The sequence below is a fragment of the Lynx rufus genome, unplaced genomic scaffold (assembly GCF_022079265.1).
Source record: "Lynx rufus isolate CCGP_SWC_20201006 ecotype Redwood Valley unplaced genomic scaffold, mLynRuf1.p SCAF_9, whole genome shotgun sequence".
Classification (NCBI taxonomy): domain Eukaryota; kingdom Metazoa; phylum Chordata; class Mammalia; order Carnivora; family Felidae; genus Lynx; species Lynx rufus.
In genome coordinates, this window is record NW_025814897.1 from 62,298,576 (window position 1) to 62,359,502 (window position 60,927).

The following is a 60,927-nucleotide window of genomic DNA, read 5'->3' on the forward strand; positions in this document are numbered from 1 at the left end:
TGTGCAGAGCCTGAGCTTTTGCAGAGTTCATTACAGTTCACTTACCTGGAGAGATTATAGAGATTGTTTTGATGTTCTAGCTATTCCTGTTCTTTTCAGAACCTGTGACACTGTACTGAGTCTGGCAAGGTTTTCGAGCCCCACAAAGCTCTTAGAACTATGTCGAAAACCTCTGAATAAGAACACAGAGTCTTTCTGTGGGCAGGGTCTATAACCGTGCACATCGTGCAGAGCCCGTGTGTAATTGTCTACAGAGAATATGCCTGTGCCGACCCCATAGTGGTTGTAGGACCTTGTGGTTGTTTGCAAGAGTTTGCAACTGTTCACTCTGCTAGTGTGTACAAAGTCTGAAGTTATGTTTCCCCTCTGACACAGGCGAGGGCTCTGAAGAAAATCATGGCCCTTTCATCTGCCAGGAGCACGACTGCCATGAATGACTCTGACACTCGCACGACAGGCTGCCTCTTCACTGGCATCCCTGGGCTGGAGCACCTGCACATCTGGCTCTCCATCCCCTTCTGCGCCATGTATGTAGCCGCCCTGGCAGGCAACGGCATTTTAATTTGTATCATCCTCTCGCAGCCAAGCCTGCACGAGCCCATGTACATATTCCTGTCCATGCTGGCCAGTGCAGATATCTTGCTCTCCACTTCCACGATGCCCAAAACACTGGCCAACTTCTGGCTAGGTTCCAGCCACATTTCCTTTGATGGCTGCCTCACCCAAATGTTCTTCATCCACTTCCTCTTTGTGGCCGACTCTGCAGTCCTGCTGGCCATGGCCTTTGACCGCTTTGTGGCCATCTGCTCCCCTCTGCGATATACCACAGTCCTCACGAGCACCGTCATTGGGAAGATCGTCGCTGCCACCCTGACCCGCAGCCTCATCATCATGTTTCCATCCATCTTTCTTCTCAAGCGCCTGCGCTATTGCCGGATCAACATCATTGCACACACTTTTTGTGAGCACATGGGCATCGCCCGTCTGTCTTGTTCTGATATCTCCATCAATGTCTGGTACGGGTTGGCAGCTGCCCTACTCTCCACAGGCCTGGACATCATCCTTATCACTGTTTCCTACATTCACATCCTACGAGCTGTCTTCCGCTCCCTTCTCGAAATGCCCGGTCCAAGGCCCTGAGCACATGTGGCTCCCACGTCTGTGTCATCCTACTCTTCTACATCCCTGCCCTTTTTTCTGTCTTTGCCTACAGGTTCGGTGGGAGACGCATCCCACGCTATGTCCATATCCTCCTGGCCAACCTCTATGTGGTCATCCCACCTATGCTCAATCCCATTATTTATGGAGCAAGGACCAAGCTGATTTGGGAAGGGGCTAAACAGATGTTTTCACATCTTGCCAAGGAATCTAAATAAGTGTTCTCAACTTGACCTTAACTAAATCCCTTTCTGTATCTATTAATTGATCCTATGTTCATCCTAACCTCGTCTCTATGTCTTCCAGTTATCTCCATGCAATTATCATCTATGTCCCAATTAATTCACATACATGCTCTACTCAAACCCACCTTTGATTTCTTTTCTTAGAAATTTACAGTAACAGCCACCCCACCTTCATCTACCTATTATTCAATATCTTCTGGTCCTCCACCATCTAGGAAAAATTGATTAGGGTAAGGGTGATAAGTTATTTGGGGTTTCCCATCCAAACAGGACTTTTCTCAGTATCCACTTGCATTTTCTCCTTAATGTGTGTGTGAGAGATATGTATTATATATTCCATAATATGTATTTTATAATACATACAATATGTATAAATACATGTTATATATATATAGTATAAAAGTGCTTGGTATATAATAAATGCTTGACAAATGATAGCTTTATTTGTATTCTTGCTTTAATTATTATTAATTAATAGCTCATTCAACTCAATTAATAGCTCATTATCTCATAATTAATAAAAAGTTGTCCCGAGACCCAAGCAGATTGCATAATCATACATGAATTTTATTTCTACATAGAGGAATAGGAAAGGGAAAACAAGATTTTTTAAAAAAATCTAATTTTTATAATAACTGAATTCAACCAAATATAATGTTTAAATATCAAAATTAAATGCCTTTAGAAATTGTTGTAGATGTTGCTTTAATTACACCTGCTCCAGGGGCACCTGGGTGGCTCAGTCAGTTAAACACACAACTCTTGATTTTGGCTCAGGTCATGATCTCAGGATTGTGGGATTGAGTCCTGCACAAGGCTCCACATGGAGACTGCTTGAATTCTCTCTCCTCCCATCCTCTCCCCCACTTGTGTGCATGCTCCCACGCTGTCTCTCTCTCTCTCTAAAATAAAAACAAAAATAAACAAGTACACCTACTACAAAACACATATACTTAATCACTGTTTTGCAGATACACTAAATTCATCTCCTCCTCAGATCCTGGTACCTGTTAATCTGTTGCCTGAAACATCCTCTTCCTATATCCTTTTTATTTTTTGAAAGAGAGAGAGAGACAGAGAGACAGAGACAGAGAGAGAGAGAGAGAGAGAGCACCTGTGCATGCACAAGTAGGGGAAAGGCATAGGGAGAGGGAGGGAGAGAATCTTCAGTAGGCTCCATGCTCAATGCAGAGCCCATGGGGCTTGATCCCATGACCACGAGATCATGACCTAAGGCCAAAACCAGCAGTCAAAGCTTAACCAACTGAGCACTCTGATGATCCACTCTCTTCTTAATCTTTACATTACTCTCCTTTCCTTCAGTTTTCTGTTTATATGTCTCTTCCACAGAGACATCACTATGATCTTCCAATAAAAAATGCCTCCCCCCCTTTTTTTTATGGCAAAAAAACAAAACGAAAGCCAAAAAAATCACCATAAGGAAAGTCAAAAGCCAAAGTCAAACTGGGAAGAAGTATTTTCAAATTATATTACAGATGAATGGTTAATTTTTCCTAATACACAAGGAGCCCATAAAGTGTAGGGGGAAAAAATGATCAAGAGTCTGACGAAAGATGACAAAGTCAGTTGGAATATGCTTAACTATTAATAAGTGAAATGAAATTGAGGCTATAGCATAGTTACTATTCCTCACCTATCAGGTTGGCGATAATGAAAAGGATCAACATCATGTTGGGAAACAATTAAGAAAACAAGCTCTTTCATACATTACTCATGAATATAAAACACAACAGAATTTTTGTGGAATTTGGAAATACCTCAACCAAATTCTCATGCATTTCTCCTTTGATCCAGCAACCACAAAGGAAATTGCTTTCCAGACTGACCTTCACAGATACAAAACAACATGTGCACAAGTTTAGTAATTATGGCAAGTACAATTGCCATAGTGTTATACAAACTAATGTATTTGAAAAACTTGAATGAAGTCTGAATCCCTGAGCCCCAATGCCATACTCATATGCTTACTAGGAGTGGAAACTTCCCCAAGTTCCACAAAGGCTTTAAAGCCACTCAGACTTGAGTTAGAGAAAGTCACCATATTCAGTACATACCAGCCGTTTGTCATTAGGCAATATGGAACCTCTTTAAATTTCTTTTCCTTCTCTGTAAAAAAAGTAGCAACACCTACTGCAGAGTTGTTTTGATTATTTAAGAGATTAGCCTGACAAAGCAAAATAAATGGTGTTTTAACGGATATTTTGTTGCTACCAAATTTGTCACTATTATAAATTTTTTCATGTTTATTTTTTGAGTGGGGGGGAAGGTAGAGAGAGAAGGACAAAAGTTCCAAAGTGGGCTCTGTGCTGACAGAGCACCTGGGTGACTCAGTTGGTTAAGCGTCCAACTTCAGTTTAGGTCTTGAATTAAAAACTCTATATTTTTTAACATTTATTCATTTTTTGAGAGACAGAGAGAGACAGTGTGAGTGAGGGAAGGACAGAAAGAGAGAGAGACAGACAGACAGACAGACAGAATCCAAAGCAGGCTTCAGGCTCTGAGCTGTCAGCACAGAGCCCAATGCGGGGCTCAAACTCAGGAATCGTGAGATCCTGACCTTACCCAAGGTCGGACACCTAACCAACTGAGCCACCTAGACACCCCTAGGTCTTGAAATATCAAGAATCATGATAAGAGAATTATGGAGGGGCAGAGACAGAGACAGAAACAAAGAGGAGCAAGACCAAGAAAGGAAAGAAAATATTCCAAGAAGTTGAGTTTTTCTGACATCTGACTATAAGTCCCAGAATGTCCAGTGAAGAATTTCAAAATTTGGAGAGGGGTGGTATGTGGACTCAAAACTAGGGATATCCAGGGCCTTATGGAGATGAGAGTCTGAGCAATGACTTCGAATCATGAGCTTCTTGTATGTGACAAAACAGAGATAAAATGCATAGTGACATTGTTTGTGAAGGTCTCAAAGCAGTGAGTGGTGGTGAGCATCCTGAGGAGGGAGGTATGATGGAAAACTCATTGTTGTCTTTTTGGTGGGGGAAGGGCTCCTTCTCTGAAGCAGAGGGTCGCTCTCTTGATTCTGGGGCATCGCTCCAACATTCTACGCTCCTTTTGGACAAAATGGACTTCAGCTATTCTCCACAAGCCAGTGGAGTTCTCCCAGGCTCCTTTCTGTCTTAAATGCATAATGATGGACTCCGGGACTCCCTAGGTGCTTACAAAAATATTTGGATCCTGGGGCACCTGGGTGGCTCAGTTGGTTAAGCGTCCGACTTCGGCTCAGGTCATGATCTCCCGATTCGTGAGTTCGAGCCCCGCGTCGGGCTCTGTGCTGACAGCTCAGAGCCTGGAGCCTGTTTCCAATTCTGTGTCTCCCTCTCTCTCTCTGACCCTCCCCTGTTCATGCTCTGTCTCTCTCTGTCTCAAAAATAAATAAACGTTTAAAAAAAATATTTGGATCCTAAAAACTACGGATGTATTGACTCTGTGATATGGGGGAAGGCTAAGCTGTAAAACCAAACTTAATTAATACTTAACTATTAACCATGCTGTTATGCTTCAGTTCGACTCTCTTAGTTAATTATTTTGAACATATGGGACGTGGGCATGTTTTTCTTTATTTTCTTTTTTATTTTTCTTATTTTAATATGAAATTTATTGTCAAATTGGTGTCCATACAACACCCAGTGCACATCCCAACAGGTGGCCTCCTCAGTACCCATCACCCACCCTCCACTCCCTCCCACCCCCCATCAACCCTCAGATTGATCTAAGTTTTTAAGATGTTTTTCTTTGGGTTAAATCAGGAAGGAAGAATAAACATCCCTGAGGCCGAGGCCTCAATATCACCATCTACTGGCCTCTAGTAATATCCAAGCCCTTTGTATTTGCTGTTCAAGGTCCTATCACAGCTCTTCCTTGCTTGGGATACACATTCCTTCCTCTTTCAATTTTCTGATTGGTATTGCAACATTTCTGACAAAACCACAGACTGAGATCGACTGGATGTACTTTGAATTCCTCCCTATAGCAGGCTTCTCCTGCTCCTCCCATCCCTTCAAGACACTGCCCCATTCCATTCTTTTCTCTTTTACCCCTCCCCCATCCCCAGAACTTTCCCTAGCTTCTGGTCCTGATCTGTATATGCAAATATAGGTGGGTGAAGCCAGGTGTCCTTCAACCTTCCTACAGAGAGTTTCGCCTCTCTGTCAGACTTCAGCAGTGGACTGTGTCGAGTGGAGAATTGTAGAAATTTTGCAAGTTTACGGTGTGATCCAAGCTTGGTGACAGAGCGCAGAAAAGCTGACCTTGGGCCATGAAGTAGCTGTGCAAAGGCTATTGTCCAGCACACCCTGATACAGAAAACTAAATGGAATGGAAGAAGCAGGCTTGAAGCCCTGAATAAAGGCATGGAGCCACCAGAAAAGAAATATTGAAAGGCCCGTGGCCCACACTTCTCTTTCTTTTTCTGCTCCAAGAAATAAGTCCAGTTCCTTCCTTCCTTCCTTCCTTCCTTCCTTCCTTCCTTCCTTCCCTCCTTCCTTCCTCCCTTCCCTCCTCACTCCCTCCCTCCTTCCTACTTTCCTTCCTCTCTTGCTTCCTTCCTTCTTTTCTTTCTTCCAATATAAGTAAGAGCTTTACTGAAATATAATTCGCATACCACACAATTCATTTATTTGGAGTGTATAATTCAGTATCTCCTATTGTATTCATAAAACCATGCCACTGTCACCACAACCGATTTTAGAACATCCCCATTTCCCCTTCTCCCCCAACAAAACCAGTGTCCCTTTTTCTTCCATCCCACCTCCTGGCCCTAGGCAACCACTAAACTACTTTATTTTTTTATAGATTTATCAATTCTGGACTTTTCACATACGGAATCATACAATATGTGATCCTTTCTATGGTTTCTTTCCCTTAGCAGACGGTTTCCAAAGTTCCTCCATGTTGTTGCATATATCAGTACTTCATGTCTTTTGATAGCTGAATACCATGCCATTGTATGAATATACTACATTTGTTTACCAATTTATAAATTAATGGGTGTTTGGGTTGTCTCAACTTTTTGGTTGTTATGAATAATGCTGCTATGAACATTCAGATACACGTGTTTGTGTGGAATTATGTTTTCATTATCTTAGGTATATACCTAAAAGAATTGCTGAGTCATTCGGTAGCTATATTTACCCTTTTGAGGAACTGTCAGGCTGCTTTCCAAGTGACCATGCCATATTACATTTCCTCTTGCAGTGTATGATGGTCCCAATTTCTTCACAGAATCGACAAAACTTGTTATTTGTCTTTTCAACTCTAGCCCTCTAAGTGGTGTGAAATGGTATCTTATTGTGGCTCTGAATTGTATGTCCCTAATGGCTAATGGTGGTAAGCCCTGTTTCTTATAAGTTCCCAGCTAGTTTTCATCTATACTCCTGGGAGTGGGACTACAATGTTAGAAAGATTAATGAATAAAATATGTTAAAGTGAATCCAATTCATTTAGGATAGTAGATGCCTTATACTTAGACTTATGTTCTAGTTTTCTGGGAGCCATGCTTCCGTCCTCATCTCTTAAACAAGATTATAATCTCTTGCCCATTTTATTTCCCCGAGTTGTCATGAATGTTGAATAATGGCTTAAAAGTATTTGGTGATATTAAATGTATGATACAAACATGGAGGAAGAAAAATGATGAGAGTTTGCTCACAAAAGTGGCCTTTCCAGCTAGATGAGACCAGATATTTGTACAGCAAAAGCAGTATTCTAGGCATACTCAGTGTGGTGTGGAACTGTGGTGTAGAAATCGCCATATTCCTGTGCTTGTTCAAGTAAATTTCTAGGTCTCTGTGTAGGACGCTAAGGGACTACAGGAGAGGTCATGATTGATTGCCCAAGAAAGAAGACAGCTCTGGCTCCCAGCCTCTTCCCCACCTAAAAAAGAGATACCTCTTTCTCCACTCTCTCCCTATGTCAGACACAGAGATAACTGATAGACTCTACCAGAAGACCATTATATGAGTCTGTCCTCATTTTGCTTCTTGAAGTCTCTGGATACAAGTGTAGAACATCTTGCTGACATGGAATGCAGCAGTGTGTTCTATAGTTCAAGTTGCCTTACGTCTTTCCCATAGTCCAGAGGAACATAGAATCTTTGCCTCCTGAACTAAAGCCAAAGCTTCATGGAGGACAAATTGCCTGGCAATTCAAGTGAGTATGGAAAGAGCTAAAAGCAGTCAGAGAAGGATCTTTTAACTCAAGTGACCTCAACCCCACAGGAGAGGCTTTTACAGTAAGCATGGAAACTAAACATGGAAAAACGCTAGAAATTCCATCATCTAGGGTATGGGTATTGTATGGTCTGAGGGCCAGACGGGTTCTTCCCTCCACAATGATGGAAAGCACAAGTTACAATGCTGCAAGTCCCAGAAACGATTCAGAATTTGAAGAGGCAAATGAGCATCCAATGATGAGATCAACAGGTAAAGTATGGCTCAGACCAATAACCAAGTCTGCAGTAATAAAAATAATGTAAGGACACAGGAATCTGGGAGAATTACTAATCCTGAGACTCCTTTTACTCTACATTCCCCCACTGACTTTGAGATCTTGACAAATTCTCCTACCACAGACATCTGTCCATTCCTGCTGATCGTGACTCCTTGGTAGCCAGATCAGTGACCTGTATCTGCTAACTGCTCAATATCCCATCTTCTTTGCCCTGTGATTCTCACAAGGGCTCATACCAGACTTCACAAGTCAAAGTGACTAACAGTCTCTACCCCAACCCCGTCCATGTATTCCTTTCTAGGACACTTTGCACTTCCTCCTGTGAGAGCAAAGAAAGACCGGTTAAGTCCAGAAATCACAGAACACACCCTCTTTTAGAAAGGGTTAAAATTGAGGTCAGAAAAGCAAGACCCAGGCAGACTATTCTAGAAACCCACCACGGTACATGAAAAATGCAAAATGTGATCTCTAGTGTCTAGAGCCTGAGACACTTGTGGGAAGCAAAGAGGAGTCATGCCCTTCTTTCCTTCCCCCCTTCTTCCTTTCTACCTTCCTTCCACAACCCAACTCTGAATAATTAATATGTTCTGTACATTGTTCGACACCCTAGATATACACGTAAGAATGCAGAAATTTCCCCTTATCTTAGAGTTCAGTGTATTTTTCTTCAGCCCTTGTTTCCTATCATTCATACATATGCCTCAGAGATCTCAGTGAATCTTCTGACTTTAACCCCCACATATTATGTTGGCTCACAAACCTATACTGAGTCTAGTGGCTAGATACTTGGAAATTAGAACATATTAATTTCATCTGAATGATATCCACGTAATGCACACTTGATTTAAAGCAACAACAAACATGCATTTCTCCCCCAGCAAATTGCTTAATCTCCATCATTCCCCACCTTGGTGTAGAGTCTCACCATCCTCCCAATTGCTTAATGTAAAAATCTACCTCAGATTCCTCCTTCTCCTCCTTCAAATATGTTGCTGTCACAGAGCCTAATCTTTCCAGCTCAGCAGCTTGTATTATCAGTTCTTTCATATCTCAATATATTGCCTTAATTTAGTTTTATCTGGACCAGTTCAATCATCTGGGAGTTGATCTCCCTGATTTCAGCATTGTGTACCTCCTAGCTGCCACCTACCCAGACACCCAAAAGATCTACCCAAAATACAAATAATTGCACTTTCCACTGCCTATAAGATGATAAAAATCAAACCCCATAGAAGATACTTATTGAATGGAAAGTAAACTAGCAGACACATCACAGGACAACACCTACTCGGTACCTAATATGCCAGTTAACTTTACGCAAACATACGTAAGTTAAGTTTCTCAGAGTTTCTTTGTAAAGTGGATTTCCATCTTTCACTGTCTTTTCTGTGATAAGCTGAATTTCAGGAGCAAAAACTGAGTTTTTAAAGGCCTGTAAAGAGCAAGGGTGGTGGATTGGGCTTGCATGAAGTAGGGTTTCAACATTGCAGGCAAATAAGAGTCAATGAAATAAGAGAGATCAAGAAAACCTTGGTAAGAGAACTTGAACTGATTTGAAAGATTAAAAGACATTTTAAAAATGGCACAACAGTGTGCCATTTGGCTTGGAATTTCAGAGTGGCTAACCTCAGGAAAAACACAAGTCAGAGAAGAAATGCAAGTTGTATTGAATGGGATCAATTATCTACTATTTGATTTACTGATTTATCCTCCTGTTTTAAAAAGCCTTTGATGAAATGAGTTTTGAGCTATTTCCTGTGCTAGATACCATCCTTCCTTTGCATCTTTTCTAGACTTAGAGCTCAGACTTTTCCTTTAAAAAATTGTTTTATTCCCGGGTGGCTCAGATGGTTAAGTGTCTGTTTTCTGCTCAAGTCATGATCTCGCAGTTTATGGGTTTGGGTCCCACATTAGGGTCTGTGCTGATGGTGTAGAGCCTGCTTGCACTTCTCTCTCCCCTCTCTCTCTGTCCCTCCCCTACTTGCATGTGCACTCTTGCTCTCTCTCAAAATAAATAAATAAACCTAAGAAAATTTTTTTGATTATTGAAGACATACAGTGTCATATTAGTTTGAGACGTACAGTGTAGTTGACAATTCTATCCATTACTCGGTGCTCACCACAGTAAGCGTAGTCACCATCTGTCATCATACCAAGTTATTACATATTATTGACAATATTCGCTATACTGTACTTTCTCATCCCTGTGACATTTATTTTATAATTGGAAGTATGTATACCTCTTAATTCCCTTTATCTATTTTGTCCTACCCCAGGCCTTCTTTAACATTAGGGCTCCCTTGAGCTTTTTCCTTGGCCCTTTGCTCTGTTTCTTCAGGGCGCTTTCCCTGGAAAGATGTTCTTTCAGTGTGCTCCCTTGAATATCACTTCACATTTCTCTTCTTACTTGTACTCTTCTCTTAGCTCACCTCTTCTTCTTCATGTCCTTCATTAGGATGTGAGAGTAAGAAATCTGGATATGCACCTAGAGTTACTTATCCTTAATCCCCATCTACACATTATCATCAGCTCACATGGAGAGACAACCAATTATTTCCCAGATCCATTCTCTTTCATCCAAACTCAACAGCATCTAGTTAAGCATGTTTTCCTCTGTACTAAAGGAACAGAGGAATTTGTTACCTCCAGACATCTTTACCCTGCTCACTGCAGCCAGGTGATCTTTTCTTACATGACATTTACAAATTCAGAACATGTCATTCTCTACCTGCCGCATACCATCACTCTCTCACACACACACACACACACACACACACACACACACACACACACCTTATTAAAACTCTTTAGTGGCTTGCCAACAATGTTAAGATAATTCAGTGGGGAAAGAATATGGTCCTGGGACAACTGGATATCTACATGCAAAAGAATAAAATTGGACCTCTATCTCTCACAATAAAAATTAACTCAAAATAGATTGTAAACCTAAATATAAGAGCTAAATTACAAAAATGTTTTAATTTAAAAATTTTTTTTATTCTATATTTGAGAGAGACAGTGTGCAAGCAGGGGAGGGGCAGAGAGATGGAAATAGAATATGAAGCAGGCTTCAGGCTCTGAGCTGTCAGCACAGAATCCAACGCAGGACTCCAACTCACGAGACCTGAGCTGAAGTTGGACGCTTAACCAACTGAGCCACTCAGGCACCCCTAAATTATAAACGTTTTTAAAAAATATATAGGAATAATTCTTCATGACCTTGGATTAGGTAATGCCTTCACAGAAATGACAACAAAAGTATAAGTGACAAAAAAGGAGTTTCATCAAAACTCAAAACTTGTTCTTCTAAAGAATGCAATCAAGAAAATGAAAAGACAATCCTTAGCATGGGAAATAATACTTACGAATCAGAATTCATAAAGGACTTGAATCTAGAATATATAAAGAACTCTTAATAATAAAATGACAACCCATTTAAAAAAATAGGCCAAGGATCTGAATAGACACTTCTCCAAAGAAGATATGCCAATGATAGTAAAGTGTATGAAAAAATGCTTACCACCATTAATCCTTAGGGAAATGCAAACTAAAATACCAATGAGATACCACTGCACACCCACTAAGATGACTATAACAGACTAAGACGAGTATAAGAAATACTGGCAAGGATATGGAGAAATTAGAATCCTCTTACACTGCTGGTGGGAATGTAAAATGGTGCTGACAAACAATCTGGAAGATTCTCAAAACAGTAAATGCATGATCTGGCAATTCTATTCTTAGGTATATACCCAAGAAAAACAAAAGGCCTAAGTTAAAAAAAAATTGTACAAGAAAATTCATAGTCACATTATTCATGAAAGCCAAATAATAGAAACAGTCTAAAATGTCTAAGAACTGGGGCGCCTGGGAGGCTCAGTTGGTTCAGCATCTGACTCTAGATTTCAGCTGAGGTCATGATCTCACTGCTCCTTAGTTTGAGCCTGGGTTGGGCTCTGTGCTGACAGCTCAGAGTCTGAAGCCTGCTTGGATTCTGTCTCCCTCTCTCTCTCTGCCCTTCCCCCACTCACCCTCTGTGTCTCTCTGTCTCTCTCTCAAAAAATAAATGGACATTTAAGAAAAAAATTAAACACTGATGAATGGATAAACAAAATGTGGAAAATCCATGCCATGGAATACTATTCAGCCCTCAAAGGAATAAGGTACTCATACATGGCACAACATGAATGAACATTTAGAAGTAGTATGCCAAGTGAAAAAAAGCCATGTTGCCCAACCCCCTGTCCTGACTTCGATCTGGACACCCTCCTCCTTGCAGGCTCCCATCCCCCAACCCTCTTTCCCAGACCGAGTCAGGCTCCTCTCCTCAGTTCTCTTGAGGCAAAACGTTTGCCCTTCCTTTTCTTCTTAAGAGTTGCTGTGCCATTGAAACCTTACAGCTACAGCTCTCAGGCTTCGTAAGCTTTGCATGTATGCACAAGGACCTAAATACACGTATCTATCGTCTCTCATAGTGTACATAGGTCACATAGGTTAAAATTGCAGATACAGTTTTTAAGTTAATACCTTTTAATGATGTCTTTGCAAAGCATACCATTATGGTGCGAGGCGGTTATCTTTACCTACACGTATACGTTTGGATTCTTTTATTCAATTTAATTAATAGAGCGTACGGCTGTATTATCAGTGTTACTCAACACTGACGTGAGATCGGAAGACTCCGGTAAAGTGAAGACGATGCACAAGTGCCCTCTCGGGCGCTCAGGTGTTTCCCCAGGCCCCAGACTCGCGGCTCCCAGGTGAGCGGAACAGCGCCCCCTCTGGCAGCTGGGGCCCCGGCCACCACACCCCTGGAGTGCGGGCCCCGCGCCGCGGGACGCGCCGGCCCTATCAGCAACCTCTGGCCCTCGCCTCGCCCCGCCTCTGGGCTCGGAGTCTCTGGGCAGGGGTGGGTGGAGGCTGCCGCTCCTGCGAGTCCTCGGCTCCGATCCAGACCCAGAGTCCAGGTTAGTGAGCAAGTCCACTTTCTGGCCAGCCACCGCTGTCCCCGCTGGCGCTGGGAGCCCCGCCCGCCCTGCAGGCTGGGGTGCGGGGGGGACTTCGCGGGTGGACCAGAGCGACGGAGACCTCTGCGGTTTCGAGTTGACTCGAGTTTGGCAAGGGAGCGCGGAAGGCCCGGCGACCCCTGCCTGGCTTGGGAGCCGGGAGTAGTCTGTGTAAAGGGTGGTGTTAGGGGGCGGTAGGATGCGGGGGAAGGGGGTGCAGCCCTGGAAGTTTTGGGTTCGGGAATGGGCGCAAACCGTGGGACGGCGTGGATTCTGAGGTCAGCACCCCCTCCCCCGTCTCGGCCGCTCTGCCCCAGGAAGTGACACCGCTCATCCTCCACCCGGGAGGCCTTGACCTCTCGCCAGGGGGTTGGGGGGGTGAGCCTTCCGCCCTCTCCAGACCTGCGGGTCCGTTCGGAGGCGGGGCTGGCCCTGGAGCCCTGACTGTCGAGGAACCGAGCAGGCCCCGCACCCTCTGGCCCTCACAATCTACTTAAAACTACTTGGAGAGTCTTGACCACCCGGGGCTGCTCACAGCCAGTTCCTCTCCGGCTTCTCATTCTCTCGACGTGCCGGCCACCGGGAGATGTCTGCCTTTCTGTGACGCGCCACTTACTGTCACTTCTGGCCGAGGTGACAGGTCAATATAAGACATGAAGTCCCTTCCTTTTCCGAGCTCATGATATAGATGACTTGATCGTTTTTTCTTTTCATCCTCACCCCAACTCAGTGAATTCAAATTAGTGACAACGTTGATTAGTTAATCGAGGCAGAAATGTGTGCTCGAGAACCCCCTGTGTCCAAATTCTGCCTCCGACCCTGACCTTTTTGAGTTTAGGTTTCATCCATCTATAAAATGGACAGAGAAATATTTGTACCCTACAGTTTGGGTGAGTATTGAGGGTTTAAACACATAGGCGACTACAAGTAGTAAATTATCAAGTCGTCATTCTTGACAAACTCAATGCTGAGATTTTAAAATCCACAATTAAAACGATTTTTGCAAGAATAAATAGAGTGGGGAACACAATATGTTAAAATGCACAATAATAAAGAAGAATATGGCTAACATCTAAAGTTAAAAATTTAAGAGTTTTTAAAAGTTGGGATTTCAAGTGGGATTCACAAATGCAAGGGGAAAATAAGGATTTTATGAACTATTCTTTGGAAAAAACCCTCAGTTAATGGATTATCTAAAACTCAGGGAGAAGAAGAAAACCTGTGCAGGACAGTATTTTAAGAATTTGCAAAGTTATTACAAGTTTCTGAAACGCATGGGATAGAGATTCTTTCGATGTAAATTAAAAAAAAAAAGTGAAGCAGATAATATTCCAATTCAAATATTTATCAAGTGCCACCTGTTAGATAATCCATTCCAGATAATAGGTTAAAGTAGAATAACCCTACACAAAGGTTAAAAAAAAATACCGTTATTCCCTAAGCATGAGAAACTAAACTCACTTATGAAAGCAGTTTCCACCCGATTGGATTTTTGCTGCATTTTCAGTAGACCTACCAGCTGGAGTGGGGGGTTGGGCAGTCCTGGCCATCTTATTTCTAATTTATTGTGAGCCCCCAGTCTGTGCTAACCTTTAGTATTCCCTGCCCAGTCACTGGCTTTTTTTTCTGCAGCCATTTTGATACTGAATTGTGAGCTTCCATTCTTTCCGATGTTTCAGATCTAAATATCAGCCATTCTCTGAATCTTCCTCTCCCCACCCTTTTCTAGCTACTTTGCCCCCTGTGTTGCATCTGCCTGTGGAGGAAGCACCCGTATCTAAAACAGTGCTTCTGAAGCCTGCCTGTCTGTGTATAGGCATCACCTGGGGATCTTTATTGAATTGCAGAAACTGAATTGGCCAGGGTGAGGCTGAGATTCTGCATAAAGAGTTCCATTGGATGCCAATGCTGATAGTTAGCCGACCACCTGACCTTCTTTTTCAGGCATCTGCTTCTGATTTAATAGTTCCGCCTGGTCATGAATTTGGCCTCTTTCATTTGCAAATTTGACCCACTGAACTCAGGCACCTCAGGCTCTGGGATCTGCACTCACACGGCCGGGCTGTCATCTCAGCCCGGCCACACTGCTCTTGAGACCGGCGGCCTCCAAGGGAGGCTGAATTGACCTGTTATGTCCTCTCTGGGCTGCGCTTCGCTGCTGCGGGTGGTCAAAGGCCTGCAGGGATGTGGGCAAGGGTTACTCAAACATGCTAGCTCTGTGCTCCCCTCCTTCACAATTTCTTCTTTTCTGCAGCCTCAACTTTATACACGTTGAGAAGCGACATCAACTCTTACATCATCTTTTCTGCTCAAAAATCTTTGTCTTGAATATCTATAGTACTGCATTAGGTGAACAAGAACTATAGAAATATAGGACCACATGTATAATTTTAAATTTTCTTGTGGCCTCATTAAAAAGAAACAGGTGAAACAGATTTTTAAATATATTTTATTTAACTCAATGTGTCCATTTTTAGGATGAGTAATCAATATAAAAAGTTAATGTTGCATTTTAGATTATTTTTTCTAACAAAATCTTTGAAATCTGGTGTGTATTTTATATTTAAAAGATCTCATTTTTGACTAGCCACACTTCAAGTGGCTACCATATTTGACAGCTCAGTTCTAATTCATGCTTAGAAGATAGAAAGCCACGCCTTCAATTTTTCTCAATACATTTCTTCTTTCTGTTTTTGTCAACTCTAATGAGTTCTAATTTACATCTATCAAGTTAACTTTAAGCACACAATTCTATGAGCTTTGATATGTAGACAATTGGTAATCACCAACATAATCCTATATAAAGGGCATTTCCATCACCCCCAAAAGTTTTTGTGTCCTGTTGCAAGTAATCCCCTTCTTACACCCCTGGACATTGGCATCCACTAGTCAGTTTTCAACTCGTATACTGTAGTTTTGTTTTTTCTAAGATTTCATATAAATGGAATCATACAGAAACTTACCTTTGGTATCTGGCTTCTTTCCCTTTATATAATGCTTTTGAAGTATATCTTGTGGTTAAGTATCCATTCCATTTTATTGTTTGGTAATATGCCATTGTATGGATATACCAAAATGTGTTCATTTACCAGTTAATGGTTTTATGTATTATTTCCAGGACTTGGCTATTATTGCATTACATTGCTTTCAGGAGGCAGAAATGCCCCATGGCCTATCCTGTACATGAAGGTCACATTTGGGAGCCCAGGGCTAGTGTGCTTTCAGCGAGGCAGTGCATTTGTGAGCTGGCTCTTTCATGTCCCAGACAAAGCTCCAGCTAGGCAAGCAGACAAATGGCTTCCAAGGAAAGTGATTAAATGCCAGAACACACACACTCACTCTATACATACATACATACATACATGCACAAGAAAGATGTCTTTAAAAAATTCTCTTTCTGATTTAAGACAATAGTAATATAATTTAACAACTGAAAACTTCTAATAATGAGAATAAAATAGTGTTTTTCAATGAGAAGGACATCTGTCTTAATTCAGCACAGACAAGAAATAAAATTAGAGTAAATTCTAGCATTTCTAGTTGTCTTGTTAGAGAAGCTTCTAGCTTTTTTAACTGACCCTTACCCCAGGCACACAGAGGCAACTGGCTCAGGCTGAGCTTTCTCATGTTGTTCTTAAATGCCATCTCATTAAATCTTGTTATGAATGGAAATAGTGGATTTTCATCGTAGGTCCGAAAGAAGTAAGAGGATACGAAAAGTGGTAAGAAAGTGCCTCATGAATTCTTGTAACAGATACTTATTTAGGGCTATCTATCTACCAGACTTTGCTCTGTCCCCAGTAAAAATATCCAGAGGCCCTTTTCCTTGTGGTGAGAGGTAAGAGCACCAGAAGATCAGAGAGCAGTGCCAGCTTAGGTGTAACCATAACTAGTTTTTGCATTGGCTCAGACAATTATCACAACTGTACTCCTAACGGAGGAATGATTTCAGCAGTGCACAAAAGATGAAGCCACATCTCAGATCAGGAATTATTCCAGTGTTCTAAAACTAGACACTGATAAATTCAGGATTTAGACCTGGGTCCATGTTACTCTAGTACCAATGCCTTCTTTTCTGCCCTATACTGCCAGGGAAAAGGAGGCAGCCTGAGTCTGCAAGATGTAATGCCAGGAATGAAGCAGAGTTGGGCTGGGGAAGGAGCCTGTGGGTAATTTAGAAAGAGCTGTTGGATGCTTTTTTTTTAATTTATTTTTTAACGTTTGTTGATTTTTGAGACAGAGACAGAGCATGAGGGGGGAGGGGCAGAGAGGGAGGGAGACACAGAATCGGAAGCAGGTTCCAGGCTCAGAGCTGTCAGCCCAGAGCCCAGTGCAGGGCTCAAACCCATGCACCGTGAGATCATGACCTGAACTGAAGTCAGACGCTTAACCGACTGAGCCACCCAGGCGCCTCTGTTGGATGCTTTTAAATGCTAGGAAGAACTGGGATTCCATCCTGAAGCAGTGTGGCCAAAAAGTGAGACCAGCACTGGTCAGGATATGGACAGAAGCAAGCTGAGCCACTTCATGACCGGAGTGCCCTTGCAGGTGATGTGGGTAGCATGAAGAAAACATTCTCTCCCTTGAAGGACCAGACGGGTCTCTGATTAACAACCTGAGATTTGAAACTGCATAAAACTGGATTGTTATCTTTACTTTGTCACTTACTCACTCTGAGACTTTTGGTAAACACCTTTTTAAGAAATTCACTTTTCACATTCAGAAAATAGATGTTATTAAACTTCCCTGATAGAATTATTGTGGGGATTGCTTATATAATATCTGTAAAGAGTTCAGCCATTGCCTAGCACATAGAAGTGATCAGAAAATGGTATTGATGATTATTTCCTTCATACACATTTCATATACACTTGTCTGCATTAATCACGGTTATCTATCTTTGTGTCTTCGAGAGTAGATTTGTTTCCTGCTGGGAGTCTAAATAGTATATGCCCTTGGGGAGTATTTGTTTCATTCATCATTATCTCCCCACAGCAGCTATAGAACCATGCTTGACTCTCCAGTACTCTCCCATCACATGCCTTTTATACCAGCTGAGAGGCGGGGAGAACTCTGCACTGGAGGTCATGGGTAAGCCCCCTCCTCTTCTTTCTTCCTCTCATGCACTTTGTTTATTAAGATATAATTCTCATATCATGAATTTCACCCTTTTAAGGTATATTTTTTGGTATAGTAACAATGTATTCAATAAGCACCACTATCTAATTCCAGAATTTTCATCACCTCGTAAAGAAACCCTAAACCTCTGAGCAGTAACTCCCCATTCTTTCTCCCTCATCAACTAATCTATTTTCCCTGCCTAAGATTCACCTACTCTGGACCTTTTGTGTAAATGGGATTCTATAATATGTGATCTTTTGTGTGTGGCTTCGTTCACCTGGCCTGATGTTGTCAAGGGCATTCACGCTGCAGCATGTATCAGGACTTCATTCCCGCCTTCCTCCCACTTTTACACATTTCTATCCCATTAGTGATTCAGTACTTGCCTGAAATGCTGTAAGACCTCTTTGTCCCTTCATACATCTTCCTTAGGTCTTTCTCTGGGGACTAGTCCTACACTAGAAGGGCACGTGGTCTCAACAGCCCCACCTTTCCCCTCTCCTCTCTCAACACATGCATCCCTTGAGGCTCCTGTCAAAATTTATCACAGGCCCTGGTGAAATTTCTTCATCAAGCAGGACCTTTCTCATTTCCACATCCCTAAAGCCCCGGGTCTGTGTCTGATTTTTACCACCTTCACCACTGAACATCTGTTTAAAGTTCTGACTTTGAGGACAGAGCCTTGAACTAGGATTATGGACATGTTAAGTTCTGCCAACTCTATGACTTAGAAGCTGTTTGATTTTATTATGTCACTTAATGTCTGTCTCTATTGTTTTATCAAAGAGCCAAAAATACTTATTTATTCAGGGTTTTTTCTATGAGGGTTAAAGAAATCAGGGGAATGTGATTTCTAAATCACAACTAGGTATAAAAGTTTTATAAAAATATTACCTCATGTTATTGTGGTCATTGCTGGTGTTTTTGTTTTTTTCTGGGAAGGTGACCATGAGGGATGAAAGGGCTCTGTATGGAACAGAGCTGTAAGCAGGTGGAATTGTCTTCGCAATAAATGAATCTCACAAGAAAGCTCATGAAAAAAGGAGGTTCTGGATTTTTATTCATCAAAAGTTGAGGACCTTACACTTGAAACCAATATATCACTGTATGTTAACTATACTGGAATTAAAATGTAAAAATAAAGTTGAGGATCTATGTGTAGGCACTGCTATTTCTGAGCTACAGTAATGAACAAAAACAGTCTCCGATCTCTAGCACTTATATTCTAGTGGGAGGATTCAGGCAATTAAAGATGTACATTTAAGTGGTGATAAAAAGAACAATGAAGCAGGTTAGTATATGAAGAGTGATTTTTATAAGAGTGGCCATGCTTCAGTTAGGTTAGACAGAGCCAACTTTTCTGATAAGAGAGCATGAAAGCAGAGTGTGGAATGAAGTCCCTGTGTCAGGCGGATATCAGGGTGAACGGTCTTTCTTGAAGCAGTAACAGCAAGTGCACACATCCTGAGGCAGCCGCGTGTTTTGGTGTTTTTAACCAACTGAGCCACTCAGGAGCCCCTGTTTGGTGCTTTTAGTACCGAGGGTGTGTTTTGGTGGATGAGAACAAACAGATGGTGGCTCACACAAAGCCACTTCTCATGGGCCACAGTTGGTCCCTCCATCCAGTAGGAGTAAAGAGAAATTATAATTCTTGCTGTACTGAGAGCACAAATTGACGTCTAGTATGAGTTGGAGTAAATAACATGTCTGAAGCCAGGATAAGAAGCCCTTGTTGCCCCAGGTATCTGATCTCTTTGTTCAGAATACCCAACATCCTTTTAATCACCTTTCTTTCTTTCTTTCTTTCTTTCTTTCTTTCTTTCTTTCTTTCAGTTTATTTCTACTTGAGAGCGAGACAGAGCATGAGAGGGTAAGGAGCAGAGAGAGAGGGAGATACAGAATCCGAAGCAGACTCTAGGCTCCGAGCTGTCAGCACAAAGCCCAACTTGGGGCTCGAATTCATGAACTGTGAGATCGTGACCTGAGCCCAAGTTGGACACTTGACTGACTGGGCCACCCAGTATTCACCCTCATTTCTTACTCTGACCCTTTTTTGTTTGCCCATCTACCCAGGATCTGTGAGCAGGAGGTGTCTTAGAAATCTCAGCTAGGCGGGCAGGAGCCAGGAGAATAGCTACAATGACCTCAGCAGTCCTGGTGGACATACAAGAGGAGGTGACCTGCCCCATCTGCCTGGAGCTCCTGACAGAACCCCTGAGCATAGACTGTGGCCACAGCTTCTGCCAGGCCTGCATCACAGGGAACAGCACAGAATGGGTGATAGGCCAAGACGGGGAAAGCAGCTGTCCTGTGTGCCAGACCGGCTACCGGCCCGGGGACCTGCGGCCGAATCGGCACCTGGCCAATATCGCAGAGAGACTCAGAGAGGTGGTGTTGGGCCCCGGGATGCAGCTGAAGGCGAGTCTGTGTGCACACCATGGAGAGAAACTCCAGCTCTTCTGCAAGGAAGATGGGAAGCTCATCTGCTGGCTTTGTGAGCGGTCTCAGGAGCACCGTGGTCACCACACAGTCCTCATGGAGGAGGTTGCCCATGAGTACCAGGTGGGAGCCCACATGGCAGAAGGCAGGAGGAGCGGGGGGCCTTGGCAGGAGATTGTAACTTTTCTTCATGCTGCAACCTAATTTCCTTGTAGTTTTCCTGTTTACCTAGAGGATGAACCTAGAAAAGGCCCTCACTGCCCAAGGGTAACTTTATCTCTTTCTTGCTCAAGACCTGCTCTGCATGAACAGAGGATGATGTGGGGGGAGGGGAGGGGGGCGCAGCTAGGGGCCCTGGTAGATCAAGTGTGAGGAATATGGCGGCAATGAGAGGAAAGTCCTTCGTGGGCAGGTTTTTTCCCTGGGAGGAGAGACAATCAGCCTGCATCCACTCTACATAAAAGATCCTTAGGCCTTCTCAGTTCTTCAGCCCCAGCAGGATAGGCTTCTGAGGTCAGCATAACCTCTTCCCCATTTACTCTGTTCTGGGCAAGGAGACAAGCTAGTGCTTGACCCTGCTTGACCTGATGTTTCTTTAAGGAGAAGTTCCAGGAGTCTCTGAGGAAGCTGAAGCAAGAGCAGCAGGAAGCCGAGAGACTAAAAGCTGTTATCATAAGGAAGAGGACATCCTGGAAGGTAAGAGAGATTTCTTCCTGAAGGTGTCCTGGGACAGGAATCAGGGCAGGGCATGGGAACCGAGGGCAAAGGAGCCCTGGTCCTGTCTGTTCCCTCATTTGACTGGAAGAGCTTCCCTTTGCCCCATCCTTACTGCGACCCTTACAAACAAGGGTATTGTTCTTGCTGTGGAGTTGGGGAAGGAGGAGTCAGAGAATGAATACATCAAAAAGGAATTCAGGTTTTTGAAGATAGTTACATAGGAGAGGAAAGGCCATTGGTGGCCCCCAATTCCTGATTCCAGACCTTGTTCTATGGTTTCAAGCTCTGAAAGCTGCTGGAAAGACAGGTCTCACACAGGCCGATCATTCCCACCTTGGTACTCTGAATTGGAAGGAGAGGCCAATGCAGATGCATGGGAGGCCATGGAGGCAGCTTGGAATCTAGACCTCACCCAGGAGCCATAGTCTATATCTAGGAGGGCTAGATAAGGTAGCCTGGGGCTCATGGTCTGGGAAGAGCTGAAAAGAAGACAGAAAGGAAGAACAGGTTCTGCAGGACTTCCTCCCCCATTTACCCTCTCCCGGTGAGACCTGGCCCCAAGAGCCTGACTCCCCCCACCATCCCCGCTCCAGAGAGGAGACCCTCAGCTCAACAGACTAGCAGCCTCTTCCTCTTGCATGTTCCTAAAGAATCAGATGGAACCTGAGAGACACAGGATCCAGACACAGTTTAATAAGTTGAGAAGCATCCTGGACAAAGAAGAGCAGCGACAGTTGAAAAAGCTGGAGGAGGAAGAGAGGAAGGGGCTGAGTATTTTAGAAGAGGCTGAGGATGAGCTGGACCAGCAGAGCCAGTCACTGAGGGAGCTCATCTCAGACCTGGAGCTTCGGTGTCAGGGGTCGGCAATGGAGCTGCTGCAGGTGAGACTTGTGAAGGAGCCCCTGATCTGACGGTCCAGGCAAAGGGAGACTAACTCTCCTTCCCTTCTTACACGGGACTGATGACCTGGTGGGGGCAAGAAAACAATTCGTTTGGCCCACTTGGGCCTTTTACCTGTTAAACTGTGTAGAGGTCATGGATAAAGAATGGAATAATTAAAGTACAAATGCTAGGGGAATGTCTCATTTTTACTTATTATGTATAAACTGAGGTCCAAAACTTTATTTGATACAGTGGAGAAGCTCTGTTATATCCACTGATGTTCTACAGCAGCACTTCTGAATCTCGGCACTATTGATATTTTGAGCTGGGAATTCTTTGCTGGGAGGGGCTGCTCTGTGCATTGTAACATGTTTAGCAGGATCCCTGGCCTCCACCCACTAGATGCCAGTAGCTCCACCCCCCACCCCCCACCCCTGTCCGCTCTGACAACCAGAAATCCTCCAGATATTGCCAAATACCCTTGTGGGGCACATAATGCCTCTTTTCCTGTTGAGAAGAGGTAGGCATTCGGCACCTGTTGTCTCTGATGCTGACTTGGGATTTGTCAGGTACTTTTCACCCAGCTTAGTCCCCGGCAAACACCTACAAAGCTCAAGTACTTAGAGGTTCTGTATGTAATCACAAACCCTTCTTTGCTTTACTGTCTTCTTAGGGCAGAATCATTTAACGTGTTGTGATAGAAGTTCGAACAGGTCTTTTTAAGGCACAGAGAAGACTGGACTCTGGTGTGTGTGTGCGTGAGCATATGTGTGTATTGGGAGGGTGCCAGGTGTCAAATCTGGAGAGGTTTCGTGCAGGAGCTTGAATTGAAGTTGAAATCTGAGCAGGTATTTTCTGCATAGAGTGAATAGGGTGACTATGAAGTGGAGACAGGATGTATTTTGTAACCTTCTGGAACCTTCAGGCTGTTCCTTACTTTCTGTTTGCCTACTTGCTTTCCTCTTCTCCCTTTGGTGGTAGAATAATCATTGCCTGTTCTTGCGCCCTACTATTGACATTGTTCCACACTCCTCCTGATTTCCCATCTTCATTTTATTCTTCTTGCCCTTTTGCTTCGTCTTTGACATTGGGTTACCCTGACGCTTCTCCCTGCTCCCATTCTTGCCTCTCCACAGACCCCTCAAGATGTAAAAATTGCTCCGTACATGCAAAGGGATCATCAGTGTATGTCGCTCGCCCAGGCACCTGTGTATACTCTCACACCCATTAGCATGACTTGCCCAGGGGGCATCTTAACTTGAGTGCTATCTCACAGTCAGTTTTTCCAGAGCTTGTCCAGCACAAACACATTCCTCTTCTCTTTTCTGTATCTATGGGGCATTGCTGCGCAGTAAGATTTGATAGCTGCTGCAAGCCCACAGCTTTCAAGTTTCAAAATATGACCCCTGAGAATAACACTAACAAAAGAAAAAGAGCCATGAAGTGGCACTCTGATTTGGTCATTTGGGTTCCTCAGTACAGCCATGCCTTAAGGCCCACACAACCTTGGGTATTTGGTGTAAGTTGACACGTATCCACCACCTCCACTGCTTCCCACATGCAGGCCAGTTTAAAGATAGCCCCAACACAGAGAAAATAGATGAAACTGTTGGCCTTTTTTTCAGTCATTGTGGTAACGAGGCAGAAGTTAGGGAGACCAAGTGGGAGGCTATGAGGCATTTCTGCTCAAGTGAGGGAGGAGGTGGCAGTGATGACAGTGAAGACCAGGTGGCTAAAAGAAGTTGCGAGCATGAAATGGACTGGCTTGGCCTAAGATGGGACGTCAGGGTGAATGTAAGGTAGTTTTTAGGATGATACTTTGTCTAAATGTGGTGACTAAATGGATGCTGGTAACACTGAGGAAGATGGAAGATACGAGACCTCATGGTTGCAGAAAAAGTAAGTTTTCCTTTAAACATTTTGAGTTTGTGGTGTCGGTGGCTCATTTGCTGGTGCAGATGAGAGTGATCTGAGCAGAAGTTCCAATTTGGGAATCATCAACACATGTGTGTGTCAAAATCAAGAAAACTGGAAGAAGTCAGCAAGGATAGCTTAGAGGGCTAGAAGAGGCAAAGTTTGAAAAATAACCATAGTTAAGACTCTTGTGTCCTTAGCAACTAGAATGTAAGCATCTCAAGGACAGAAATTATGACTTAATCATGTGAGATTCTCTAGTGCTAATAGGTGATGTGCATATATAACATTACACACACGCACACACACACACACACACACACACACACTATTGTCAAAATAAAGGTGCTATTGATGAGTTGAATCATCTCCCAACATTGCTACATAGAGGCTCAGGGACAGTCTACTTTGAGTTCTTATCTCCACTTTGTGGCCTCCATATTGGGTCCATCTTTATTTCCATGATATCATGGGGTTGTGGGGAATGGATAAGGAATATGGATGAGGCTGTGTTACAGGATAAGACCTATAACTCCTTGCCTTAACAATTTCTCTTTCCTTCCTAGGATGTGAGTGATGTCATGAAAAGGTATGTGTAGGAGAATACAGGATGGTTCCCTTGGATTGACAAAGGTTCCGATACCCATAGAATTATCTTGTGGTCAGTGGAAAAGGAAAGAAGAAAAATCACAAGATGGGAGATTTAGGACTATGATGTCCTGAGTTGCTCATCTTGAGGATTTTTGGGTTCCCTGAACTAAAGGGAATGACCTGGTTTCTATGGTAGGAGAATTTGAGTGATGGGGTGGGGATGGATGTCACAAATTGGGGACAGTGGTTCTTAAGAATAAAAGGTTACAGTATCATTTACTCTTCTAGTATCCTATGATGGAACATTTTTGCCACAAAACTCTACCTGCTTCCAGCCCTGATTCCAGTAGTTTATAGCTACCTTAATCTACACAGTAGTTTATAGCTACCTTAATCTACACAGTAGTTTATAGCTACCTTAATCTACACAGGGATTTTCTTTGTCCATGTCTTTTATCAGAAGGAAATTTCCCATCTGTGTTTCCCAAGGTCCAAGAATCATTTCTTGGGGCATCTGCCTTCAATTTCCCTTTCTCCCTTAGCTTTAGAACAGTCCTGCCTTGCTACCTATTTCTCCTCAGACTTCCATTTTTCTCAATTCCAATAAAAACATAGATGTGAGGGGCGCCTGGGTGGCGCAGTCGGTTAAGCGTCTGACTTCAGCCAGGTCACGATCTCGCGGTCTGTGAGTTCGAGCCCCGCGTCAGGCTCTGGGCTGATGGCTCAGAGCCTGGAGCCTGTTTCCGATTCTGTGTCTCCTTCTCTCTCTGCCCCTCCCCCGTTCATGCTCTGTCTCTCTCTGTCCCAAAAATAAATAAACGTTAAAAAAAAAAAAAAAAAACATAGATGTGAAATCTTGAGAAGAGTTGTTTTAGGCCTCGAACAAAAGCTGTTCTCTGCTCTATCACATACTCTAGAATTTCATCCATCAAGATGACAGCTAAGGTTGTCCACACACCTGGTACCTTTACGCTCCTCACAGACACATGAAATATGGAGACTGTTGTCCTTTCTGAAGTCTTCACTCTCAGTTTGGAGAAGATGTCTCCTTTCTCCAACTGGCGTAATATTCCTAGAGACAGGCCTCTTTTTGAAGGCCTTTCTCCCTAGGCCTCTGGGAGACCCTAAGGCCTAAACTCAGTCTTCAGAAGAAGCCCTTTACTCAATACTCTCAGAGCCCTGGCAGCAGGTTCCTGGCAGTCTCCCTTCAACACAGCCCCTTGTAGTAGACCCTCTAAGGTGGCACTTGTAAGCATTTTGTATCTTGTTTAGAGGAAGCAAAGGATTTCCCAGTCACTATTTTATTTAATTTTATATAATCTTAAGATGTAGAGAGAGAAGGGAAAATGATTGTATTTTACAAAAACAACAAAACCAACCAAAATGAGGCTTTGAAGGGTTAGATCCTATCATAGTTTACACAGATACTGAGAAGCTAGTTTCTAGTCCAAGTCTTTGGTTCCAGTGCTAGGGCTCTTTGGTGAATTATGCTAATTTTCTTCAAGAAAGAATGTTGAAGTTCTCCCAGGGACCGGGGAGATGAGGGAGACAGGTGTTGGAAGAACCCAAGGGCAGCAGTGTAGGAGATTCATAAGGTCTCTTCTCTCTAGAAGTGAGTTCTGGACCCTAAAGAAGCCAGAAGCTCTGCCCACCAAGCTGAAGAGTATGTTTCGAGTCCCAGATCTGAAAAGGATGCTGCGAGTGTTTAGAGGTGAGGAGATTCAGGGGACAGCTTTTGGATGTGGAATTATTGTAGCCCAAGCAATAAATAGAATAGAGCGAAGAGTTGATATTTGGGGAGAGTGGTGCAGAGAGAGGTCAGAGAGGGAGGGACATAGCATGCTGCAAAAGATACAGTTCATATTTAAGGAGGAATGAGATGGCCAACTTGCATTTTTACAGAAGTCCCTGCCTCCCCCCTCAATCCATGATGGGGAGACAGCAGACCTGAGACTGTCAGTTCTGTGCAACATGATTGACTCTGATTATCATTACAGAACTGACGGATGTCCAGAGCTACTGGGGTAAGTAGCCAGCATGGCATCTTTGAGCAACATGTCCTTATTCTCTTTCACATGCTCCCCCCCTACTCTGACATACCCACATACTCTAAGGCACGAAGTGTTAATACCATCCCTCCATACCCCCATGTAGTTCCAATTCCTCCACTTCTGTGTTTCCTCTTTTCAGTGTCTTAAGACCCACGTACCTATCCTCCCCTGCTGATGTTGTATCTTTTCCCACAGTGGACGTGACTCTGAATCCACACACGGCTAACTTAAATCTTGTCATGTCTAAAAACCGGAGACAAGTGAGATTTGTGGGTGCCACGCTGCCTGGGTCTTACCTGGAAGAGCATTATGACTGTGGTATCCTGGGCTCCCAACATTTCTCCTCTGGGAAACACTACTGGGAGGTAGATGTGGCCAAGAAGACTGACTGGATCCTGGGGGTGTGCAGTAATTCAGCGGAACCCACGTACTGTTTCAACCAGTTTACGAATAATCGAAATGTTTACTCCAGATATCAACCTCAAAGTGGATACTGGGTGATTGGGCTACATCATAAACATGAATATAGAGCCTATGAGGAATCTTCCACTTCCCTGCTCCTCTCTATGATGGTGCCCCCTCGCCGGGTTGGGATTTTCTTAGACTACGAGGCTGGCACTGTCTCCTTTTACAATGTCACGAACCATGGTTTTCCCATCTACACCTTCTCTAAATATTACTTTCCTAGCACCCTTTCTCCATATTTTAATCCCTGCAACTGTGTGGTCCCGATGACCCTGCGTCGCCCAAGCTCTTGAACATTCTGCCATCTCCACTCACACCTGAGCAGTACCCTCTAGTCTGAGGTCCATCTGTACCTCAGTCTCTCTTTTCTGAACTTCTGTATTCCTGCATTCTCATGCCTTTCACTTTGAACATGTACTCAATGCTAGAATATACCCAGAGGTGATAGTGAACATCCCTAACTAGTTAATTACAGACCTTTGGATGGGTGGGGGGTAGCTTTCAACATGTTACCATTAAGCATGATATTTGATGGAGTTCTTTTTGTTGTTGATTCATGGGATCAAATTTTTAGGAAGTTCTGTTCTATTTTCTATATTTTTTTAATATTGAATGAAAAATTGAATTTCAACAGATACTGTCTATAAGATGGAGATTTCTTGTGTCATTTTTATTCTGTTATTGGAGTACATTGATTTGTTTCCATTTTTAAATGCAACACAAAGTCCTGAAATAAATCACTATTATTCTTCACATGCGATACTGGATTTATTTTTGCTAATACATTGTTTAGGTTTCATTCCCATCTCTGTTTATGAAAGATTTTGACCTGTAATGTTGCATTCTTATAACATCATTGTCAGGTTTTATAAAATGCAACAAATGAACAAAGTATTGTATTTTTGTGTAAGTATATATAGGATTGAGTGCTAAAAACCATTATAATGTTAATTTTGATGGCTTTAAATTCAAAGAAAGAAATTTTAATTTCAGTTTTTACTACAACCTTCATGGATTTAAAATTTTAAGTGTAGTGTTTGAAAATTTAAAACAAATCTCCCAAATTCATTGAAGTAGAAAAAGGAGAGAAGAAAATGATAAATCCAAAACAGGTTTTTCTCCCAGAATGGGAGGAAACATACAAAGAAAATAATGTAAAGAATTTTAAGGAAGAGAATGATTTTTTCCAGCTTTACCCCCTTTCTTTATGCTCAAATGTGAACAGCTTTGTGAATGAGCTGCTAGGACTTTGGCAGAGGTGCTATATGCTTTTGAGCCAGCTGTAAAAGAAATTATGAGGTGGATGTGAGAGTGGAAACAGAAGTTAGCTAGAGCTGTCCAATATGGTAGCCAAGAGCTACCAGTGGCTGTTGAGCACTTCAAGTATTACTATTATGAATTGAAGTCTGCTGTACATGTAAAATGTACATTAGTTTATTTTTTTATATTTATTTATTTCGAGAGACAGAGAGCAGGTGAGAGTCAGAAAGAGAATCCTAAGCAGACTCTGTGCTTTCAGCTCAGAGGCCCACATGGGGCTCAATCTCATGAACTGCGAGATCATGACCTGAGCTGAAATCAAGAGTCAGATGCTTACCTGGTTGAGCCACCCATGTGCCCCAATGACTTAGTTTTAAAAAAATTTAAGGTATCTTACAACTTTTCTATTGTAGATTGCAATGATAATATTTTGCGTATACGGGATTAAATAAGTATATGTTAACTACACCGGTTTCATTCCACTTTTTTGATGTAAATGCTAGAAAATTTAAAGTTACATATGTGGCTCACGTAGCTTTTCTATTGAATAGCTCTTATTGTAATGCAATTTCTATCCCTATGGGGGCCTTGTGTAGGCAGATATGTTCATTTCTACACAGACCTCCTGGCCCTCTGAGGCATTTTTGTAGAAGAAGGTAATGGCAGAGAGAAGATCTCAACATATCTAGATATTTACAATGTGGGAGATCATAGCAAGGGATCATGGCCAGAGAATATGACTGCCTAGTCTGGTCCCTGTCTTTAGCCATCAGTCTGGTGGACTTTTGTAGTTCTTTCATGGTTTGAGGAAATCCTAACAAGTTCATCCTCAGGCTCAGCTCTGGTGTCTGGGGGGAGATGAAGTACAGGATATAATCAGAGCTCAATAATGGCTTGCTGTAGGGCAGGGTTTTACTTGAGAGATGAAATCTGTGGGAGACCAGAGGCCAACTGCACACTCTTCATCCTGATTTCCATTTCACTTGGAAGAAATGTGAAAGGAGATGGAGCCGGCAAATGGTTGTCCACAGAGCTAGTGGGTGTTCACGGATGAGAAATGATAAAAGGGAATCGGCCTGAGTAATTGCTCCCTTGTCACTTAGTTTCCCAGGAAATAAATTCCAGGGAAAAGGAGTTAGCCCAGCAGTCCTCTGCCAGCAGAAGTGTTCCATGAATGACCGTAGACAATAAGGAAACACATAGTACTACCTGGGATTGTGTCGGTGAGGTCTGGGGAAGGTTGTCCAATTTGAGATTTGGAGGAATGAGTTTTCAGCCCTGACTCCTGGGGAAATCTGGGCAGAGGCCTACTGGCCTTGACATTTTGGGCACAGCAGGACAAACCTGCTCTGAAAAGTAAATCCAAACACGTAACTTAGGATCAAACACTAAAGACATTTATTTCTTATAAAAATCAAACACGAGTGTAATTAGTGCTGTGTGGCACTGTTTCATGTGAGTTTCATGCACCAAGCTTTCTTCCACCTGAGTCTCTGCCATCCCCAAGGACAGTATTGTCATAAGCATCAAGCCAGCAGAAGGGTAAAAAAGCCTGGAGAGGCAGTTTGCTTCTTAAATTTTTCAGTTATATATGGGATTCGTAATTTCTGCTCACTTTCTGTTGCTGAGAATAGCCATCTGGCCATACCTAACTGCAAGGAAAAATGTAAAAATGTCTAGCCACATGCAATCATGTACAATCAAATTTCAAGGGAAGGAGAGTGCAGATTTTTGCAGAGACCTAGTGGTCTGTTAGGTGGGACAGTCAGGAGTGCCTGGAACCTAAGGCAATTCCTCTTCCTCATTACAAAAGACTCAGGATCTTAGCTTTTTTTCTGGAACCATGTTTATTCCATCTTGTAGCCTAAAACTCATAAAGAAAAGGGGAAGAGATGAGATGTTTTGTTGTCATACGCATAGGCATAAGCTAAGTAACAACCATCTTTTTAAATTAAAGGCCAAGCTACGCTCAAAGTTAAAGGAGATAGAATAAGAGAAATAGAACTGGTAGAGAGTGTTATCAGGATTTTCAGGAGGTTGGAGACAACCAGATCTGGAATGTATACTCTGATCTGATTGGATGAACTCCTGTACAGATTGTAAGTGGGTTCTGTTCAGTCTCTTATCTTGTCACTGCCAGGAAGACGTCTGCAGAGACTGAGGTACTAATGAGAGCTGAGCTGAGGGGGTTGGGCCTATGGACATACATAAAGACATGAAATAATTCAAAAAGAACTAGAGGAAAAAATATGGATGGACAAAGTTACCTACTTAAATAAATAGATGTTCAGAGGTGGCTGAGTGGCTCAGTCGGTTAAGCCTCCAGTTTCAGCTCAGATCACGATCCCACGGTTCGAGAGTTTGAGCCCTGCATAATGGCTCTCTGCTGATAGCGCAGAGCCTGCTTCTGATACGCTGTCTCCCTCTCTGCCCCTCCTCAACTCATGTGTGCACTCGCTCAAGGAAAAAAAGAGATGTTCATTTAGTTACTGAACAATGAAGTTAAAGGGGGAAAAATAGATGTTAAATAATTACAAGGAGCTGAATATCAATAAACTACTGAGATGATTATGGAAAGAAAATGAGAGGTCAGGCTTCCTCTGCCTTCCTTTATTATGATAATTCCATATCACAAGAAGAAGTAGAACCTCTATTCACCAATAATAATATAACGCTTGATAGGAAGACAATGTTACAACATTAGTAAAACTACCATTGTAGAAGATAATATCAAGAGATGTTCTTGAGATTAAAATGTAATAGCACGTTTTGTTGATAAGTCCTGCTAAAGAAAAGCTATACCCATACGATTTAAATACTATGGTCATTGGTTTTCTCCTATAGTCTTGGATTGATGTACTTCTCTAACAAAGTTAATGTCAGCTTCTAAATAAGGTAATTGCAATAATTGTTCTATGCTTATTACTATAGGACATTTGCACACTGACCTGCTAATGTTATCAAAGCCAAAATGAGTCATACAGAAAAAAAAAAAAAGATTACCACAGTGTATTTGAGGAAACTACACAATAACTTAAGGGCTAGAGAGACTTGAGTCATTAAATCATCTTTAATAACCATTGAAGAGGTTCTAAATTTTGTCAATGGACTAAGAGGAATTAACAAAATAGTTCATTGGATAGAGAACAAATTAGGACCAGTCGTACTGCATGTTTGAAGATTAGTTGATATCACAAAACAAAAGGGATTTGTATGTGTTTGACTGTTTTGTTGCTGTTGTTATTGTTATTATTCCTATCAATAAAGCCAATTTGTCTTCATACACAATGTAAGTTTACAGTCTTACTCCAGGGTTACTTGGAGCCTCTTGTTTGTTATTTTAATCTACTACATAAATGTTTAATAGACTTCCCTTTTCTGTATTTCATTTTATGATGGCATTTCAATAGTAGCACTATTGGGTTACATTCCATGCAGCATATCAATGATATCACCTTCTCTTATATATCTTGTGCTTAATTGCAGTGGCTTCTAGAGCAACAAGGGCATCCTTGTGCTACAACAGAATGTTCAGATGGCTCTGTCTTTAGGATCATGGAATAAATCCAAATCCCTGTGACTTCCATGTCAAAGACACATTGGAAGATGGTGATTGGAATGTGTGCCAGTGGCCCTGCGCTGACAGCACAAAACAATCTTTGAGCTTTTGGATCTGCTAAGGAGCATGTATAGTCTTTGAAAATTATACTTTATTAATGGCCACCAACTATTTGATCCATGATTTGTCAATCACAGTACCTAGAGACTATCCTCTTTTAGTTTGGACCAATAATGGATATTCCAAGACAAGTCAGGGAACCATTTGAAATGTAAATGGTATTACAAAAGAGTCAAAAGAAATTCATAATACTCAAAATGTAGGAAAAGACTTCAATAGCTACCTTACCTAAAAATGATACTAAGAAATACGAAAGTTGAGTTGTAGTTTGTGTTGACTAAGGTAATGATAAAAAATTTAAGTTGAAAGCTTATATTGGGAAAGAAAGTAAGATATTTCCATATGCATATTTTGACACCACAGTCGGGGATGTCAATTGGAGCTTTAAAGTAAAAGAAGTGAGAAAATCAGCCTAGTACAATGAACCGTATACGTTGTATATGGCTATTGACATATGACATGGTTATAAAACAATGGAGACAAATATAAGATTACTTTGACTCTTGGACCTTGGTTATGGATAACATTGAATGGGTTGAACTCTGGGGAAAACAAAACAGCTTTCAGCTCTGTGTGGTGGTGGCAGTGTAAATTTGGGCAAATGAAAAAAAGATGGTGGCCAGAGCATATTTGCCCAGAGTATAAATTCAAGATCTTGGATTTAATCTGTGAATAAATGGTCAGCCATGATGAGTTAAGAAACTGGAAAACATTGGGGCGCCTGGGTGACTCAGTCAGTTGAGCAACTGACTTCGGCTCGGGTCATGATCTCACGGTTCCTGGGTTCGAGTCCCACATCGGGCTCTGTGCTGACAGCTCGGAGCCTGGAGCCTGCTTCTGATTCTGTATCTCCCTCTCTCTCTGCCCCTCCCCCACTCGTGCTCTGTCTCTCTTTCTCTCAAAACTAAATAAAATGTAAAAAAAAAAAAGAAACTGGAAAACATTAATTGGATATATTAATCTAGCAGCTGAGTTGAAGATAGACTAGAAGGGGGAAAGCTAACAAAGACTAGAATATCTGGACACTGAAGTGTTTACACTAGTAATATAAACCAAAGGATTACTAGCCCAGTGAAATAGATAAGATCTGGAAAGTGATCCTTTGTATCTCAGTGATAGGCACTGATATAAAAATACTGCCCATGGCATCTGTAATGGCTTGTAATAGTACAAGGCAATGATATTGTCATCACCAATTTTCCCAAATAGGACTTCGAGGTTCAAGAACATTGTCACAGCTCCATGGAATATAGCTGGGAATTGAAGATTTTTTTTGTAACTTACTACACATTCTTTCATCTTCTGTGAGTGCATTAAGGGGCAAAAGACCTTTCTGAACTGAATGAAATTGAGAAGGTTTTTCTGACTATGATTAGGGGGTCGGAGAAAGAGCAGAACAAAGGCATTCCCTGCGCAGGTAGCTATGTCCTAACCTTCCTGCTATAGAATGAAGAGTAGGGGTAATAGAACATGGGTTTGGAAATTACTTGTCTGAAATCCCACCAATATTATCCAGGCCACACTCTAGGGCTTCACTTCCATGCCCTCTCTGACTGTGTGTTGAATCTGACATCCCTACCTCCACTCTCAGGAGAGGAGCTTGGTGCTGAACTCAGATAGTGAGAAGTTCAGGATCTGAACTGAGCTATGGTGAAGTTCACAGATACACAACCATCATCATCTCTGCATTGACTTAGTGTGTGACTCAAATATTAGCACACAGTGAGTACGTGTCAACACAGTTGTCTCCCTCTCTGGGTTCTACTCTCCTCATCTCTGCATTTTATTTCTGCAGTAGGAAAATCCCCTCCTGTTTTTGTTCCTATAACTCTCGGTAACGGTGAAACCACTGAAAATAAATCATGTGAAAGAATTGCCAGTAGAGGCTTGTGAGGACCTGCCTGCTGAGGACAACTACCACCAGGTCATTCAGTGGCCACACAACCGCTTTGAGAACACACATCCCTGAGGAAAGCTATCCTGCTGGAGGAGATGGAAGGATTGAAAATAGACACGATAATACTACTGAGGTTGGTGGCCGGCTGTTGATGCAACGCTCGTGAAAAAAATAGCAGGAAAAGGAGATGAATCTGAAGCAGAATAAAAGCCTGAAGAGATTACAAACAGTGGTATTCATTGGATACTTCGGGGGGGAGCAAAGAGAGTTTTTCTACTCTGAGGAAGAATATAGAGGCTAAGAGGCCCAGAATTGGGGTCTGTTGTACAGGTGAAGTTGCATATACTAAAGTGGCTGATTGTTTAGCTCAGGGTCACCGAAGATAATTTCTCAGATGCCTCATGAATCCTTCATTAGCCTTGATCCAGGTACTTTCACAATCCTGGACAATGCACCTCTAGCTCCCTGCTTTGTCTTGCTGAGAAAAAGACCTTTTTTTCAGGGAAGTTCTTATCATCTGCCCAGTATGTCAGGAATGTGCTTACTGATACATCTCCCCGTAAACCATTTCTTTTCCCTTGTTTTCGCAAGGAGTTTGGTCAGTCAGTAGCCCTTTCTCAGATAGGAGCATATCTGACTACTTGGCCATGTTCCTCCAATTAATAGTGAATTTTGTGAGGGCTCACAAAATTATCCTTTTTCTCTGTGTGTTTCCAGAACCCAGTACGCTGAAGCACGGTGTAAGTCTTCAAAATGTTTAACAAAACAACCAAGTGGCAAATATTGGATGAGTGTAATGAAGGATCAGGACAAGGAAATAATAAATAAGCCCCTTTAAATCCTTGGATGTTTATAATAAAAAGGATCGGAGGCCACCGTGGAACGTCATTGGAGGGGCTCAGAGATCTTTGGCACCCTGAGAGCTAAAGAGGGTCCTCATGCCCAGAATATTCATACTGCCCCCAGATAATACTTTCCACTCTACTTGGACAGCCCTTATTTGTGAGTCTAGTGTCGTGGTATGCTGGTAAACCAGCTCACCAAAAAACAAACAAATAGAAAAATAAAAAAATGAATAAACAAATAGATTAAAAAAATGAATAGAAACAGGGCCCTAATTTGTAGTATTTGCCAATTTTCATGGTGCCTATTCTCCTACTATGGCCAATTTCACATTGTCAGTGTAATGTCACAGAATGCTGCGTTTGAGAGACCTGCACACAGTTGACTTTGCCAGCCAGTGACTGTGGCGCTAGCATACAACTGCTCTAGTCTTTCCAACTCTGTCAACTTCACTGTCGACGACAGACCTAATATTGCTAACCACCTGCCTTAGATCCAATAACATACAGTCTGGCTAGGGTCTTCCACCCTGAAATTATACCCCACAGAAAGAAAATATCACCTATTTGCTTCAAGTGGAGTTCCTGTGGGTTACGATGGCATGAATCACCACAGGAATTATCAGAGTGTTGGGTGAGTTTATATATTTGCCTCAAGGTCTCAAGGACAGCTATTACCCCAGGGAGCCCAGAAGCAGAGCCGCCTTTTAGTATCTCTCCCTCTGACCCACATCCATAGGTCAGATATTTATGGCTTTCCAAGCCTGCGCATCCCCTCCTTCACAATACCATCCCCAAATCAGGTTTACACATATTAGCATTGTTAGCATTAGTGCACCAAATAGTCTTGTTTCCATTTGAATGGGAGTTAGTAAAGATTCATCCCGTTTTAAATCAGCACAAATAATTTGAAAATCCGTATATGTTTAAAACACTAACTCTAAAAAAATACATTCCTTCATAATTTAGAAAAAACTTGAACTTAAATACATGCCTTAGTGAGCAAGTCATTTAAACTTTGGCATTTTTGATAACGCTTTAATATTTATGTGAGAAGATTTACATTTTTTCTTAATCTGTTTACATTACCTTTGTGAGTCAGGGTTACTAGGCTGTCTGCTATTAAAAAAAACAAAACAAACAAACAAACAAACAAAAAAACAACAAAATATCTCCACAGGAAATTTTAAGTGTTGGACAAAATGTAACCCTTGTGCAGTGCTGGTAGGTGCAGGTGTTATGAAAAACAGTATGGTGGTTCTTTAAAAAAAAATTAACGGGCGCCTGGGTGGCGCAGTCGGTTAAGCGTCCGACTTCAGCCAGGTCGCGATCTCGCGGTCCGTGAGTTCGAGCCCCGCGTCAGGCTCTGGGCTGATGGCTCGGAACCTGGAGCCTGTTTCCCATTCTGTGTCTCCCTCTCTCTCTGCCCCTCCCCCGTTCATGCTCTGTCTCTCTCTGTCCCAAAAATAAATAAACGTTGAAAAAAAAAATTTTTTATAAAAAAATTAAAAAAAATTAACAATAGAATTACCACATGATCCAGCAAATCCACTCTGGGTATATATCCAAAAGAATTAAAAGTAGGGTCTCAAAGAGATATTTGTATACCTGTGTTCATAGCAGCATTATGGGTAATGGGCGAAAGGTGAAAGCAACTTAAATCGTAACCAGTGGATGAATGGACAAACGTGATGTGGTTGCAATATTGTGATTTATTAGAAATGTATGTATTTGGTCATCCAGACAACCAAAATATATTCCTCATATGTATTTGGTCTTCTTTCCAGGTTCCTGACTCACAGCTCCTAAAACCCTTGGAATTTCCTGTGATTAAGTGCAATAAAGATGTCTTTAGTTATGTTAATGGAGGTGACTTTTGGACACCACCCAAGAAGCTGGTAGCCAGGAAGACTAACTTGTGATTAGAGGGTAGGAACTTTCAGTCCCACCCCTGACATCCTGAGGGGTTAGAGGTTGAATCAGCCAATAGCCGATGACTTAGTCAATCATGACTTTGAATGAAGCTTCTATAAAAACCCAAAAGGACTGGGTGAACAGCAGGTGTTTGGGGCAAAGTGGTGCACTCAGAGAGCTTGGAATTTCCTCGCTTTTTCTCCATACCTCATCCTACACATCTCTTCCATGAGGATGCTGATTCCATCCTTCAGCTGACAAATGTAAGTGTTTCCCTGAGTTTAAAAGAACCTAAGGAGGAGGTTGTGGTTGTACAAGTCAGAAGCCCAGGTAACTGCCTGGGACTTGCACCTGGTGTCTCAAATGGGGGCAGGGGTAGGTAGTCTTGTAGGACTGAACGCGTAATCTGCGGAATCTGATGCTATCTCTGGGAAGGTGGTGTCAGAATGAAGTTAATTCTTGGACACCCTGGTCGTTGCCTAGAATTGCTTTGTGTTCTGTGGAGGACCTCCCCCATGTTGGAATTGGGTCTGAGAACCTGTAAATGAGTTGTTTCTACATATAATAGATTATTCAGCCTTCAAAAGGAAGGAAATTCTGACACATGCTACAAAATGGATGAAACCTGAGGACATTTTGACAAATAAAATAAGCCAGCCATAAGACAGACAGTGTATGATCCCACTTATATGAGATATTGAGAGTATTCAAACTGATAGAGACAAAAAGAATTGTTTGCCAGTGGCTGGGGGGAAGCGGGGAATGAGTAGTTGTTTAATGACTATAGAGTTTCAGTTTTGCAGATGGAAAGTTCTGGAGATCGATTGCACAACAGTGTGAACATACTTAATACTACTGAACAGTACATTTAAAAATGATCAAGATGGTAACCTTTATGTTATATACATTTATCACAATGAAAATTTATTAAAAATTTAAAAACAGTTATGAAATGGATGGGTAAAATATGATTCTATCATAAATTGATGTATTTTGCATCCATAAAATCGTATGTTTGAAATATAATAACTATTATAAATCTCTATAAAAGATATAGTTTGGTTATGAATGTAAAAAGATATATATAAAAGAGCAAAGAAAAAGTAAATTAAACCTCACTAGCAACAGTTGTCCTTTTTTTTGCATTTCATTACTATTATTTTAAAGTGACAGTTTCAGGGGGCACCTGGGTGGCTCAGTCGGTTAAACATTTGGTTAAACATTTGACTTTTGGTTTCTGCTCAGGTCACCATCTCACGTTTTTCTGAGTTTGAGCCCTGCCTCAGGCTCTGTGCTGAGAGTGCAGGGTCTGCGTGGGTTTCTCTCTCCCTTTTTCTCTGCTCCTTCCCCACTCGTGCTCACTGTCTCTGTAGAAATGAATGAATAAACTTAAAAAAAATTAAAGTAAAAATTTCATGATTTTATATGATTTAAAAAAAATCAGTCAAACAGGATATTTTTGGCAAAAAGTCAATGAGTATAAGGATGCAGAAGTAGTAGAAGTGCATGGCATGACAAATGAGGGGTGAAGGATGAATTATACACTGTGTCTGAGGAGCAGTTATGAAAAATGAAATGGGAAATATTGCTGTAAATGTAGCCTGTAGCGAAATGCCTCACCTCCTGAGGTACCAGGCTGAGGTGGGAATTCTTGATAAATTCCTCGATGAATTGAATAGTGAGAGGCTCCCAAATCCCATTCCCTGGCATCATCCAACACCAATAAAACATTCTGAAACTCTACCAAACTCTCCCTGATTGGGGAATCACCAGATTTCAGGGTATCCAAGCACCTTAAATGACACCCAGCAACTGAAGTCACGTATTTCTATTGCTCAAAGTTTATTCATTCTACCATATTTCATTCGATAAATATTTATCATGTGCCTACTGTATGCCAAGAACAGTTCATGTTTATGCTGTAAAGAAGCAACTAGGGGCACCTGGGTGGCTCAGTTGGTTAAGCGTCCAACTCTTGGTTTCAGCTCAGATCATGATCTCCCAGTTCTGAGTTTTAGTCTCTGACTCCCTCCCTATCTTCCCCTCCCTGACTTGTGCTCTCACTCTCTCAAAAATAAATAAACATTAAAACAAATTTTTTTAAAGCAAAATCCTTACCTTTATGGTTGTCAGCTGGTATGCTTCTCTTGTCCTCTGTGTGATCTCTCTCCACATGTTCTCTGATTCATTTGTCTATCCTCAGCTTTTTAAACGGCTGCTGGCCTCCAAGAGGGCAAAATGGAAGTTGCCAGGTCCATATGCCTTGGAATGCACACCTCATTTCAAGTCTATTTTATTGGCCAATGCAAGTCATAAGGTGATCCCAGATTCGATGGGTTAGAGAATAGACTACACCTCATGATTGGGGGAATTGGTTTGTGTGTGCAGCCAAGGGAAGAATTATTGGCAGCCATTCTTGCAAATGGCCACACTCGATAAACAATCAGAATGACAGATGGCAATGGTACAACCACCATGAGGGAACTTTTAATACCTAACAAATCTATAAATACATTTATTCTTTGACCTTGATAGTTGTACTTCTCATAATTAACCATAAGATTTATCGGTAGAATTTTCCAACTAAAGATGTGAGAGGAAAAGAAAAAAAAAAGTGAAGAGCCCCTCAGGTGCTGATGGAACAATGCCAGAAGGTCTAACATATGTAGTTGGGATCCCAAAATTGAGATGAGAGACTGAGGTAGAAAATAATTTTGGAAGTAATAATTACTGGAATTTTCCAAATTATATGAAAGTCATACATTTACAGATTACAAAAGCTCATTGACCCTCAAAGAGAATACAAATCAATAAACTGTGTCTGGGTATGTCACAATCACACTAAAGAGATAAAGTGAAAAATCTTAACAGCCTCCAAAGGGAGCAGGCAAATAAAATACAAATGCTTAAAGTAATTAAGACTCACACCTCTTCCACTAACTGTTAAGCATGTTAACAGTTTATAAATGCTCATATACTCTCGGGCAATACTTAAACATCATTATTCATGATTCTAAAATTTCCAACTTATTAAAATCCAGGGGATGAATATAACTTCAACCTAAGTCTTTTTGTGAGGAAAAAAGCTCTACAAATAGAAATCATTGGTACATAGTAATTGTGAGTATTTAATATTCCCTTTGAAAATGAGTCAACATTCATTAAATAAGCCTCTAGCAAGACTAGATTAGGTAGAAAAGGCTTTCTTATCAGAGCATCTTGAGAGAAGCAAGACAGTAAGAGGGTCAGGGGGAAGGGAGGGTAATGGGAAATGATTTTAGAGACCCAGCCCATTTGGGAAGAAGGTGAGGCTGGTGGAGACCTGCTCTGTCCCCTGAGCCCTGGTATAAATACTTCCCTCCAGAGTTCCACAAGAGAGGATAAACAGCCCAACTCCTGACCCACCAGCCAATTTTTATTATGGATCTCATGGCCTCTGTTCCTGGAGACTCAGCCTAAGGTTGGTGAATGAATTAGACATCGGGGGGTGGAGAGGTTCCAAGATCCACGTAAGGACTGGGCTGGTGTTCTGTCCCCAAAAGGCCGGAGGTGATGGGCCTCTTGGAGGCTATTGATACATCTGGACAAAGAATGGTAAAGACCAGAAGCACAAATCTGATTGGTTCTAGCAGCTGTGGAAAGTGAGGTCTGGGAGGGTAGCTGAGAATGTATGGGCCAGATGGAAGTTCCTGTAGGGTGGCAAATCAGGAGAAGCAATCCAGTTAATGGCAGGTGCCCTCATAGTTCTACGAGAGATGAGAAAACAGAAAACACATTTACTTAGACTATGGACCCCTCCTGGAAAACCATGAAAAGAGCCTTGAGGATGGCAGCAAACTGGTCACCTGCCCCAAGCCAGATGTTGGAGGGAATTTTGGGAAAGGGGCCAGGGCATCTCGGCAGGTGTGAAAAACTAGGAGGCGATTTTCCTCCCCAGAAAGAAAAATCGCAGCACCAAAAGAGGGAGCTGGAGTGGAAGAAATAGTTAGTGAGCATAAGATTTATCTTAGCCCCTGAGCTAGATATTTTAAGATACCTCGTCATTTAACATCTTCAGGAACCCCAGGATGAAGGTATTTTATTATTGATTCCATTTCTTCTTCATTCTGGTGAAAACGGGATTAGACATGGCTGTCTTCTCAGGAGGTGCCCTCTGAGCCCATTACACCTGTAACATTTTACTGATCTCATCTGCTTATCTACCCACAATTCTCTCAATCTATAAGCCCAGTTAGGACTCAAGCACAGGACATGATGTCTGAAAAACAGCCCATGCTCCAAATAAGCTTGCTGAATGATTAAGCTAATGAATGAAGGAAGGTGTATTAGGAAACAAATGGTAAAATTACATGTTAGTTTCTATCAGAAGAATCTTACAAATGTCAAGTACTGCAACTCCCCATCCCCAGAAATAATGCCTTTCTTTTTCTACTTTCAGTCATTTCTAGGCTTAGCTCCCCAAGGTATGAACATGAGACACACAAGCCCTGTTACCTCTTGAAGTTCTTTTGATTCTCTTCACAAGTAAGCAAACTGTATACACTGAAGTCGGAGAAATTTCAAACTCATTTCTATCAATTATTGATTGGGAAATTGGACAAGAGTTTCATATTCTCTGAGTCCCTCTTTAGGTATGAAATGGAGACAATATCCACTCCCTAGAGTGGATGTCTGCTCCCTACATGAAGAGCATACAAAATGCCACGTATAATGTGCATACTGCAATTCCTGGCATAAAACAATGCTTAATAAATATTAGTTTAATTCCTCTGCGGCTGTATTACATTCAGATACATTCTATTCCTGGAACCCAACTTAGCTTTTAGCATCCAATCTCTTCAATTACTATTCCAATAAACCTTCACGGGTTATCATTCAACACTAATAGCTTTAAGACATCTGATGGCTGTGTCCTGTGTGAAGGGTGAGGTCTAAGTATGAAGTTGTGATCAGGTTCTTCACTGCTTGTGCAAGTCCCTATGCACCTGTCACCCGACGCTGGAAGTGTTTCATGAACATACTGTGCATTGATTGGTATGCTCACCTTTTCTTATGCTGCCTCTTGTCTACTAAATTAGTCAGTTTCAAGTATCTTTTTACACTCTTCCCAGTCATGAATAATGAGTTTCTCTATTTATGCATAATCCTCTTTGAAAGTGAAATACAGACAGTAATGTCTCTGACTTTGGTTAGTTGGAGGTAAGGATAATTGACTGTCACTCACTGTGGTGCAGACCATATCCTTTATCCTTGCATATTTCCTATTTGCATGTTCTGAGAAGATGAAGAGTGTGAGATATGACAAAAGTCTTAATATTCACAAGGAATATTAGAATAATTCTTTCATCTCTTTGTGAACAGAAAGTGAGATCCCAGGTCATCTGCTCCAAGCATGACAACCATAAACCACACTGCTGTTAGCCATACAATCTTCCACTTGCTGGGCATCCCCGGGCTAGAGGACCAGCATGTGTGGATTTCCATCCCCTTCTTCGTTTCCTATGTCATCGCCCTGCTTGGGAACAGCCTGCTCATGTGCATTATCCTCACAAAGCGCAGCCTCCATGGACCCATGTACCTCTTCCTCTGCATGCTGGCCGGAGCAGATGTTGTCCTCTCCACGTGCACAGTACCTCAGGCCTTGGCCATCTTCTGGTTCCGTGCTGGGGAGATCTCCCTGGATCGCTGCATCACTCAGTTCTTCATCATCCACTGCACTTTCATGTCTGAGTCGGGGATCTTGCTGGTGATGGCGTTTGACCGCTACATTGCCATATGCTACCCACTGAGATACACCACTATTCTTACACGTGCACTGATTGGAAAAATTGGCGTGACTATAATTCTTAGAAGTTTCTGTACACTTTTCCCCATAGTATTTCTTTTGAAAAGATTGACTTTCTGCCAAGATAATATTGTTCCACACACCTTTTGTGAACACATTGGCTTGGCCAAATATGCTTGTAATGACATTCGTGTGAACATCTGGTATGGATTTTCCATCCTAATATTAACAGTGGTTTTAGATGTGGTGCTAATTTTTGTTTCCTATGTGCTGATTCTCCGTGCTGTCTTCCACATCCCTTCCCGAGATGCTCGCCACAAAGCTCTTAACACATGTGGCTCCCATGTCTGCATCATTGTCCTGTTTTACAGCCCCGCGATCTTCACAACCCTTACTCAGCGGTTTGGACGCCACATTCCTCCTCATACCCACATCTTGTTGGCCAACATCTGCATGCTTGCCCCACCTATGCTGAATCCCATCATTTATGGGATTAAGACCAAGCAAATCAGAGAGCAGGTGGTTCACGTGTTGTTTACAAAGCAGAAATCACTTTGGTTGAAGAACTGAGTTTTCGGAATCTCTAGCCATATGTGAAGTGGTCTGTGGAAGTGGTGGGTGGGAGAGATAAGCTGAAACACCAGGAGAAAGCTCAGTGGGTTCTGTCTCTGGAGCAAGACCACCAGGGAGGTTGGAGGACTCACTCCTTCATTGTCAAAACAACTGAGCTCAGCACCATGTTGGACCGAGCAAGCCCACTCCTGCAAAGACCCTGGGACAGGATGCATTGATTTTCAGAAGTCATATGTCCTTAATGACTCTAGGATGATCTTTAGAAATGGATGAAGTGAGAGCCGTGCTCTGGCCTGGGATTTTGCCCAGCTATTTCTCACTGAGTTTCTCAAGCTCTGAGACATCTCCTGATGTTTCTAGACAATCACATACAAACCTCTGCTCCTTAATGGCCTTCATTCTGGCTAATGATATTCTTAGAATCAGTGATCCCTGTGTTTTGCAGTTATTCCTATTACATTATAATTTATATCCGATCAGCATGCATGTCTGTAATAAGAGAAAATAAATGAATTGTGTTTTGTATTTGGCAGAAAAACCCCTGAGGAGACTGAGGGGATTGAAACTGGTCTCTCCTGTAGTTTCTGGGGGGTGGTGTGTGCTGGGAACAGGGACCCTCCTATCTCAACGTCAGGCTATGTTCTTCAATGATCCCCTCCTCAGCAGGGCATTCAAGGCCTTTAATGACCTGATTTCTGACTTCCTTTATAGCAGCACTGCCATGTCACCTCCAAGCAACCCGAGCATCAGACACACTGGGCCATTAATGCCTCACCTTCCCCAGATCATGCCATGCTCTCCATGTCCCTGATCTGCCTTGGGATAACCTCCATCAGCTTGTGGAAAACTCCTATTCCTCCTTCCATGCCCACCTCTCATCTCTTCTCTTCTGTGGTCCTTTCTCCAACCACATCTCCTGCCCAGTGTGCTCTTTAGTTGATAATTCCTTCCTGAGCAAGATAGTGTGTTGTCCATATTTCATTTTAAAATATGTATCTTTTTAAAAATCTATGTTTCTTGTAGAAAATATTAGAAATTAAGAAAAAAGACAAACATGAAATGGAACTCATAAACCTATAAACTTACAGCCCCTGAACAATTTTATTGTTAAAATTTTGTCTTTTATGGCTATCTACCCATATCTATATACTTCTATATCTGCATGTACACCTGTCTCTGAGTCTGTGTTTGTATTTCATCTCCGTCTGTATCTAAAGCTTGATCTACTCCTTTATCTACCTGGAAAATAGTATCATACGATACATAAACAGAATACTGATTGTACTATATATGTTTCTTTTCCACTATGTATAACTAGTTTTCTGGCAGTACTTGTTGGCATTGTTTCTAATACACATGCATTTATACAATCAATTACTATGCCTATGAAGTAGTTTACTCCAGAGTGTTACTATATTTAATGAAGCATTATTATTTTAAGCCCTTTTTGCATAGCATTATGACTATATATTTATAAATTTAAGGCTCATTTCTATTTGTTGCTTAAGTTTACAGACCAGATATGTTTAGATAAATTATTTGTAAGCAACAGTAAAACCTTGGATTGTGAGTAACTTGTTCTATGAGTGTTCTGCAAGACGAGTAAACATTTCTAATAAATTTTAACTTGATAAATGAGCAATGTCTTGCAATTGGAGTAGTACGTGACGCCCAGTGTCACATGATCACAACTGAGCCAAGGGTTCTTGAAATTTGCTTTGGTATACAAGTGCTCTGGATTACAAGCATGTTTCCAGAACGAGTTATGCTCACAAATCAAAGTTTTACATATTGTCTTTTAATATAAGATGTAAATACTCAATGTAAGACAATTGGAAAACAACAAAAATATAAAGAAAATCCCTAGTCAGGAGGAAACCACTGGTAACAGTTTGGTGTATTGCTTTACCTTCGTTGTTCTTTGCATATATATTTTCATACATTTTAAATATTATTGGACATTTGGAGCTTTCCATTTTTAACTATATAAATAAGACTTCCCTGAACATACATCTTACTCTGGGTATTTCAATTTTTTATTTTCAGGATGGAGTCCTAGATATGCTCTTGCAGATTATATAGATTTTTTTTTATGAATCTTATAAAAATGTCCTCAGAAAGGATGAGGATAATTTATCTCTGCACTAATAATGGAGTCGCACAGTTTTCTTTAATTTTTTTTTTGCCATTTAAAAGGACAAAAATATTATACTGCAATTTTTTTTTATTTGAGCTTGTTTGATTTTTTATTTTTTTAAATTTACATCCAAATTAGTTAGCATTAGTGCAACAATGATTTCAGGAGTAGATTCCTTAGTGCCCCTTACCCATTTAGCCCATCCCCCCTCCCACAACCCCTCCTGTAACCCTCAGTTTGTTCTCCATATTTATGAGTCTCTTCTGTTTTGTCCCCCTTCCTGTTTTTATATTATTGTTTCCCTTCCCTTATGTTCATCTGTTTTGTCTCTTAAAGTCCTCATATGAGTGAAGTAATATGATTTTTGTCTTTCTCTGACTAATTTCACTTAGCACAATACCCTCCAGTTCCATCCACTTAGTTGCAAATGGCACGATTTCATTTTTTTTGATTGCCAGGGAATACTCCATTGTGTATTGTGTATACATAGATGTATGTATATATATATACCACATCTTCTTTATCCATTCATCCATCGATGGACATTTGGGCTCTTTCCATACTTTGGCTATTGTTGATAGTGCTGCTATAAACATGGGGTGCATGTGTCCCTTAGAAATAGCACACCTGTATCCTGTAAATAAATGCCTAGTATGCAATTGCTGGGTCGTAGAGTAGTTCTATTTTTAGTTTTTTGAGGAACCTCCATACTGTTTTCCAGAGTGGCTGCACCAGCTTGCATTCCCACCAACAATGCAAAAGAGCTCTTCTTTCTCCGCATCCTCACCATCTGTTGTTGCCCGATTGTTAATGTTAGCCATTCCGACAGGTGTAAGGTGGTATCTCATTGTGGTTTTGATTTGTATTCCCCTGATGAAGAGTGATGTGGAGCATTTTTTCATGTGTCGGTTGGCCATCTGGATGTCTTCCTTGGAGAAGTGTCTATTCATGTCTTTTTCCCATTTCTTCACTGGATTATCTGTTTTTTGGGTGTTGAGGTTGGTAAGTTCTTTATAGATTTTGGACACTAACCTCTTATCTGATATGTCATTTGCAAATATCTTCTCCGATTCTGTCAGTTGCCTTTTAGCTTTGCTAATTGTTTCCTTAGCTGTGCAGAAGCTTTTTATTTTGATGAGGTCCCAGTAGTTCATTTTTGCTTTTTTTCCCTCGCCTCTGGAGACGTGTTGAGTAAGAAGTTGCTGTATACTGCAATTTTTACTTATATTTTTAATTGATATTGAGGTTAAACATACATTAGATGACCATATTTCATCTTATAAAGTAATAGTAACAATCATTTGTGTACTTACTTTACAGGTCCCATGCAAAACATTTTATATACGTTACCTCACATCACCTTCACTTGCACTTCATAAAATAGGTATTACAGATGGGGAAACAGAAACTCTACCAAGGAAAATGTCAGAGGCAAAGACAAATCCATTTTATTTTTATTTGTCAGGTTGTGCTCTTGACTACTAAATCCCCCAGATGATTTTAGTTATTTTTGGTTTTGCCATTTAACTCTCAATACTCTGGTTTCTCCTCATCTCTTTTCATTAATTTTAAAATGTATTACAACAATACATGTTTTCAGTCTCATTTTTAAGTATTTATCCAATATGTCTAGATAAATTTTTATTTTTATTGTTTTTATAAACTGATTTAAATATTTAACATTTAAATACATTAATAGCTATATGTATGTCTTTTCTGTCTTTTTCCATTTCTTAATCATAGAAAACTCACTATAAGCAAGGATTTGAGTATTATTCATATTAATTTCACTACTTTCATTTTCTCATCTCTAAATTAGGATTACTTTATAAACATTATAGAGTTCTTATGGGGATTAAATGGGTTACTATATGTAATATGCTTAGAATGTCGTTAAGCGTATACTTATGTATATTTGCTATTATAATTATTGTTTTTTATTTTCATTCGTCTTAAGATACCTTTTTTCACATTTAACAACTGCAAAACATCTTTTTTAAATTAGTTAATTAATTAATTTAATTTGAGAGAGAGAGGGTGCATGCAAGCAGAGGAGAAGGGCAGAGGGAGAGAGAGAGAATCCCAAGCAAGCTCCATGCTTAGCATGGAGCCCAATGCAGGGCTCCATCCCACAACCCTGGGATCATGACCTGAGCTGAAATCAAGAATTGAACACTTAACCAACTGAGCCACCCAGGCGCCCCTACAAAACATCTGTTAATTTTGAATTAATTAGGGACACCCGGGTGGCTCAGTCGGTTGGGCGTCAGACTTTGGCTCAGGTCATGATCTCACGGTTTGTGGGTTTCAGGCCCTCGAAAGGCTCTGTACTGACAGCTGAGAGTCTGAAAACTGCTTTGGATTCTGTGCCTCCCTCTCTCTTTGCCCCTCTCTCGCTCATGCTCTTTCTTTCTTTCTCAAAAATAAATAAACATTAAAAAAATTTAAAAATAATTATATATTCACAGAAAGTTGCATAATAACTATGTACTGGGAGTTCATGTTTCTCTCTATCAACCTGTTTTCTCCTGTGGTAACACCCCATGTTAGTTAACACAATATCAGAACTGTAAGGTTGACATTGGTACAAACCACAGAACTTACTAGACTTTATCAGTTTTATGTGTACGATTTGTATGTGTGCTTGTGTGTGTATAGTTCTTTGTGTGTGTGAGTGTGGGTGCACATGTATGCCTGTAGTTCTAAATAATTCTATGATGTTAGATTCACAGAACCTCCACCATAGTTATGATACAGAATTATTCATCACCACTTATGATACCTTTTGTTGCCTTATCCACATCTCTCTCCTTCCATACCTAGCCCCTGGCAATCACTAATTGGGTGTTCATCTCTAAAATTTTGTTATGAATGATACGTAAATGGAATCATACAGCCCATAACCTTTAGAGACTGGGTTTATTTCACTCAACATAATTTGCCTGGTATTCATCCACATAGTTCTGTGTATCAGTAGTTTATTTCTTTTTATTGTGTAGAATTCCCTGTTATTCTACCATGGATGTACAAAGGATGTACCGTAGTGTTTTTAAACATTCATATGTTAAATGACGATTCAGTTGTTTCCAGTTTGGGGCTATGAATTAAGCTGCTATGAACACTCATGCATAGGTGTTTGTGTAGATGTAAGTTTTCATTTCTCTGAAATTAATGCTTCAGTGTGCAATTCTGGGTTGCACGCTAACTGAATATTTAATTTCATAAGAAACCACAAGTCTGTATTCCTGCTCTACCGGTACACGTGAGTGATCTAGTTTCTTTGTATCCTCACCAACATTTGGTGTCCTAGTTTTTTTTTTTTGTCGTCGCTATTTTTTATTTCAGTCACTCTGATAGCTATGCCATTGTGGTTTTAATGTGCATTTCTCTAATTGCTAATGATGTGCATTTTCCATGTGCTTGTTTGTCACATTTCTCCTCAATGAAATATCAGTTGTGTAATTTGCCTGTTTCCTAGTTGAATTCGTTGTGTTTTTACCACTAAGTTTTAAGGATTCTTTACATATTGTAAATGTAAGTCCTTTGGCAGATGTGTGGTTTGCAAATAAATTTTTCCAGTCCATAGCTTGTCTTCGTTCTCTTAATGGGACTTTCTCAGAGTAAAAAGTTTTAATTAAAAAAAATTTTTTTTTCCAACGTTTATTTATTTTTGGGACAGAGAGAGACAGAGCATGAACGGGGGAGGGGCAGAGAGAGAAGGAGACACAGAATCGGAAACAGGCTCCAGGCTCTGAGCCATCAGCCCAGAGCCTGACGCGGGGCTCGAACTCACGGACCGCGAGATCATGACCTGGCTGAAGTCGGACGCTTAACCGACTGTGCCACCCAGGCGCCCCAAAAGTTTTAATTTTTAAAACTTTTTAAAGTTTTTAAGATGATAAGCCAGTTTATTGATTTTTTTCCTTTTACGGGTTGTGCTTTTGGTGTCATCTTAAAACTCTTCATCTTGCTCCAGGTTTGGAGAGATTTTCTTCTGTTTCTTCCAAATGTTTTATGAGTATTCATTTTATATTTAAATCTATGATCAATTTTGAGTTAACTTTCTTTCCTTCCTTCTTCCCTCCCTCCATTTCTCTCTCCATTTTTCTTCTTTCCTTCCTTTCTTCTTCCTTCCTTTCTTCTTTCTTTCTTTCTTTCTTTCTTTCTTTTCTTTCTCTTTCCCTCTTTCTTTCTTTCTTCCTCCCTTCCTCCCTTCTTCCCTACCCTGCCCTTCCTTTCCCTTCCCTCCCCTTCTTTTTGGCCTATGATTGTTCATTGCTCCAGCACCATTTGTTGACAAAAGCTGTTCTTCCCCCATTAAATTACTTCTGTATAATTAATTGCCCAAAATCAGGTGGACATATTTATGTAGGCCTGTTTTGGGGTTTACTATTCTGTTCCAGTGATCTCTGCATTTATCCTCTGCCACTGACACACTATTGTTGATTATTATGGCTAAATAGTTAGCTTTAACTTCAAGTAGAGTGATTTCTCACACATCATTCTCCTTTAAAATTGTTCTATGTATTTCAGGTCCTTTGCTTCTCCTTATAGATTTTAGAATAAGTGGGTCTATGACTACCAAAAATGTTGCTGGGATTTTGATAGGAATTTCATTAGATATATAGATGAAATTTGGAAAGATTGATATATGATCTTTTTACTATGCTGAGTCTTCTGATTCATGTTCATGAATCAGTATGCCTCTCCATTTATTTACATCTTCTTTGGCTTATTTCATCAGCATTTTCTAATGGTCAGCATACAGATCCAATGCATATTTTGCTAACTTTATATGTAAGCACTTTTTTCTTTAGATGTATTTGAAAATGGTACTTTTTCATTTCAGTCTCCACCTATTTTTTAGGATATGAGAGGAATATGCAAACTCAGAGTTTGCTGACTTGAGAAAACAGACACTACAAATAAAGATATAAATAAGCATTTGAATAACACTTGTGATAATGGAGGACCTTGTTGGGTCCCATGGTCAAAGATACCTACCTGAAGAAGGAGACTTTAATGACAGATATGAAGGATTAGTTGGACTTGGTTAAGTAAATTAGGAGGCGCAGAGAGTTCAGGAGACAAAACCACATGACATGAGAAGGAGCTTGGCTCTGGTGAGGTACTGTAAGAGGGGCAGCAGGAATGGAATACAATGATCGGCTTTAACTAAGACCAGAAGCTCTCCGTGATCCCTTCACTAAGTGCCAGGTAGACATTGTTAATAAATTAAGCTTAAGGGGCGCCAGGGTGGCTCAGTGGGTTAAGCGTCCGACTTTGGCTCAGGTCATGATCTCGTGGTTCCTGAGTTGGAACCCCACACATCAGCCTCTGTGCTGACAGTGTGGAGCCTGCTTCAGATCCTTGGTCTCCCTCTTTCTGTTCCTCCCCCATCCATGTGTGTGCACATGAGCGTGTTCTCCGTCTCTCAAAAATAAATATTAAAAAAATTGAATTAAATTGTAAACCTAAAAGCAATGGACACCCAAGGAAATGTTTTGTTTTCAAACATGGCGTGATCATATTTCCATTGTAGAAGATAATTTTGGTTGTTCTGTGAAGAATGTATATTGGGTATGTAGAGTGTGTTAATCAGGAAAATCATCAGGAGGCCATAGGGCAGAAAAGAGGTGATGCCAGTGTGGAAAATAGTGTTAGAATGAGACCGAAAAAAAGTAGATGGAGTTTTAGATATATATCTTCTGATGGCATGTGGAGGGTGGGTGGTTTCTTGTATTTGTGTGGGTTTGTGTGAGGGGCCCCAGTGGAGGGAGAGCGGTGCCCAGACATGACTGAGACCATGCATGTCTCCTTCACTGTCTTGCCTCTCCAGCCTGCCCACAGCACCCACATTCATTATTAATCCTATCTCTTCTGGAATCTCTGAACTGACCTTAAATCTAGGCTTACAGTACAGTCCTTCTGGCTATGCAGTTTGTGAGAGGGGTATTTGTCACGTGTGTGTGAAAAAAGGTATGTTGCAGTGTGAAACATAGCTCATAACTGAGGTGATCTATTTATCTAAATCTATAGCTGTTGATTGATTTTATCCTGGCTTCCTTTCTTTATGCTTTGAAATGAATCCTTTTTAGAATGCAGTTTGGTTTATTTTAAACATTGTTACCTTGGCTTTATTTCAAGAAATAGAGTAAGTTGATTAGAAAATCACAGATAATGAAAAAAAATTAATATTTATTTATTTTTGAGAGACAGAGACAGAGTGTGAGTCGGGGAGGGGCAGTGAGAGAGGGAGACACAGAATCTGAAGCAGGCTCCAGGCTCTGAGCTGTCAGCACAGAGCCCTACACGGGGCTCAAACTCAAAAACTGTGAGATCACGACTGGAGCCGAAGTCAGCCACTTAACTGACTGAGCCACCCAGGTGCCCTAATCATAAATAATTTTAAAATTTGATCTGATTATAAAAGAATTCATCATTGTAAAAAAAAACTAAACAAACTTTATTCTAAAACAAAAACTTCCTTATATCTTATTTCTTGCTGCCTTTTTAAGCAAACTGAACATAATAGTTAAAAAGTGATTTGATATTCATTTTCTAGGTGTAGAATTAACACAAAATTGTCTTATTTGATGTTTTCTCAGCTTCTTAGATCTCTGATTTGATGTTGGCTGTTTTTTTTTTTGTTTTTGTTTTTTGGGGTTTTTTTTTTTTGGAAAATTCTTAGCCATTTTTACTTTGAATACTTTTTGTGATCCTGGTCCATTCTCTTTTTTTTCTCCTGGTATTCCAGTCAAACATATATTACATATTAGGAAATTGACCCACAATTCTTTGGATATTTTCTTTTCTCCCCCCTTTTCATTCCTTTTTCTCTTGCATTTCATTTTATTATGGGTAATTCTTTAGACATATTTCATAATGGTTCTTTCACCTTCCCTTTGCCAGAGAAAAGGCAAGATTTTCTTTTCCCCCCTTGGCTCTTCATTAGTGGACCTGATTTGGTTTTCTTGGAAATAAATTCCCGGACTGTGTGAGGTAGTCCCCTAACTTGGTTTCTCCCAGGAATTTCTCACTCTCAAGCTATCCAGGCTTGGCCTCTAGCAATTCATTAAAATTGTCATTTTAGGGGGACCTGGGTGGCTCAGTTGGTAAGTGTCCCACTCTCAGTTTCGGCGCAGGTCATGATCTCATGGTTCCAAGTTCGAGCCCCACATTGGGTTCTTGTGCTGACCTTCTCTCTCTCTCTCTCTCTGCCCCTCTTCCACTCATGCTGTCTCTGTCTCTTTCTAAATAAATAAACTAAAAAAATTAATAAAAAATGAAATTACCATTTTAATGCACCTATTAGTTGATGACTCATGAAGCTTCTCTAGGTAAGTAGATGGAGACTGTTATTGTCTGCATTTACCTATCTTCTGACTCTAGATTCGAGGGTGGTGGTTTATCCTATGGCCTCAGTTCTCTGTGGCACCCAGGAAAAGACATTGATGTTGTTTGTTCAGCCTTTTTTTCTTTCTTTTTTCTTTCTTTCTTTCTTTCTTTCTTTCTTTCTTTCTTTCTTTCTTCTCTTTCTTTTTCTTTCTTTCTTTTCCTTCCTTCCTTCCTTCCTTTCTTTTTCTTCTTCTTCTTCTTCTTCTTCTTCTTCTTTTTTTTCTTTTTTTTTTTAGTATAGTTGACACCCAATGTTCCTTTAGTGCCCGCTGTACAACATAGTGATTCAACTTCTCTATATGGTAGATGCTATGCTCACAAGTACAGCTACCATGTGTCACCATACAAACTTATTATAACATCATTGACCATATTCCCTGTGATGTGCCTTTTATTCCTGTGACTTATTCATTCCATATCGGGAGAACTGTATCTCCCCCTCCCCTTCATCATCCCTCCCCCCTTCTCTCTGGTCACCACCAGCTTATTCTATTTATAGGTCTGATTCTGCTTTTTGTTTGTTCATTTGTTTTGTTTTATTTTGCTCTTTTAGATTCCACATGTGAATGAAATCATGGTGTTTGTCTTCCTCAGTGTGACTTACTTCACTTAGCATAATACCCTCTAAGTCCATCCATTTTGTTGCAAATAGCATTTTCTTTTTTTTTTTAATTTAACTATTAACATTTTATTTTATTTTATTTTTTTATATATATGAAATTTATTGACAAATTGGTTTCCATACAACACCCAGTGCTCATCCCAAAAGGTGCCCTCCTCAATACCCATCACCCACCCTCCCCTCCCTCCCACCCCCCATCAACCCTCAGTTTGTTCTCAGTTTTTAACAGTCTCTTATGCTTTGGCTCTCTCCCACTCTGACCTCTTTTTTTTTTTTTTTCCTTCCCCTCCCCCATGGGTTCCTGTTAAGTTTCTCAGGATCCACATAAGAGTGAAACCATATGGTATCTGTCTTTCTCTGTATGGCTTATTTCACTTAGCATCACACTCTCCAGTTCCATCCACGTTGCTACAAAAGGCCATATTTCATTTTTTCTCATTGCCACGTAGTATTCCATTGTGTATATAAACCACAATTTCTTTATCCATTCATCAGTTGATGGACATTTAGGCTCTTTCCATAATTTGGCTATTGTTGAGAGTGCTGCTATGAACATTGGGGTACAAGTGCCCCTATGCATCAGTACTCCTGTATCCCTTGGATAAATTCCTAGCAGTGCTATTGCTGGGTCATAGGGTAGGTGTATTTTTAATTTTCTGAGGAACCTCCACACTGCTTTCCAGAGCAGCTGCACCAATTTGCATTCCCACCAACAGTGCAAGAGGGTTCCCGTTTCTCCACATCCTCTCCAGCATCTATAGTCTCCTGATTTGTTCATTTTGGCCACTCTGACTGGCGTGAGGTGATACCTGAGTGTGGTTTTGATTTGTATTTCCCTGATAAGGAGCGACGCTGAACATCTTTTCATGTGCCTGTTGGCCATCTGGATGTCTTCTTTAGAGAAGTGTCTATTCATGTTTTCTGCCCATTTCTTCACTGGGTTATTTGTTTTTCGGGTGTGGAGTTTGGTGAGCTCTTTATAGATTTTGGATACTAGCCCTTTGTCCGATATGTCATTTGCAAATATCTTTTCCCATTCCGTTGGTTGCCTTTTAGTTTTGTTGGTTGTTTCCTTTGCTGTGAAGAAGCTTTTTATCTTCATAAGGTCCCAGTAATTCACTTTTGCTTTTAATTCCCTTGCCTTTGGGGATGTGTCGAGTAAGAGATTGCTACGGCTGAGGTCAGAGAGGTCTTTTCCTGCTTTCTCCTCTAAGGTTCTGATGGTTTCCTGTCTCACATTTAGGTCCTTTATCCATTTTGAGTTTATTTTTGTAAATGGTGTGAGAAAGTGGTCTAGTTTCAACCTTCTGCATGTTGCTGTCCAGTTCTCCCAGCACCATTTGTTAAAGAGGCTGTCTTTTTTCCATTGGATGTTCTTTCCTGCTTTGTCAAAGATGAGTTGGCCATACGTTTGTGGGTCTAGTTCTGGGGTTTCTATTCTATTCCATTGGTCTGTGTGTCTGTTTTTGTGCCAATACCATGCTGTCTTGATGATGACAGCTTTGTAGTAGAGGCTAAAGTCTGGGGTTGTGATGCCTCCTGCTTTGGTCTTCTTCTTCAAAATTCCTTTGGCTATTCGGGGCCTTTTGTGGTTCCATATGAATTTTAGGATTGCTTGTTCTAATTTCGAGAAGAATGCTGGTGCAATTTTGATTGGGATTGCATTGAATGTGTAGATAGCTTTGGGTAGTATTGACATTTTGACAATATTTATTTTTCCAATCCATGAGCAGGGAATGTCTTTCCATTTCTTTAAATCTTCTTCAATTACCTTCATAAGCTTTCTATAGTTTTCAGCATACAGATCCTTTACATCTTTGGTTAGATTTATTCCTAGGTATTTTATGCTTCTTGGTGCCATTGTGAATGGGATCAGTTTCTTTATTTGTCTTTCTGTTGCTTCATTGTTAGTGTATAAGAATGCAACTGATTTCTGTACATTGATTTTGTATCCTGCAACTTTGCTGAATTCATGTATCAGTTCTAGCAGACTTTTGGTGGAGTCTATCGGATTTTCCATGTATAATATCATGTCATCTGCAAAAAGCGAAAGCTTGGCTTCATCTTTGCCAATTTGGATGCCTTTGATTTCCTTTTGTTGTCTGATTGCTGATGCTAGAACTTCCAGCACTATGTTAAACAACAACGGTGAGAGTGGGCATCCCTGTCGTGTTCCTGATCTCAGGGAAAAAGCTCTCAGTTTTTCCCCCGTTGAGGATGATGTTAGCTGTGGGCTTTTCATAAATGGCTTTTATGATCTTTAAGTATGTTCCTTCTATCCCGACTTTCTCAAGGGTTTTTATTAAGAAAGGGTGCTGGATTTTGTCGAAGGCCTTTTCTGCATCGATTGACAGGATCATATGGTTCTTCTCTTTTTTTTTTGTTAATGTGATGTATCACGTTGATTGATTTGCGAATGTTGAACCAGCCCTGCATCCCAGGAATGAATCCCACTTGATCATGGTGAATAATTCTTTTTATATGCTGTTGAATTCGATTTGCTAGTATCTTATTGAGAATTTTTGCATCCATATTCATCAGGGATATTGGCCTGTAGTTCTCTTTTTTTACTGGGTCTCTGTCTGGTTTAGGAATCAAAGTAATACTGGCTTCATAGAATGAGTCTGGAAGTTTTCCTTCCCTTTCTATTTCTTGGAATAGCTTCAGAAGGATAGGTATTATCTCTGCTTTAAATGTCTGGTAGAACTCCCTTGGGAAGCCATCTGTTCCTGGACTCTTATTTGTTGGGAGATTTTTGATAACCGATTCAATTTCTTCGCTGGTTATGGGTCTGTTCAAGCTTTCTATTTCCTCCTGATTGAGTTTTGGAAGAGTGTGGGTGTTCAGGAATTTGTCCATTTCTTCCAGGTTGTCCAATTTGTTGGCATATAATTTTTCATAGTATTCCCTGATAATTGTTTGTATCTCTGAGGGATTGGTTGTAATAATTCCATTTTCATTCATGATTTTATCTATTTGGGTCATCTCCCTTTTCTTTTTGAGAAGCCTGGCTAGAGGTTTGTCAATTTTGTTTATTTTTTCAAAAAACCAACTCTTGGTTTCGTTGATCTGCTCTACAGTTTTTTTAGATTCTATATTGTTTATTTCTGCTCTGATCTTTATTATTTCTCTTCTTCTGCTGGGTTTAGGCTGCCTTTGCTGTTCTGCTTCTATTTCCTTTAGGTGTGCTGTTAGATTTTGTATTTGGGATTTTTCTTGTTTCTTGACATAGGCCTGGATTGCAATGTATTTTCCTCTCAGGACTGCCTTCACTGTGTCCCAAAGCGTTTGGATTGTTGTATTTTCATTTTCGTTTGTTTCCATATATTTTTTGATTTCTTCTCCAATTGCCTGGTTGACCCACTCATTCGTTAGGGGTGTTCTTTAACCTCCATGCTTTTGGAGGTTTTCCAGACTTTTTCCTGTGGTTGATTTCAAGCTTCATAGCATTGTGGTCTGAAAGTATGCATGGTATGATTTCAATTCTTGTAAACTTATGAAGGGCTGTTTTGTGGCAAATAGCATTTTCTTATTCATTTACCTATCGATGAATACTTAGGTTGCTTCGATATCTTGGCTATTGTAAATAGTGCTACGAAAAACACAGGGGTACATACATTTTTTTTTGAATTAGTGTTTTCATATTGTTTGAGTAAATACCCAGTAGTGGAATTATTGTATCATATGTAAGTCCTAGTTTTATTATTACTTTTTTAAGTAGGCTTCACAGTCAGTGCAGAACCCAACATAGGGCTTGAACTCACAACTCTGAGATCAAGAGTTGGATGCCTAACTGACTGAACCACCCAGGCACCCCCTTTTCAAAAAAATTTTTGAGGAACCTCCATACTATTTTCCACAGTGGCTGTACCACTTTGCATTCCCACCAGCAGTACACGAGGGTCCCTTTTTCTCCACATCCTCACCAACACTTGTTATTTCTTGTCTTCTGGATTTTAGTCATTCTGTTCAGTTTTTTTCTTACTGTAAAGTTGGAAGTAATGGCTTTTAAATTCTTTACATGTTGGAACTAAAACTGCAAGTGTCTGATATTCTTTTCTAATTCTCAGTAATTATGTGTCACTAGAAACTTGTTCCTTTCTTTGCCCAGCCAAGTCTCCATTTTTCAGTTGGCTTGTTCACATTAGGACTTACAGTGACACAGGAAGACTCCGGAGTGCTGGGACGCATGGGTGCCCTCAGCAGTGGTGTAAGTGGGTCAGTGTTTCTCCTCTCCTGATGAGCCTCACTCTTTCCTGTCAGGAATGAAGAAAGGCCTGTTCTGAGTCTCCAGCAACAGAGGAGGTCAAATGGTGTTGCCATACTTGGTAATATCCCCAGGTCTTGGGCATTTTCATTGACAACTATCCTTTTACCAACACCTAAAATGAGACAAATAGAATTAATGGGCTGTTTGGCCAAGCAGTTTCTGCTCTGGTCCCTTCTTTGCCAGGGAGTCTTCAACCCCTCCATCTCCTGGTGAACTTTGGTGAGGGAAGGGATATCAAATCAGGTATATCCAGCCTTTCTGAGTGTGGACACACACCCTTATCTCCAGCACTCATCCAAGGAAACTGGCAGAAATCAGCTTCTGTCTATTTCTGTTAGACCCCTGCATACCAGTCAGTATATTGCAACAATGAGGCTCTGGCTCACTAGGAACATCCTACACTGTCTTGAATTATTGACAGGCAACTCTCCAGGGATATTCAGGTCTTTCATCCTCTGAAATTCCTAGTCCCGAGTTCAAGATGAGAAAGTGGTTATGGGAGGGAAGGAGGGGACTTGTTAGCAAACCCCAACAAAGAAATCTCCAGGCTAAGGGCCATGATCTTTTCACAGAGCATCCTGGCCCAAGAAATGGCGCCCTCTGCTGTGAGCTGCTTCTAAAATTTCCATTTTGAAGAAAAGACCAGAGAAGGAATCTGAATTCAAAATACACAATCCAGTGGGTATCAAGTGTGGATTCTCACCATCCAGGAATCCATCCTAGGGCTTTCTCTTTCCCATCATCTCTGAAAGTATATGTGGTTATAAGGCCATCTTTTATTTCTGGGGCCTTAGGACTCTGCTGGGTCATAATTAGGGATGTGGTATCCACCATGGAAAGTTTGGGTGGGCTCAGGAGAATCTCAGGGCATAAGGAACCTTCAACCTGCAAGACTGTTCATGGACTGTTCAGGCCCTACAAGACTGTTCATGGACAGTATACAGAGCCATCACCAATTGGCGATCAGAAGTTTTTCAACCCTGGGAACCTGAGACCCTCACTGGAATAAACATAGGATCTGCACTCAATTGTGTGAGATTCTAGAGATTTTCCATTTCATCTGAGGATGATGCTGGGCAATCTCTTGATCCTGACTGCACCCTAGATCTATTTTGTTTTTGTTAATCTCAGCACCTTCAACCTTACCCCCTCTGCAGTGCCTCTCCCAGGCTGTGCACCACCCAGTGCAGGTGACTCATCTAGTCCCCCTTGGGTAGGAAAGAGGAATTGTTTTTCTCCTCAGGGTTGCTTTGTAGCTGAGACCCTACAGGTGAGGTACTCTCTCCTAAATGTTTTAAGTTATTCTTGAGAATATTGGAGACTTAAGAAGCATGGTCATAATTGTCTTCAAGTTATTTGGTTGGGGGGTGGGGGGACACCTCATAGTACATAAATAAGTGTTAATTATCTTTCTACCAGAAATGCTGTTATGTCACGTAGTCATCTTGAACACACTCAGACAATTTTAGAATATTTCTATTTAATGTGGGATATGAGTACCTTTTTTTAAATGTTGATTTATTTTTGAGAGAGAGTTTGAGACAGTGCCAGCAGGGGAGGGGCAGAGAGAGATGGGGACACATAATCTGAAGCAGGCTCCAGGCTCTGAGCTGTCAGTCACCCCTGAATACCTTTCTATTGTGTTGTACGAAAGCTGAAGCAAACATCACATTTTGCAGGTGGTATCTGTGGTCCCTCACATATTCTCAGAGACCTTGGATTTTACTCTTCATTCGGTGAATGTGCCACTTGGCACTGATGAATACAAACGTTCTGAAATGTCTCCTGGAGATGGGCTGGAGCTGCGTCCGTGGAGCTGGGGCCCATGAGTCTGCGAGTCTGCACTGTGCTGTGCTGGTTGGTATCAGCAGTGTCCTATCTCCTGCCCCTTCCCTTCTGAATCATTCACTCTCAAAGGACCACAACTGGAGGCAAATGTAATAGCACAGGGTGTTCTGTAAAGCTGGGCCAAGGATTCCAGTTTTAAAAAGCATTTTTTTAATGTTTATTTACTTTTGAGAGAGAGAAAGAGAGAAAGAGAGACAGAGAGACAGAGCACGAGTTGGGGAGAGGGAAAGAAAGAGGGAGACACAGAATCCGAAGCAGTCTCCAGGATCTGAGCTGTCAGCACAGAGCTTGACGCAGGGCTCCAACTCACAAACTGGGAGATCATGACCTGAGCTGAAGTCAGCAGCTTAACTGACTGAGTCACGCAGGCGCCCCGAGGGTTCCAGTTTTAGAGAGCTGTCCCAGCCCCTTCCTGTCTGCAAACCTCCATCTTCCCTCACCCAGGGAAATTTGCTTTTGAAAGAGTATATTAGCATATAAAATATATGAAACTAAATTTCAGTAGAAAGAATTAGGTGATCATTTTACACAAACTAACAAGGCAAAAGGTAGCCCAAACTAATGAAATTGTGGATGAAAGTAGTTCATTACAGATAATCAAAAATAGTAAAAAAAAAAAACATAATTCTATACTAATAAGCTTTAGAATTCTGTGAAAAAAGTCTATTAAAAAAACCGGAAAAGCTTTATAAGAAAAAAAATTACAAGATGTACACAATTATCCTCCATGTGCATTGGGCCTCATGCATGCTGATATTTGAGGAGACCCAGGCTTCTGACTTCCTTCTGCAAGTGCAAGCTCGAAGAGCAGAGAGCCCCGCTGGGCCCTGCCATGGGACGGTGTGGGTACTGTGGGCACGATGAGAGGGAAGTCAGGGGACCTGGGCAAGCTGACACTTTACTCCCGCACTGGGATCTAGGTGGTGGCTGTCATCCTCCTTCAGATAACTCCCCATCTCTCTCCCTGCCTGTGGAAATGGATCTTGATGACGTGACGCTTGTCCACATCTTGTGGCCTTTCTTCTGCTTACCTAGAGCTCCAAGTAGTGTCCCATGAAACTATTTGGAGATTCCCAAACACACCAAACTTGCTCCTCCTTCCATCCAAGGTGGGGATGGGTTAAATAGGTGATGGAGATTAAGGAGTGCACTTGTTGGGATGAGCACTGGGTGATGTATGGTATTGTTGAGTCACTATATTGTACACCTGAAACTAATATTACACTGTATGTTAACTAACTGGAATTAAAATAAAAATTAAAAAATCAAAAAAATAATGAAACAGAAAACAATTTTCTTTTGAAATCCATGTTGTTGGGGTATGTGTTGTGGGTATAACATACACCCTTTTAGAGTATGCAATTTGGGTGGCTGGGTGGCTCAGTCGCTTAAGCTTCCGACTTCGGCTCAGGTCACGATCTCACGGCTTGTGAGTTCCAGCCCCGCGTTGGACTCTGTGCTGACAGCTCAGAGCCTGGAGCCTCTTCGGATTCTGTCTTTCTCTCTCTCTGCCCCTCCCCCACTCACACTCTGTCTCTCAAAAGTAAATAAACATTAAAAAAATATATAGAGTATGCAGTTTGATTAGTTTTGACAAAGTTTTACACCTGTGTGACTACTACACAAATAG

General features: G+C 41.2%; 3 protein-coding genes across 4 annotated transcripts; all 3 read left to right on the forward strand.

The window, feature by feature from the left end:
- Positions 1-396: 396 nt before the first annotated feature.
- Positions 397-1,376, forward strand: LOC124505515 (olfactory receptor 52B6-like). Its single transcript, XM_047071480.1, is given in 2 exon segments — positions 397-1,102; positions 1,105-1,376. Coding segments are annotated over 2 exon segments (978 nt in total).
- An 18,761-nt stretch (positions 1,377-20,137) lies between these two features.
- Positions 20,138-27,625, forward strand: TRIM6 (tripartite motif containing 6). Of its 2 annotated transcripts, none has more exons than XM_047070831.1 (7): positions 20,138-20,575; positions 21,053-21,148; positions 21,820-22,050; positions 24,532-24,554; positions 26,167-26,267; positions 26,554-26,580; positions 26,803-27,625. In XM_047070831.1, exons 1-7 carry the CDS (start codon positions 20,153-20,155, stop codon positions 27,363-27,365), a joined length of 1,464 nt encoding a protein of 487 aa, XP_046926787.1. In that variant the 5' UTR covers positions 20,138-20,152; the 3' UTR covers positions 27,366-27,625. The 2 variants fall into 2 exon arrangements, with proteins under 2 accessions (XP_046926787.1, XP_046926786.1); XM_047070830.1 differs by having other exon boundaries at positions 20,153-20,575; positions 21,826-22,050.
- Positions 27,626-36,595: 8,970 nt separating this feature from the next.
- LOC124505960 (olfactory receptor 52B4-like) lies at positions 36,596-43,019 on the forward strand. The gene is made up of 2 exons (XM_047072003.1): positions 36,596-36,609; positions 42,041-43,019. Exons 1-2 carry the CDS (start codon positions 36,596-36,598, stop codon positions 43,017-43,019), a joined length of 993 nt encoding a protein of 330 aa, XP_046927959.1.
- Positions 43,020-60,927: the final 17,908 nt, after the last annotated feature.

What these genes read in the sequence shown, in the direction of transcription:
- TRIM6 (XM_047070831.1), top strand. Translation starts at nt 20,153, where the DNA reads ATGACCTCAGCAGTCCTGGTGGACATACAAGAGGAGGTGACCTGCCCC. An exon ending in AGGTTGCCCATGAGTACCAG is followed by an intron (nt 20,576 to 21,052) that starts GTGGGAGCCCAC and finishes TGTTTCTTTAAG; the next exon opens with GAGAAGTTCCAGGAGTCTCT. An exon ending in GGAAGAGGACATCCTGGAAG is followed by an intron (nt 21,149 to 21,819) that starts GTAAGAGAGATT and finishes ATGTTCCTAAAG; the next exon opens with AATCAGATGGAACCTGAGAG.